General features: G+C 35.6%; 5 protein-coding genes across 5 annotated transcripts; 1 reads left to right on the forward strand and 4 right to left on the reverse strand.

Moving 5' to 3' along the window:
- Positions 1–3,995: 3,995 nt before the first annotated feature.
- On the reverse strand, positions 3,996–17,646 carry LOC131945745 (rRNA 2'-O-methyltransferase fibrillarin). The gene is made up of 6 exons (XM_059306397.1): positions 17,424–17,646; positions 15,765–16,156; positions 11,906–12,008; positions 8,959–9,057; positions 7,744–7,894; positions 3,996–4,446 (listed from the first exon to the last, which is right to left on the reverse strand). The coding sequence occupies exons 1-6, from the start codon at positions 17,496–17,498 to the stop codon at positions 4,289–4,291; spliced, it is 978 nt and encodes a 325-aa protein (XP_059162380.1). The 5' UTR covers positions 17,499–17,646; the 3' UTR covers positions 3,996–4,288.
- Positions 17,647–18,054: 408 nt separating this feature from the next.
- LOC131944865 (uncharacterized) lies at positions 18,055–19,509 on the reverse strand. The gene has a single exon (XM_059305742.1). It carries the CDS (start codon positions 19,507–19,509, stop codon positions 18,055–18,057), a length of 1,455 nt encoding a protein of 484 aa, XP_059161725.1.
- A 1,376-nt stretch (positions 19,510–20,885) lies between these two features.
- LOC131945702 (uncharacterized) lies at positions 20,886–30,842 on the reverse strand. Its single transcript, XM_059306394.1, has 10 exons — positions 30,481–30,842; positions 29,022–29,128; positions 28,782–28,930; positions 28,378–28,428; positions 26,716–26,900; positions 25,787–25,857; positions 25,399–25,492; positions 25,127–25,245; positions 21,589–21,752; positions 20,886–21,250 (listed from the first exon to the last, which is right to left on the reverse strand). Exons 2-10 carry the CDS (start codon positions 29,082–29,084, stop codon positions 21,124–21,126), a joined length of 1,023 nt encoding a protein of 340 aa, XP_059162377.1. The 5' UTR covers positions 29,085–29,128; positions 30,481–30,842; the 3' UTR covers positions 20,886–21,123.
- Positions 30,843–32,522: 1,680 nt separating this feature from the next.
- Positions 32,523–43,373, forward strand: LOC131945300 (integrator complex subunit 2). Its single transcript, XM_059306357.1, has 23 exons — positions 32,523–32,898; positions 33,508–33,652; positions 34,034–34,136; positions 34,226–34,339; positions 34,764–34,894; positions 35,030–35,206; positions 35,328–35,497; positions 36,044–36,169; positions 36,306–36,377; positions 36,751–36,865; positions 36,993–37,061; positions 38,455–38,589; positions 38,817–39,129; positions 39,373–39,493; positions 40,144–40,280; positions 40,451–40,655; positions 41,114–41,245; positions 41,350–41,557; positions 41,949–42,062; positions 42,244–42,351; positions 42,570–42,675; positions 42,792–42,962; positions 43,077–43,373. Exons 1-23 carry the CDS (start codon positions 32,612–32,614, stop codon positions 43,223–43,225), a joined length of 3,408 nt encoding a protein of 1,135 aa, XP_059162340.1. The 5' UTR covers positions 32,523–32,611; the 3' UTR covers positions 43,226–43,373.
- A 9-nt stretch (positions 43,374–43,382) lies between these two features.
- On the reverse strand, positions 43,383–46,698 carry LOC131945316 (mediator of RNA polymerase II transcription subunit 31). The gene is made up of 5 exons (XM_059306358.1): positions 46,559–46,698; positions 45,160–45,240; positions 44,970–45,066; positions 43,582–43,729; positions 43,383–43,498 (listed from the first exon to the last, which is right to left on the reverse strand). The coding sequence occupies exons 1-5, from the start codon at positions 46,584–46,586 to the stop codon at positions 43,433–43,435; spliced, it is 420 nt and encodes a 139-aa protein (XP_059162341.1). The 5' UTR covers positions 46,587–46,698; the 3' UTR covers positions 43,383–43,432.
- Between the last annotated feature and the right edge of the window lie 6,695 nt (positions 46,699–53,393).

Here is a 53,393-nt window from a genome sequence, read left to right on the forward strand (position 1 = left end):
TTGTTTAGAAAAGTTTTTGTTTAGAAAGGTTTTGTTTACAGAGGTTTTGTTTAGAGAGGTTTTGTTTAGAAATGTTTTGCTAGCGAGGTTTTGTTTAGAGAGGTTTTGTTTAGATAGCTTAACTGATCACATCACCTATCCCTACCCTGGCCGACATCTTCAGCTGTCGCTACCTCACCCGGTGCGTTAACTCATGTCACCCCTCCCCACCAAAGAAAAAGTATATATATATATATATATATATATATATATATATATATATATATATATATATATATATACGTTTATATGTATATATGTATATATGTATATATATATATATATATATATATATATATATATATATATATATATATATATATATATATATATATATATATATAATATAAAGTTCAATTCTGTATGTATGTTTGTAAAAAAAGAAATTAAGTTTTTTAATACTTTTATTTGCAATTAAAACAAGTACATCAACATCACATTTTTTACATAATTTTGAACATCAAATGGAAACGAAAGGTTTTGCAAATATACATGATGAATATTTAAATGATGTCATGTATATGATTATAAAAAAATTTTGGAAAGGATGACAGTAAAAGGGGTGAAGGTCAAATGAAAGTGTCAGAAGTCTGGGTGGGGAGTGGAAAGGAAATTTTTCAGAGAGGGTCAATGGGACAGTGAAGCATTTTCTATGTAGGGAAACAACTTAAGTTGACTAGTTCAGGGGTCGGCAACCTTTTGAAGCGGAAGAGCCAAAAGTTACAATTTTCAAAATTTCCCTGGTTTTAAAGAGCCACTAACATTTTTAAAATTTCAAATATTTTTTTTTAATTAAGATTATTAGTATTTGTTCAAGGAGCTGGAGAGCCGCATCTTGATATCAAAAGAGCCGCATGCGGTTCGCGAGCCGCAGGTTGCCGACCCCTGGACTAGTTGAAAGAGTGTTTATTTATGTACTGGTCGCATTGAGTTTTCAAAAGGTTGCTGTGTGAAAATATTTGTAATCAAGGATTTTGAAGGATTACAAAGGGATGTAGGAAAAAACGAAAAAAAAAAACCGATACTTCCATGGATTTAAGTGTTAGATTATTATGGTCTAAATTAATGAGTTAAACAATTAATATTGAAAGTCTTTAAAAACAATTTTCATTTTACATACTTAGAATAATAATTTTCAATTACGAACATTACATAAAATTTAAAAAAAAGTGTATCAACGTTTATAAAATTTCTAATTGTGACTGAAATGTATTTGCATTTTGTCCTTTAGCACTCATAACGTCCCTTGATTTGGAAAACACAGTTACTTCCCTTTAAAAACCCCATTAAATCGGGGAGAAAGAATTTACTTTATATTACTTTGTTTTGGTTTTAGGAAAAAAAATAATTACATAATTAGCGGGGATTGATTAATTGCAATGTCGTTGGTATTTTTAATACTGCCTTTTATTTATTCAATACACTGAATGTAGGTTTACTAATTATTTTTTAAAATCAATAACAGTTAATAAGCCAGGTCCTACAAACCTATATGTTTATTTCTTTCCATTTACGGATAAGCTTGGAGTATTATAATTGTGTTCACTAAATTGAAACAGGCACGTCCGCCGGCGCCCCTGCACGGTTCTATTTGGCACCCTGGGCTATCATGTGAGCGCTATGGTGCATAATTTCGTTTTAAACAGTGCGACAGACTATGGATAAGAAAGGTTACTATAGTCTTTAAGTGAATCAAATCCGGGCGTCCTCCGGCACCCCGACAGGGTGCTATTTGGCGCCCCTCGCCTTCCCGTGCTCGCTATGGTAACTACGTTCTCGTAAGTGAGTTCAAAAGACTATGAATAAGTTGGGTACTATAGTCGTTTACTAAGTTGAATCAGGCGGTTACGCCGCACGTCGTCATGGTGCGATTTGGCGCCCCGGGCTAGACTGTGACACTTTGAGTTTATATTTGCGTTTGTGTTTTCTTTGTGTTTGAGTTTGGGTTTGGGTTTGCGTTTGTGGTTGTGTTTGCGTTTGGATTCGGGTTGGGTTTGGGTTTGTTTTCGTTTGCTTTTTTTCTTTGCGCTTGTGTTTTCTTTGTGTTTGTGGTTGTGTTTGCGTTTGTGTTTGTAATTGTGTTTATGTTATGTTTGCGTTGTTTTTTTAGTATGTTTTGGTTTTGTTTGGTTGTGGTTGGGTTTGTGTTTGCGTTTGGATTTATTTTCGTTTGCTTTTTTGTTTGCATTAGTGTTAGTGTTTGTGTTTTCTTTGTGTTTGTGGTTGGGTTTGTCTTTGCGCTTGTTTTTGTGTTTTCGTTTGTGTTTGTTTTGTGTTAGTGTTATGTTTGCGTTTTTTGTGTGTTTTGGTTGGTTGTGGTTAGGGTGGGCAATGCCGGGTAAATGCTGATTACTAAACACACAAGTTATGGTCCTTTACAGATACGTTTTTCAGAGATGCGGGTGCCTGGCCGGGACGGCTAGTATATATATATATATATATATATATATATATATATATATATATATATATATATATATATATATATATATATATATATATATATATATATATGATATCTTTAAAGGATTCACATCAACTGTTGCTACCCTACCCGACATCATCTCCTGTTGCTACCCTGCCCGACATCAAATGTTGCTACCCTGCCCGACATCATCTGTTGCTACCATGCCCGACATCATCACCTGTTGCTACCCTGCCCGACATCATCACCTGTTGCTACCCTGCCCGACATCATCACCTGTTGCTACCCTGCCCTACATCACCTGTCGCTACCCTGCCCTACATCACCTGTTGCTACCCTGCCCGACATCATCACCTGTTGCTACCCTGCCCTACATCACCTGTCGCTACCCTGCCCGACATCATCACCTGTTGCTACCCTGCCCGACATCATCACCTGTTGCTACCCTGCCCGACATCACCTGTTGCTACCCTGCCCGACATCATCACCTGTTGCTACCCTGCCCGACATCATCAACTGATGCTACCCTGTCCGACATCACCTGTTGCTACCCTGCCCGACATCACCTGTCGCTACCCTGCCCGACATCACCTGTAGCTTACCTGCCCGACAGGTTAGTAACGACTATAACAATGCAAGACTTGTGGTTCGGCTTTTTACTTCACTGTAGTATATATCTCACAAACAGGAATCAAGTAAATGAAAAAAGCCGGGGTCAGCCATCTATGAGAGGTGGCTCTAAAAGATGTCGACATTAGTGGTGAATGTGGGTTCGGATCCATTCAATTTGCCTCGGGTTTGTGATTTTGATTTTAATTATTTTTTTAGATATATTTTTTTCTATTCTTTTGGTGGATTGTTTATGTTGAAACACATTTTAAAACAATTGTTCTTTTCTTTTTGTTTTTCTTTTTTTTTGACTTTAACACAGATTTTGTTACTGACATCAGTAAAAAAAATTATGTTACACTTAGTATTCATAAGTAATCGTAATCTTAATAGGCTTGGAAAGCTGGTTCCAAATGGTTGTTGCCAGAAAGCACATTTTCCAACCAAAATTGAATATTTTATAACATTGAGTAAAGAGTACAAAATGACTTTCGGTTTTATTAAGGCTAGAAATATTCAAACAAATAATTATTACTTGTATAATATATATATATATATATATATATATATATATATATATATATATATATATATATATATATAACACAATATCTTATCCACGCTATAGCCTTTTATGCTTGAATCTCTGTGTACTAGCTTCATTAGATCTAGTTTATATAAATTATATTTGCTTTTGCCAATGTTCAAATTTTTACTTGTCCTTAGTTTATAGCCGAGTAACCAATGAGTAAGCAATGAGTAACCAATGATCACATTTTTAGCCAACCAACATAGTTATTACTTAACACACATAATATGGCTTAAACATACACAAAACACATAGAGTTGAAATATTGACATAGAGTAGTACAATAACACCAACATTTAGTTGTAGTGAATATATTTGGACAAAACGCCAGAATCAGAATAGTGAACGTTCTTTATTCCACGTTAAAAATTCTTCAAGTTTCCCCATTTTTTTGACCGCTCTCTCTCCGTGAGACATTGAATGAGTTTGTTGTCTGACCACTTAGTGGAGCTATCGGATAGCCGACTTTTGTGTCCAATGTTGTTTTTGTTGGAGTTGTGTGAATACTTTTGTCTGAACTTAGTTGTTGGAATAGTTTAATCTGGGCTTAGTTGTGTGAATATTTCAATCTGATGGGTTTAGTTGTGGGAATAGATTAATCAGATGTTCCTAGTTGTGAGAATAATTTAACTTCGCCTAGATGTTCTACGCCCATTATGACTGTGAGGTCCTCTTTTAAAAAAAGAGTTACGGAACTTTGTAGGGATTGTAATGATAGCCTCATCCTCCAACGTGAAGACTCGGATTTCCTTTACGTCCGCGCTACTGGGGACTTGAGCCGTTCCTGGTAAAAACAAAGATATCAGGTTAACCCAGGCGACTAATTGGTAAAAACAAAGATATCAGGTTAACCCAGGCGACCAATTGGTAAAAACAAAGATATCAGGTTAACCCAGGCGACTAATTGGTAAAAACAAAGATATCAGGTTAACCCAGGCGACTTATTGGTAAAAACAAAGATATCAGGTTAACCCAGGCGACTAATTGGTAAAAACAAAGATATCAGGTTAACCCAGGCGACTTATTGGTAAAAACAAAGATATCAGGTTAACCCAGGCGACCAATTGGTAAAAACAAAGATATCAGGTTAACCCAGGCGACTAATTGGTAAAAACAAAGATATCAGGTTAACACAGGCGACTTATTGGTAAAAACAAAGATATCAGGTTAACCCAGGCGACTAATTGGTAAAAACAAAGATATCAGGTTAACCCAGGCGACTAATTGATAAAAACAAAGATATCAGGTTAACCCAGGCGACTAATTGGTAAAAACAAAGATATCAGGTTAACCCAGGCGACCAATTGGTAAAAACAAAGATATCAGGTTAACCCAGGCGACTTATTGGTAAAAACAAAGATATCAGGTTAACCCAGGCGACTAATTGGTAAAAACAAAGATATCAGGTTAACCCAGGCGACTTATTGGTAAAAACAAAGATATCAGGTTAACCCAGGCGACCAATTGGTAAAAACAAAGATATCAGGTTAACCCAGGCGACTAATTGGTAAAAACAAAGATATCAGGTTAACACAGGCGACTTATTGGTAAAAACAAAGATATCAGGTTAACCCAGGCGACTTATTGGTAAAAACAAAGATATCAGGTTAACCCAGGCGACTAATTGATAAAAACAAAGATATCAGGTTAACCCAGGCGACTAATTGGTAAAAACAAAGATATCAGGTTAACCCAGGCGACCAATTGGTAAAAACAAAGATATCAGGTTAACCCAGGCGACTAATTGGTAAAAACAAAGATATCAGGTTAACCCAGGCGACTTATTGATAAAAACAAAGATATCAGGTTAACCCAGGCGACTAATTGGTAAAAAAAAAGATATCAGGTTAACCCAGACGACTAATTGGTAAAAACAAAGATATCAGGTTAACCCAGGCGACCAATTGGTAAAAACAAAGATATCAGGTTAACCCAGGCGACTTATTGGTAAAAACAAAGATATCAGGTTAACCCAGGCGACTAATTGGTAAAAACAAAGATATCAGGTTAACCCAGGCGACTTATTGGTAAAAACAAAGATATCAGGTTAACCCAGGCGACTTATTGGTAAAAACAAAGATATCAGGTTAACCCAGGCGACTAATTGGTAAAAACAAAGATATCAGGTTAACCCAGGCGACTAATTGGTAAAAACAAAGATATCAGGTTAACCCAGGCGACTAATTGGTAAAAACAAAGATATCAGGTTAACCCAGGCGACTAATTGGTAAAAACAAAGATATCAGGTTAACCCAGGCGACTAATTGGTAAAACAAAGATATCAGGTTAACCCAGGCGACTAATCCCATCCCAGAGCATGCAATAATCTGTGAACCTCTCACTGCTAATCCAACTGTATGGTCTTATTGCCTACAATAATACGAAAGGCCATTGTTGCGCTGTATTGTCTCATTGCCTAAAGTAGTTTCTAATTAAGACTCACAAATATGAAACTCCCAGTATCGAGTTTCTAAGACTCATCAATAACAAGTTTCTAAGACTCACCAATAACGAGTTTCTAACAAGAGACACATTAGTAACAAGTTTCTAAAATTCACCAGTAACAAGTTTCTAAGAAGAGACTCACCAAAAACAAGTTATTAAGACGAGACTCACCAATAACAAGTTTATAAGATTCACCAATAACAAGTTTCTAAGACTCACCAATAACAAGTTTCTAATATTCACCAATAACAAGTTTCTAAGACTCACCAATAACAAGTTTCTAATATTCACCAATAACAAGTTTCTAAGACTCACCAATAACAAGTTTCTAAGACTCACCAATAACAAGTTTCTAAGACTCACCAATAACAAGTTTCTAAGACTCATCAATAGCAAGTTTCTAAGACTCACCAATAACAAGTTTCTAATATTCACCAATAACAAGTTTCTAAGACTCACCAATAACAAGTTTATAAGATTCACCAATAACAAGTTTATAAGATTCACCAATAACAAGTTTATAAGATTCACCAATAACAAGTTTCTAAGACTCACCAATAACAAGTTTCTAATATTCACCAATAACAAGTTTATAAGATTCACCAATAACAAGTTTCTAATATTCACCAATAACAAGTTTCTAAGACTCACCAATAACAAGTTTCTAAGACTCACCAATAACAAGTTTCTAAGACTCACCAATAACAAGTTTCTAAGACTCACCAATAACAAGTTTCTAAGACTCACCAATAACAAGTTTCTAAGACTCACCAATAACAAGTTTCTAATATTCACCAATAACAAGTTTCTAAGACTCACCAATAACAAGTTTCTAAGACTCACCAATAACAAGTTTCTAAGACTCACTAATAACAAGTTTCTAATATTCACCAATAACAAGTTTCTAAGACTCACCAATAACAAGTTTATAAGATTCACCAATAACAAGTTTCTAAGACTCACCAATAACAAGTTTCAAAGACTCACCAATAACAAGTTTCTAAGACTCACCAATAACAAGTTTCTAAGACTCACCAATAACAAATTTTTTAAGACTCACCAATAACAAGTTTCTAAGACTCACCAATAACAAGTTTCTAATATTCACCAATAACAAGTTTATAAGATTCACCAATAACAAGTTTCTAAGACTCACCAATAACAAGTTTCTAAGACTCACCAATAACAAGTTTCTAAGACTCACCAATAACAAGTTTCTAAGACTCACCAATAACAAGTTTCTAAGACTCACCAATAACAAGTTTCTAAGACTCACCAATAACACGTTTCTAAGACTCACCAATAACACGTTTCTAAGACTCACCAATAACAAGTTTCTAAGACTCACCAATAACACGTTTCTAAGACTCACCAATAACAAGTTTCTAAGACTCACCAATAACACGTTTCTAAGACTCACCAATAACACGTTTCTAAGACTCACCAATAACAAGTTTCTAAGACTCACCAATAACAAGTTTCTAAGACTCACCAATAACAAGTTTCTAAGACTCACCAATAACACGTTTCTAAGACTCACCAATAACAAGTTTCTAAGACTCACCAATAACAAGTTTCTAAGACTCACCAATAACAAGTTTCTAAGACTCACCAATAACAAGTTTCTAAGACTCACCAGTAAGAGGCTTGAGGAGAACGAGATCTCGTCTCTTGCACTGGGCGCGTATGGCGCTAGACTGGTTCATCATTTCCTCCCTCTCCACCAGTGTCAGGGGAGGGCTAGTGGCATCCAGGGCCAGGCTGGTGTGCTGTGTCACGTTGGTTCCCTGCAACAGTGTACGCCTATAGTCACCAGTCTCAATATGTCTATGTCAACTGTCAATCTCTATGACAATTGTCAATGTACAATTACACATACAACGTTACACAGCTACACAGACACCTACACAACACAGACACAACTATACAGATACCCCTACACAGACACCACTACACAGACACCACTACACAGACACCACTACACAGACACCATTACACAGACACCACTACACAGACAAAACTACACAAACACAATTACACAGACACCACTACACAGACACCACTACACAGACACAATTACACAGACACCACTACACAGACACCACTACACAGACACCACTACACAGACACCACCACACAGACACAATTACACAGACACCACTACACAGACACCACTACACAGACACCACTACACAGACACCACTACACAGACACAATTACACATACACCACTACACAGACACCACTACACAGACACCACTACACAGACACCACTACACAGACACCACTACACAGACACCACTACACAGACACCACCACACAGACACAATTACACAGACACCACTACACAGACACCACTACACAGACACAATTACACAGACACCACTACACAGACACCACTACACAGACACCACTACACAGACACCACTACACAGACACCACTACACTGACACCACTACACAGACACAATTACACAGACACCACTACACAGACACCACTACACAGACACCACTACACAGACAACACTACACAGACACCACTACACAGACACCACTACACAGACACCACTACACAGACACCACTACACAGACACCACTACACAGACACCACTACACAGACACCACTATACAGACACCACTACACAGACACCACTACACAGACACCACTACACAGACACCACTACACAGACACATTTACACAGACACCACTACAGAGACACCACTACAAAGACACCACTACACAGACACCACTACACAGACACCACAACACAGACACCACTACACAGACACCACTACACAGACAAAACTACCGTCTCACAACTACACAGACATATCTCGTTTCAACACACTCACATTTCTGGCTTCTAGTTCCGTTCTAATATCATCCAAATTGACACTGGTGTTTGAAATAAAGCAAGGATAGATTCGCAGCCTCGGCTTGATGAGCATCAGCTGAAAGACAGAGACACGGTGTCAGTACTCAAATATTGGATTCTACAAGCTGTAAGACAGAGACATGGTGTCAGTACTCAAATATTGGATTCTACAAGCTGTAAGACAGAGACATGGTGTCAGTACTCAAATATTGGATTCTACAAGCTGTAAGACAGAGACATGGTGTCAGTACTCAAATATTGGATTCTACAAGCTGTAAGACAGAGACATGGTGTCAGTACTCAAATATTGGATTCTACAAGCTGTAAGACAGAGACATGGTGTCAGTACTCAAATATTGGATTCTACAAGCTGTAAGACAGAGACATGGTGTCAGTACTCAAATATTGAATTCCACAAGCTGTAAGACACAGACATGGTGTCATTACTCAAATATTGGATTCTACAAGCTGTAAGACAGAGACATGGTGTCATTACTCAAATATTGGATTCTACAAGCTGTAAGACAGAGACATGGTGTCAGTACTCAAATATTGAATTCCACAAGCTGTAAGACACAGACATGGTGTCATTACTCAAATATTGGATTCTACAAGCTGAAAGACAGAGACATGGTGTCAGTACTCAAATATTGGATTCTACAAGCTGTAAGACAGAGACTTGTTGTCAGTACTCAAATATTGGATTCTACAAGCTGTAAGACAGAGACTTGTTGTCAGTACTCAAATATTGGATTCTACAAGCTGTAAGACAGAGACATGGTGTCAGTACTCAAATATTGGATTCTACAAGCTGTAAGACAGAGACATGGCGTCAGTACTCAAATATTGGATTCTACAAGCTGTAAGACAGAGACATGGTGTCAGTACTCAAATATTGGATTCTACAAGCTGTAAGACAGAGACATGGCGTCAGTACTCAAATATTGGATTCTACAAGCTGTAAGACAGAGACATGGTGTCAGTACTCAAATATTGGATTCTACAAGCTGTAAGACAGAGACATGGTTTCAGTACTCAAATATTGGATTCTACAAGCTGTAAGACAGAGACATGGTGTCAGTACTCAAATATTGGATTCTACAAGCTGTAAGACAGAGACATGGTGTCAGTACTCAAATATTGGATTCTACAAGCTGTAACACAAAGACATGGTGTCAGTCCTCAAATATTGGATTCTACAAGCTGTAAGACAGAGACTTGTTGTCAGTACTCAAATATTGGATTCTACAAGCTGTAAGACAGAGACATGGTGTCAGTACTCAAATATTGGATTCTACAAGCTGTAAGACAGAGACATGGTGTCAGTACTCAAATATTGGATTCTACAAGCTGTAAGACAGAGACATGGTGTCAGTACTCAAATATTGGATTCTACAAGCTGTAAGACAGAGACATGGTGTCAGTACTCAAATATTGGATTCTACAAGCTGTAAGACAGAGACATGGTGTCAGTACTCAAATATTGGATTCTACAAGCTGTAAGACAGAGACATGGTGTCAGTACTCAAATATTGGATTCTACAAGCTGTAAGACAGAGACACGGTGTCAGTACTCAAATATTGGATTCTACAAGCTGTAAGACAGAGACATGGTGTCAGTACTCAAATATTGGATTCTACAAGCTGTAAGACAGAGACATGGTTTCAGTACTCAAATATTGGATTCTACAAGCTGTAAGACAGAGACATGGTGTCAGTACTCAAATATTGGATTCTACAAGCTGTAAGACAGAGACATGGTGTCAGTACTCAAATATTGGATTCTACAAGCTGTAAGACAGAGACATGGCGCCAGTACTCAAATATTGGATTCTACAAGCTGTAAGACAGAGACATGGCGTCAGTACTCAAATATTGGATTCTACAAGCTGTAAGACAGAGACATGGTGTCAGTACTCAAATATTGGATTCTACAAGCTGTAAGACAGAGACACGGTGTCAGTACTCAAATATTGGATTCTACAAGCTGTAAGACAGAGACATGGCGTCAGTACTCAAATATTGGATTCTACACTTTATAAATGAGAGGGTGGTGACAACAAACAGAGGACAAGCTACACATTTGTCAGAAGGACAAGTAACCCCTACTGACATCCACTAGTACTAATCAGTGGCGTCGCTAGGTCGGGTGTCACCTGGTGCTGCACCTTATGGTGTCACCCTCTCCCCCCCCGCCACCAAAGTGTCACCCCTCCTCTACTGGTGTCACCCGGTGCGGTGATATTATCGTCAGGCCAAAACTTAATGTCGTCAGATCAAAACTTAATGTCGTCAGATTAAAACTTAATGTCGCCAGGCCAAAACTTAATGTCGTCAGATCAAAACTTAATGTCGTCAGATCAAAACTTAATGTCGTCAGATCAAAACTTAATGTCGCCAGGCCAAAACTTAATGTCGCCAGGCCAAAACTTAATGTCGCCAGGCCAAAACTTAATGTCGTCAGATCAAAACTTAATGTCGTCAGATCAAAACTTAATGTCGTCAGATCAAAACTTAATGTCGTCAGATCAAAACTTAATGTCGTCAGATCAAAACTTAATGTCGCCAGATCAAAACTTAATGTCGTCAGATCAAAACTTAATGTCGCCAGGCCAAAACTTAATGTCGCCAGGCCAAAACTTAATGTCGTCAGATCAAAACTTAATGTCGTCAGGCCAAAACTTAATGTCGTCAGATCAAAACTTAATGTCGTCAGATCAAAACTTAATGTCGTCAGATCAAAACTTAATGACGTCAGATCAAAACTTAATGTCGTCAGATCAAAACTTAATGTCGTCAGATCAAAACTTAATGTCGTCAGATCAAAACTTAATGTCGTCAGATCAAAACTTAATGTCGTCAGATCAAAACTTAATGTCGTCGGGTCACCACTAGCTGCTGCCAAAAGGACAACTAACACTTACTGCTGTGCCATTGTTCGTGAGGTCATATAGAGTTGATGCCCTTGTTATGTTGATTGTGTTTAATATTTGATCATTTGACGTCACTATGACTATGTTTTGGTTCCTGGAAGTAAATTACAAGAAATTAAGTATAAATTATCTTGTATAAATCTAGTATAAATAATCAAGTATAAATGTAGTATAAATCTAGTATAAATAATCTAGTTCTAGCTTTTAGAAATTAGTGAACAATGGCTTACTTTTTACTCTCTTTAATACAGAGTATAGAGAAAGTATTGTATTCGTGTTCAAAAACTTTTTGAAATTTTTACAAATCTAATATATAAAGCTCAGTTCTGTATGTAATGCATATGTTTGTCGTTGGAATTGTATGAATTTAAGTGTTAGAAAATTATCGTGCGCACTTGTCTAAATTTATGAACTAAAAAATTACTATTGAAAGTGTTGGGAAATACTTTTCATTTTTCAAATTATAGTAATAATTGTCGGCATGTTCATTAAACACAAGTTTTAAAAAAAATATCATCTTTTACAAAAATTCTAATTATGTCTTTATTTAGTCCTATAGCACTTACTTCCCTTTGATAAATTAGGAAAACAAAATTACTTCCCTTTATAAAACCATTGCTTTTTGTGGAAAATAATTTACTTTTTAATTACTTTGTTTTGGTGTTGGGAAAAAAATAATAATTACATAATCAGCGGGGATTGATCAAGTGCAAATGTTGTAGGTATTTTACGGATAAGCTTGGAGTATTAAAATTGTTCATTAAATTGAAACAGGCGCGTTCGTTTAAGTGAGTGCAAAAGACTATGAATAAGTTGGGGTACTATAGTCGTTCATTAAGCTAAAACAGGTGATTCCGCCCCGGGCGTTTATGTTCGCGTTAGTGTTTTCTTTGTGTTTAGGTGGGTTTGCGTTAGTGGTTGCGTTTTGATTTGGTTCGTTTTTGTTCTTTCTTTTTTCGTTTTTGTTTGTGTTTTTTTGTTTGGGTTTGTATTTGTGTTTTTGGTTGGTTTTGCGTTTGGATTTGGTTTGTTTTCGTTTGCTTTTTCGTTGTTTTTTTTTGTGTTGGTATTGGTGTGTGTGGTTGGGTTTGTTGTTAGGTTTTTGTTTTTGTTTGTATTTGTAATTGTGTTAGCGTTATGTTTGCGTTTTGTTGTTTTGGTTGGTTGTGGTTTGGGTGCGCAATGCCGGGTTTATGATGATTACTAAACACACAGGTAATGGTCTTTAACAGAAAGGTTTTTCACAGAAGCCAGAGCAGGGCCTGGCCGGGACGGCTAGTCTCGTATATACGAAGTATAGAGAAAGTCTTGTAATCGTGCAAAAAAAAATCGAGATTTTAAAAAATCTCGACGTTTTACACCTCACTGATACGGAAAAACATAATTTGTGTGTGTGTGTGTGTGTCTGTTTGTCTGTCTGTCTGTCTGTGTTGTAAACACGATAACTTGAGTACTGTTACAGCTAGGTTGATGAAATTTTATATATAAGTATTTTTATCAAAATCGTAGATCCGTATCAAATTTTGAGCGATTTCCGATAACCGGAAGTGGTACTTTTTCTAGTTTGAATTTTTCAAAAGCCTATAACTTGAGTACTATTTCAGATAGATAAATGAAATTTCACACGTAAGTAAAATATCTCATTCTCTACCTTCTGTCAAATTTTGAGTAATTTCGGTTGACCGGAAGTAATAATTATCACTCTTTCCGATTTCTCAAAAAACGCATGTGAATTTATAAAGTACTAATAATATTCCGCACTTTTATACACATCTTTATTCGGCGTTCGCTTGGTGCGCAATTCTTTTTTCTATGAGATTCTCTTCTATTTTAAAAATTTTAAGTATTTAAAATGGATTAAAAATCATAACTATATCCTGAGTTCCCATCCCCTGTTGTTTTATATCAGAATATTCGAAAAAGTTTAGGGGAGATCACTTATGAGAGACAGGGACAATCTAGTACATACATTTTCGATTTGTCTACCCAGGTTTAATGAATGGTTTTCAAGTTATCAGCTTAGGAGAGACAGGCACAATCTAGCAGAGGCGTAGCGAGGGGGGGGGGGGGGGGGCGGGGGGTGCGAACCGCATCGGGTGACACCATTTAGGGGGTGACACCAAGGCAAAAAATAGCAAAATATATAAAGACAAATTTGGGGGGGGGGTGCAGGTTTAATGAATGGTTCTCAAGTTATTAGCTTATGAGAGACAGGGACAATCTAGTACATATATTTTAATTTAATTTTTAATTTAAGATCGGAGGTATAAGACGTGATCTGGAAATCGTTCGAGAGATTGTAGAAAACTACAAATTAGTATACTTATATATGAAGCGGTACTCAAGTTATCGTGTTTACAGACACACGCACAAACGGACAAGATGGGAAAACTAATTTATTCCGGCTCCGGAAGGTTATAAAACGTCAAATTTTGTCAATATATCTATCGATTTAGAGTTTTGCACGCTTACTATGCGTCATTTTGTCAATATATCTATCGATTTAGAGTTTTGCACGCTTAATATGCGTCATTTTGTCAATATATCTATCGATTTAGAGTTTTGCACGCTTACTATGCGTCATTTTGTCAATATATCTATCGATTTAGAGTTTTGCACGCTTACTATGCGTCATTTATATTCCCTATACGATAAAGTGAGGAGGTGTACAACGGCGAAAACTATTAAAATTTCATTTAATTTTTCTGCATGGTTAGCTCGGTATACGAGAGAGTAAACGCATTTTTTTAACCCGATTACGCTGGAAGTGCCCCTCCCCCTGTTAAATGAGAATACATGAAAGAGTTTAGGGGAGATCACTCCCACTTTATTTAGAATACAATTCTCGTGGAGGAAAAAAAAAGAGGCGTATGTCATGTAGCACAAATAGAGGGCAGGTACTTAATCAAAGCTGTCAGATGAACAAGCTATATTTAGATGGAGTTACTTAGTACATGTTCAGACTTTCTTTACTTCGCTCATGCCGTTCATGGTTGTTAGCTTGTAGTTCCACGGGCTAGCAAAGAAGGTTGATCAGCTCCAGTGTTTCTTCCAGGAATCACTTCAGGGGGGGGGGGGGGAGCCCCCAAAGAAAGTTTACCCCCCCCCCCCCCAGAACGAAATGGAAATTTATATAGAAAATATATTCCCCCCCCCCCCCCCCCGAAAATATCAAGTGCCTCACCCCGGAGAAAAAAGTCTGGAAGAAACACTGATCAGCCCGTTTGTTTAAGAAAAATCTACACTGCTAATATAATGACATTTCCATGAGCTCGTGTAGATTTCACCATCCCACCCCCCCCCCTCGATCAATGTACATCTTTTATTTACGGATGTGTTTTTAATGCTTCAACTGTTTTGTAGCATTATTATGGCTAGTGTTAGAACTAGCGTGTCACTCACGTTAAGATTGCTAGTGCTACTCACGTTAAGATTGCTGCAGCTAGAACTAGCGTGCTACTCACGTTAAGATTGCTGCAGCTAGAACTAGCGTGCTACTCACGTTAAGATTGCTGCAGCTAGAACTAGCGTGCTACTCACGTTAAGATTGCTGCAGCTAGAACTAGCGTGCCACTCACGTTAAGATGACTAGTGCTACTCACGTTAAGATTGCTGCAGCTAGAACTAGCGTGCCACTCACGTTAAGATGGCTAGTGCTACTCACGTTAAGATTGCTGCAGCTAGAACTAGCGTGCCACTCACGTTAAGATGGCTAGTGCTACTCACGTTAAGATTGCTGCAGCTAGAACTAGCGTGCCACTCACGTTAAGATGGCTAGTGCTACTCACGTTAAGATTGCTGCAGCTAGAACTAGCGTGCCACTCACGTTAAGATTGCTAGTGCTACTCACGTTAAGATTGCTGCAGCTTCTCTAAAGCTGACGTCCTGAGCGTGGCGAGTCCAGACGTAGTTCGTGGCGTTGACCCGGCTGTGTCGTCTGCTGGTCTTCTCATGTCCCACTTCACGTCTGCTTCTTGGACCGTTTTCATGACCTAAGCCACCGACATTCCCGCTTCCTCTACCTCGACCCCCGTCTCCACCCCGACCCCTTTCTCCACCACGACCCCTTTCTCCACCTTGACCCCTTTCTCCACCACGACCCCTTTCTCCACCTTGACCCCTTTCTCCACCACGACCCCTATCTCCACCTTGACCCCTTTCTCCACCACGACCCCTTTCTCCACCTTGACCCCTTTCTCCACCACGACCCCTTTCTCCACCATGACCTTTACCACCGGAATTCTGCAATCAGAAAAAAAGAAAAACAAAACAATTAATTATCAAGTTTAAATAAAACAATCAGTAAACTCATCCACTATAATGCACAATCATCAAATTCATTTTTCTGTTGGAACATACGTTCACTTAAGGGGTCATCCATTTATGGCGTACACGAAGGGGGTCATTCTTAGTTTCGAAACAGTTTAATATATTTTTTAATGACTAATTAAACATCTAATGATATTATAAAAACAGACTTGTATTGCCATCAAAGTGGAACGTATCTGTAAAGTTTGAACGAAATCGCTGCATTTGAAGTGTGTCAAAATTGAGTTACAAGATTTGTCACAAACCGACAAACAAACGAACAGACTTAACCTAATAAAAGCTTGTAAAAATCCTAAAAAATTAAAACAAACACTCATTCTAGGCCTACAGACTAGTGCTACTTAATGAAAATTTTATTTAATTTTCTCAAGGCACTCAAGATTCTACCATTAAATCCGACATTTAACAAAAGACATTTATGATGAGCATATATCCCTGCAAGATTCTACCATTAAATCCGACATTTAATAAAAGACATTTATGATGAGCATATATCCCTGTGTTCATGGCCACATTTGCAGCTATACATACATAATACATCACATATAAGTTCAAAATGACAATTTTATATTGTGGGGGTGAGGGTTTTTTGACGAACGCGCTCGCGTGTGGACAAGGGGCAATGGGGAGGGGGGGTGTCTTAAGTTCACATGTTTTGTGTACACCATTACGGTTAACCTCTAATTTCCTAACACGCTAACATATTATTGTGTTAATTAGGTGTCGCAAACAAAATTAGCAAACTAATCAATACATTCATATACGTTAATAGAAAATATAGACTTATTTTTAGTAAACTTAAATGATAAACTGGAGTTTGAACTTAATAAAAAAAAATCTTAGCCAAAATTTAGAAATTAAATTATTATTTGAAAGTTAACTTTTAAAAAGCTTGGAAAACCTTTGAGATATAATTATTGTAACTAGAATTTCATGACAAAACTTAGTTTTATCAACTGGTGATCCACATTACAAAATGTTCAACACCTGGTGTGGGTCACAACAAAAGATGAAACCAGCGATGTGTTCGGTACTTTTAACTCGTCCTCTTGGTCTCAGGCGTTACAGCAAGCCTATCACAGTTTAATGTCTGCGTCTTTTGATCAGTTCTATTGTTTTAATCAAAGTTCTATATATGGGTGTTTGAACTATCAGATCGACATTCACCTGCTGAACTCACCGTTCTTGAAGACTGAGAGTAAACTACAACACAGAACAAGACGATCAGAATCACTGAAATTAAATGGAGCTTCATTTTAATGGGTTCACTTTGATGACTATAATATCCTAGCTTAAGTCCCCTGTAGAGCTGAATTAATTTTGGGCAAGAATATATCTTGTGAAAGTTGTCATGCGCAGTCCATGTTGTTATGGTAACGAGTTACAAAAATATCCTCTTCCTGCTGCGTACTAGACGACACGATCTGTCAGACGTAGAGTTGTTTACGTCAGAAAACACGGAGTGGACAGGTGATGCTTAGAAAGATGGATTTATGACAGGGGTCATGGTTGATATTCGCTTTGTTTTAATGCAAGTGCTTGTCTATAACAGTACTCTTTTATAAGTTCGTTTACTTGATAAGTCCAAATTTAAGACTGGTTTTAGAACATCAGAACAATTTAGCATTTTTTGCTATTTACAAGACTAGATCATATTCGAAAGAGTTTTTAAGTGTTTAAGGCATAAAAACGACCAACTGTTGCTGAAGTTAAAATTGCAACCTAAGCTATCAGATATTCTTTTTTAAAATTTAGGATTTAATTTACTTTTTTGTTGTTGAAAGAAGTGAATCGAAATTTCGAGGTAGGCTCTAATGAGGACTGTGGGAGGACTGTGGGAGGACTGTGGGAGGACTGTGGGAGGACTGGGAGGACTGTGGGAGGACTGTGGGAGGACTGTGGGAGGACTCTGAGGACTGTGGGAGGACTGTGGGAGGACTCTGAGGACTGTGGGAGGACTGTGAGGACTGTGGGAGGACTGGGAGGACTGTGGGAGGACTGGGAGGACTGTGGGAGGACTGTGGGAGGACTGTGGGAGGACTCTGAGGACTGTGGGAGGACTGTGAGGACTGTGGGAGGACTGTGGGAGGACTGTGGGAGGACTGTGGGAGGACTGGGAGGACTGTGGGAGGACTGTGAAGACTGTGAGGACTGTGGGACGACTCTGGGGACTGTGGGAGGACTGTGGGAGGACTCTGAGGACTGTGGGAGGACTGGGAGGACTGTGGGAGGACTGTGGGAGGACTGTGGGAGGACTCTGAGGACTGTGGGAGGACTGTGGGAGGACTGTGGGAGGACAGTGAGGACTGTGGGAGGACTCTGAGGACTGTGGGAGGACTGTGGGAGGACTCTGAGGACTGTGGGAGGACTGTGAGGACTGTGGGAGGACTGGGAGGACTGTGGGAGGACTGGGAGGACTGTGGGAGGACTGTGGGAGGACTGTGGGAGGACTCTGAGGACTGTGGGAGGACTGTGAGGACTGTGGGAGGACTGTGGGAGGACTGTGGGAGGACTGTGGGAGGACTGGGAGGACTGTGGGAGGACTGTGAAGACTGTGAGGACTGTGGGACGACTCTGGGGACTGTGGGAGGACTGTGGGAGGACTCTGAGGACTGTGGGAGGACTCTGGGGACTGTGGGAGGACTGTGGGAGGACTGTGGGGACTGTGGGAGGACTCTGAGGACTGTGGGAGGACTGGGAGGACTGTGAGGACTGTGGGAGGACTGCGAGAGGACTGTGGGAGGACTGTGGGAGGACTGTGGGAGGACTGTGGGAGGACAGTGAGGACTGTGGGAGGACTGTGGGAGGACTGTGGGAGGACTGTGGGAGGACTGTGGGAGGACTCTGAGGACTGTGGGAGGACTGTGGGAGGACTCTGAGGACTGTGGGAGGACTGTGAGGACTGTGGGAGGACTGGGAGGACTGTGGGAGGACTGGGAGGACTGTGGGAGGACTGTGGGAGGACTGTGGGAGGACTCTGAGGACTGTGGGAGGACTGTGAGGACTGTGGGAGGACTGTGGGAGGACTGTGGGAGGACTGTGGGAGGACTGTGGGAGGACTGTGGGAGGACTGGGAGGACTGTGGGAGGACTGTGAAGACTGTGAGGACTGTGGGACGACTCTGGGGACTGTGGGAGGACTGTGAGGACTGTGAGGACTGTGGGAGGACTCTGGGAGGACTGTGGGAGGACTGTGGGAGGACTGTGGGAGGACTGTGAGGACAAGGGGGAATTGCAGGTTCTCACGCAATTCGATGATATTTTCATGTTTGTTTTGTTTTTTGTTTGTTTTTGTGTAGAAGCGAGTTTTACATTTATGCAAGCCGACATTTTACTCATTGTATTTTATAAAATATATAAATAGATAAAAAAAATTCTACATTCTTTTCATTTGAAATCCCAAAAGCACTGTCTCTTAATTATTTTCTATGGCAGTGTCAGCTTAGAGGTAATGTTTAATGTCAGGATAAGATTAATTCGGAATGATTTGTTATGTTTATTAAAATGTTATGGCTAGGCTGAATTTTATGTAAAGAGTATTTTATTTTCTGTTTATTGATATTTAGAGACATTGTGTAGAATAATTCTGATTGAAATATCCGAAAGTTAAGCTTTTAGGTTAAAATGTGTTAATGTTGACTAAGATGTGTGTTATTAAATAGAAATTTGAACATTTGTATTTCATTTATATGTAAATAATATATATATATATAGGGCCTATATATATATATATATATATATATATATATATATATATATATATATATATATATATATATATATATATATATATATTCCCACGCATATGTATGTGTAAATGTATTTCAGAGAATATAGTCAATTAGCTTGTTGTTGTTTATCCTTCTAGTAATGTAAAATGAGTCTAAATTTAGAAAGTCCATTTTATGGCATGCGGTCCGGGCCCTACTGTACGTTGTGAAACGGTTTGAAATGACCTCATTAATTTCCCACTTGTCATGACGTAGACTTCATGTCGCGTGACTGTAACACACATGAAGACAGTTCTAGAAAATACTGACCGGAGAATATTTCGATTGCAGCTGAAGGAATGTTCATTTTTAGTTGAACAACATTCAACACAGAGTTGATGGAATGTTCATTTTTAGTTGAACAACATTCAACACCGAGTTGAAGGAATGTTCATTTTTAATTGAACAACATTCAACACCGAGTTGAAGGAATGTTCATTTGTAGTTGAACAACATTTTAGTACCTTGAACCACGAACACATTATTTTTAAATTAAGAAATCATCTATTTAAAATGCAGAAACCGGCATAACTGAAATTTATAACTTTTTATACAAAAACACACAGACAGACAGACAGACAGACACACGGACACGTATATATGTATATATATATATATATATATATATATATATATATATATATATATATATATATATAAAGATATATATAAAGATATATATAAAGATATATATAAAGATATATATATATATATATATATATATATATATATATATATATATATATATATATATATATATATATATATATATATATATATATATATATATATATATATATAAAGATATATTTTTTTTAATTTATTGTACTTTTTTAATTGTAGAGTATTAATAAAAACAATCAAACGGCTTCTTATTTTGTTTATTCTATTTGTTACGATATTTCTTCAATATGAAAGAGTGTGAAAAATAAGTGAAGACCACTGGCTAGATTCGACAAGATATTTGCAATAAGTTGATGTTTTTCAAATAATCTATTATAAAATGATACAAAATTAATTCCTCTAGAAAATTTCAATAATTTGATGTTTTTTAAATAATCTATTATAAATTGATACAAAATTAAATCCCCCTAGAAAATGAAGTCTGACTTTATACTGATATTAAAAGTCTAACTAACGATTTATCCATAGTTAAGTCCTGTAGCTTTGTTTCAACATTGCTGAAGTCTAGGCGCTCTAGTCGGCCTTTTGTTTCATACACTCCATGCGAGCTTTGTCTGGACACAAAGGGTTGTAATTAGTTAAGTATTAGTTAATAAAGCCACGCTAATTAGTTCAAGTGTAAGATTAGGCTGAAATATCGTGAAAAATGGTGTTATAGTAGAGAAAATCACGGAAACATAACGGCAGATAAAAACAAACATGTCAACAGGAAACATTACGGCAGATAAAATTAAACATATGTCAACAGGAAACATAACGGCAGATAAAAACAAAACAAACATGTAAACATAACGGCAGATAAAAACAAAACAAACATGTAAACATAACGGCAGATAAAAACAAAAGAAGCACATAAACAGGAAACATTAGCTACATTTGTACAACAACGTACATTAAGCTCAGGTAAAACACGCGCTCAGCAAAGGCACAAATGACGAGAAAGAGCGGCAGGTCCATCCTGGTACTCTCGTTGATGTCCAGGGCTCGACAGAACTTGGCAAGATCGGATTTGTTTATTGGTGTGACCAAAACAATAGAGAGAGCTGTTTCAAAAGCCTGGGAAATATAAATGTATCAAAGGCTCTTATCTTGTACATAGTATCATAGCGTAGGTTTAGTAAGACAGACAATTGACGCAGCCACGAATTGTCAGGAAATGGAGTGTACAATGTTTTAAAAATCTAGCCAAATGTTATTCAAATAAATATGGTGGATTAAAAATAAAAATTGTATCGGCAAAGTTTTGAATGGGGTTTTCAGATTATCGATCGCGGATTTCCTGTAAAGCCAATCATGTGAAACTTCAGGTTATAACTTAGGCTTGATGTAAATAAATACAAATGTAGCATTAAGCTAAAAACAAATCGAGTCTTCTGGATTTACAACTTTTATAACAAAGCTTGAAGAAACAAATTTCAAAATTATTATTTTTTTCTCTTTACTACAGCTTTGATGGCAAAATCTAAAAAAATAAAAAAAAAACAGCAACCCAACGTTTTTATCATTGTCAACAGCAATGATCTCGTCAAACTTACCCGCCCCTCGTGTCACAACCCGTCACAGCAAGATTGTAATAGAGATTGTCACAACCCGTCACAGCAAGATTGTAATAGAGATTGTCACAACCCGTCACAGCAAGATTGTAATAGAGATTGTCACAACCCGTCACAGCAAGATTGTAGTAGAGATTGTCACAACCCGTCACAGCAAGATTGTAATAGAGATTGTCACACCGCGTCACAGCAAGATTGTAATAGAGATTGTCAAAACCCGTCACAGCAAGATTATAATAGAGATTGTCACAACCCGTCACAGCAAGATTGTAATAGAGATTGTCAAAACCCGTCACAGCAAGATTATAATAGAGATTGTCACAACCCGTCACAGCAAGATTGTAATAGAGATTGTCACAACCCGTCACAGCAAGATTGTAATAGAGATTGTCACAACCCGTCACAGCAAGATTGTAATAGAGATTGTCACACCGGGTAACACGTACCAATGTCAATCTGTTAGGTTTAGTTACATTTTTGTATGTAATATAATAGTTTTATTTTTTTTTTCTACTGAACTGGAGCTGTTTTTGTAGTTTTACAGATGTGTTTGTGAAGTGTAAAAAAATAAACCACGCAAACAAAAGATCGATGAACCTATTGTTCATCTGGCTGTGTTGTAAGTGTTCAGGTAAACAAAATTACTAGTGATGTTTTAGGCTACATCAGGTAAACAAAATTACTAGTGATGTTTTAGGCTACATCAGGTAAACAAAGTTACCAGTGATATTTTAGGCTATATCAGGTAAACAAAGTTACCAGTGATATTTTAGGCTACATCAGGTAAACAAAATTACTAGTAATGTTTTAGGCTACATTAGGTAAACAAAGTTACCAGTGATATTTTAGGCTATATCAGGTAAACAAAATTATTAGTGATGTTTTAGGCTACATCAGGTAAACAAAGTTACCAGTGATATTTTAGGCTACATCAGGTAAACAAAATTACTAGTAATGTTTTAGGCTACATTAGGTAAACAAAGTTACCAGTGATATTTTAGGCTATATCAGGTAAACAAAATTATTAGTGATGTTTTAGGCTACATCAGGTAAACAAAGTTACCAGTGATATTTTAGGCTATATCAGGTAAACAAAATTACTAGTGATGTTTTAGGCTACATCAGGTAAACAAAGTTACCAGTGATATTTTAGGCTACATCAGGTAAACAAAATTACTAGTAATGTTTTAGGCTACATTAGGTAAACAAAGTTACCAGTGATATTTTAGGCTATATCAGGTAAACAAAATTATTAGTGATGTTTTAGGCTACATCAGGTAAACAAAATTATTAGTGATGTTTTAGGCTACATCAGGTAAACAAAATTATTAGTGATGTTTTAGGCTACATCAGGTAAACAAAATTACTAGTGATGTTTTAGGCTACATCAGGTAAACAAAGTTACCAGTGATATTTTAGGCTATATCAGGTAAACAAAGTTACCAGTGATATTTTAGGCTACATCAGGTAAACAAAATTATTAGTGATGTTTTAGGCTACATCAGGTAAACAAAGTTACTAGTGATGTTTTAGGCTACATCTGGTAAACAAAGTTACTAGTGATGTTTTAGGCTACATCAGGTAAACAAAATTACTAGTAATGTTTTAGGCTACATCAGGTAAACAAAATTATTAGTGATGTTTTAGGCTACATCAGGTAAACAAAGTTACTAGTGATGTTTTAGGCTACATCTGGTAAACAAAGTTACTAGTGATGTTTTAGGCTACATCAGGTAAACAAAGTTACTAGTGATGTTTTAGGCTACATCAGGTAAACAAAATTACTGGTGATGTTTTAGGCTACATCAGGTAAACAAAATTACTAGTGATGTTTTAGGCTACATCAGGTAAACAAAATTACTAGTGATGTTTTAGGCTACATCAGGTAAACAAAATTACTAGTGATGTTTTGGGCTACTTTAGTTAAACAAAATTACTAGTGATGTTTTAGGCTACATCAGGTAAACAAAGTTACTAGTAATGTTTTAAGCTACATCAGGTAAACAAAATTACTAGTGATGTTTTAGGCTACATCAGGTAAACAAAGTTACTAGTGATGTTTTAGGCTACATCAGGTAAACAAAGTTACTAGTGATGTTTTAGGCTACATTAGGTAAACAAAATTACTAGTGATGTTTTAGGCTACATTAGGTAAACAAAATTACTAGTGATGTTTTAGGCTACATCAGGTAAACAAAGTTACTAGTAATGTTTTAAGCTACATCAGGTAAACAAAATTACTAGTGATGTTTTAGGCTACATCAGGTAAACAAAGTTACTAGTGATGTTTTAGGCTACATCAGGTAAACAAAGTTACTAGTGATGTTTTAGGCTACATTAGGTAAACAAAATTATTAGTGATGTTTTAGGCTACATTAGGTAAACAAAATTACTAGTGATGTTTTAGGCTACATCAGGTAAACAAAATTACTAGTGATGTTTTAGGCTACATTAGGTAAACAAAGTTACTAGTGATGTTTTAGGCTACATTAGGTAAACAAAATTATTAGTGATGTTTTAGGCTACATTAGGTAAACAAAATTACTAGTGATGTTTTAGGCTACATTAGGTAAACAAAATTATTAGTGATGTTTTAGGCTACATTAGGTAAACAAAATTACTAGTGATGTTTTAGGCTACATTAGCCCAGCTAGCAAACAGGTGAACATTATTTCGGCACATATTGGGTTCATTTGTAAAGGGAAACAACTGAAACAATCTCCAGAGCACACACCAATTTAGGGAGAGGAAACAATTCTATTTTAATTCAGGGTGACAGCGTGTCTTTTTGACCATGTGTAAACATGAGGAGGGAGAGGGGGATGTAAATAGCGGCAAGTAGTGTGACGTCATTGACGGAGTCCAGTTGAGACTTACAGACAAAGGCAGCACATCGCTCCCTCTCTGTTTAGTTTTGTTAAAAGCTGACCTGTAGACTTTCTCTCTGGAATCTGACACACGACAGTAGCCCAGCAGGTACTGGTGCACGTTCAGTTCTGTAACGATACAATTTGTTTCTGTACGAACACATCGCACCTGTCACTTTACGACAAACACACATACGAACACGTATACACTAAGTTTTGCCTGATCTACCGTCTTAAAAGCAAATTTTCTAGAGCTTATGAATAAGACGTGCGGCAACTTGCTTTGAAATTCCCTGAGATCGACCGGAAGTAAGAACTTGCAGGTCTGACAACATTCGGCCACCCTTTGTTGCAGAATGGCTTCATCCTCCATTACCTGCAATGTTTCGAGTTAATGTTGAATGGTATCTGCAATGTTTACTGCTTCTTAAGCCAGATGAAAACTATGACTACAGGAATGTCAGTCTTTCGGTCTTGTTGGGACTCCAGTTTTAGCACAACAAGGTTTTCTTCTAGATCTGTTACCTCACTTCACTCACTGAATGTTTATCCAATGTTTGTGTAATCAAACGATGTCATGTGTTATATACCGAGTATTATCTTGGAATACTTGATGTTAAAATGTCACTAATGTGACAAATAAAGCGTGTAATTATGTAATATAATTTACCGGTATACAGCCATCAAAAAGAAATCTGATTGGTTTGCGATTTTCTTGTATCCATTCTCTGGTTATCACAACTGTTAACAGTAAGGTACATGGCATTATGGTACATGACATTATGGTACATGGCATTATGGTATATGGCATTATGGTACATGACATTGTGGTACATGACAATATGGTACATGACATAATGGTATATAACATTATGGTAAATAAAATTATGGTACATGAAATTATGGTACATGCCATTATGGTAATTGACATTAGCAATATTAGGAGTAGAAATAATTAAAACAAAACTGCCCTATAAAATTAGCACATACTTCTTTCAATTCAAAAGGAATTCAATAAGTGCGTATTTTTTTTTATGGAAGAGTAGATTAAATGTCCTAACGTTAATTTTGCAGTTAATTAACGACTCCTACGTTAGCCTTAGAATATAAAAAAGTGGGAATTCAAGATAAATCGACGAGCTGAAAGTTGATCCTAATTGTGAACAGTCATTTGTGAGTTTCATATGAGATTTTAACCTATCAACAACCCTATCACTAACCCTTTTACGACCCCTAACCATTTACCTAACCCTAGTCCTTAACTATAGCCATATAATACCCTTGTTGTTTCTCGACAGGGGTTGGGGGTAGTGTACTGCAGCAGTTTTTTAAAAGCAGATATTCAGCAACTACCTTTGGGTTGACCAGCCACTACCTTTGAGTTGACCAGCCACTACCTTTAGGTTGACCAGCCACTACCTTTGGGTTGATCAGCCACTACCTTTGGGTTGACCAGCCACTATCTTTGGGTTGACCAGCCACTACCTTTGGGTTGACCAGCCACTACCTTTGGGTTGACCAGCCACTACCTTTGGGTTGACCAGCAACTACCTTTGGTTGGGTAGTAATAAACCGATTGTGGGTTGTCCAGCAACTTACCATGGGTTGCAGTAGGTGGTTGCTCGACTTGATCCAGGCCATCACTGGAGGTTTCAGCACCAGGACAGCTTCGACGTATGGAGAAAGATTTGTAGGAGACCATGGATTTGCTGGAGGTCACGCTAGCATGGGAGGCTAGCCATGGTTTGAAGGAATATTTGGTTCTTTCTGTCGAGATGAACTTCCTACAAAAGTTTTTAAAAATGCATGAGTAATGGTAATAGCAAAGGTTGTAATGATAGGACTAATAATGATAACAGTCGTCATATTGATTATTGGGCTGGCGTGGTCGGGTCGGCAGAGCTCATCGTTGCTCAACCGAAAAGTCGCGAGTTCGAATCCCAGGGAAGATGAGGCTCGATAGTTTAGGACAGCTGCCCATTTAAGAGAGAAAACTCCGAAATGAAACAACTGCTGCCTTGTAGTTTGTTCTAGGTTGGCATAAGGCTATAGAGGCGAATCTAAAACCAAAAGCAGGCTGAAACATTAATGGCGCATAACCAGTAGTCACTTAATACTTAATTGTGTTAAAGGGAATTCAGTGGAACATTACAATTAAGAAGGAAGAGGAAGAAGAATATTGTTAATTAATGACATTACAAATGATACAGTGTCTGATCTAGAAAAAAATTATATATAATGTCCAACAGTAATGGGGTGCAGGATACTAGCCTTCGGTCATTTACCACCGACCTTACCCCGGGGGTCTTCTTTGTCCAGGATACTAGCCCCGGCCATTTACCCCCGACCATACCCCGGGGGTCTTCTATGTCCAGGATACTAGCCCCGGCCATTAACCTCCTCCCCCCCCCCCCCACAATACTTCTCTCAATTACCCCTTCGTCTATTACACCCTCCCAGCAACTAGAGTAGGACTTACCTAACTGATTAATTTCAAATTAAACCTAATCTTATCCTAACAATAATCTTAAGGTAAGGGGAGGGCTAGTGCTATAGCTACGTTAGGGCTTTGAATAGGGCTAGGATAAATGTTAACATGTCGGTTTAGGATTAGACAGAATTCTGGATAGAAAAGCCTTTTTCTACCATGTTCCACTGCTTGGTATTATGTAGAATGTCTAAAACAAAAGGAGTAAATAAATGCATCAATTAATTTACTCGGTCGACGTACAGAATCGCTGGGTTTTTTATTTGCTGATACCAAGCACACTGCGTACTGATATAGCAAGCACACTGCTTACTGATATAGCTAGCACACTATGTAGTGATATAGCAAGCATACTGCGTACTGATATAGCAAGCACACTATGTAGTGATATAGCAAGCACACTGCGTACTGATATAGCAAGCACACTGCGTACTGATATACCAAGCACACTATGTAGTGATATAGCAAGCACACTGCGTACTGATATAGCAAGCACACTGCGTACTGATATACCAAGCACACTGCGTACTGATATAGCAAGCACACTGCTTACTGATATAGCTAGCACACTATGTAGTGATATAGCAAGCACACTGCGTACTGATATAGCAAGCACACTGCTTACTGATATAGCAAGCACACTGCGTACTTATATAACAAGCACACTGCGTACTGATATAGCAAGCACACTGCGTACTCAGAATAACGTTTTAAAACCCAGCAACACTTTTGCACGATATTCTTTACAGAGACAAAAAAAGAAGTAAAATTACCTTAACTGTTCGAAATCATCACATATAAGATTCCTTGAGCTTTCAAGTTTTCTATGTCAAAAAGATATATATATATATATATATATATATATATATATATATATATATATATATATATATATATATATATATATATATATATATATATATATATATATATATATATATATATATATATATATATATATATATATACATATTTATATATACACACATATATATATATATATATATATATATATATATATATATATATATATATATATATATATATATATATATATATATATATATATATATATATATATATATATATATATATATATGTATGGATTACTCATGTCAAAGGTCTACGGATTACAATATTTAAAACACCATCTTGTGAGAAAAGTCAGACGTTTAACCTGGTGATTAAATAGGCGTCCAAACCAACGCCATCTTTCTCTAGTCCTCTCTCCGTGACTCGAGGTAAGAAGGTGAGCCTCCTAAGAACTTGTTGAGCTATTATCCAACGAACTTTCTCATGGGCCAATACCTTCTCTTCACGTTGCTTCTGTATTTAAAGTACAAATTCACACATAACACAATCCTACTTCAAAAAACTTCTCATTTGTTTACAATATTTAAATAGCAAGATTTATTACCTTTGCTTTTTCAATTTTCTTCAGTAAGTCTTTATTGTATAAACCGTTTCGTTTAAAAGACATTAGGCTCTTCAAATGAAATCCAGCGGTAAGGCCTTCACCTGTATCTAAGAAAAGAAGACGATATCTTTACATTTACTTACATTACAGGGGTTCCGAAGTTTTTAAAATGCGATATATTTGTTCAAGTTTAAAAATTGATTATGTCATCAAACATTGTTGACAAAAAAATTGAAATATCCTAAGCATATCAACATTTAATAGCAATTTGTTTTAAGGCAATCTGCATCTATCAGTCACAGACATACGTTGCAAACATCCGCTGTCATTGCTTCTTGCTTATACATTGTTTACTTTAGCGAGTTTCGTGTGAAACAATAAAAGTTTGATTTTTGCCACCAAAGACGTGAATTGCATAAAACAATAAAACATTCAATTGAATACAGTCGAATATAATTGGGAGTTGCTAAGCCACGCCATGTAAGTGAGGTAATTACAGAAAAATGTAAAAAAAAGGCCCATAAATGTTTTTTTCTAGGTGCATTAATATAATGTTTGCACACATTGACGCATTTCGACAAAAAGTAGGGGGGGGGGGGGTGACACCAAATACAACGTCCCCTAAAGCGAATTGGGGTGAAATCACATCGGAACTTTACAAATCTACACATCATTTGATCTAGCAAATTATTATACAACAGCCCACATGTGTGTGGTGTGTATGTAAGCGAATGTGTGTGTTTGTGTGTGGAGGAAGGTGACTGTCAACAGTAGAAAAATAGTTGTACATTTGATTGTGCTTAAGTAGTTGGTATATCTATGATGTGTGATATGTTTAATGGGTTATTTTTCTATCCCTATTAAAAGTTGTGTGATATATGGCTAAAATCAATGTATTAATCCATCGTAAATAAATTGAGTTAAAAAAATTGAAAGACGAAAATGGATAATGGAAACCATAAGCAATAAAGAGCGATCAAAACTGGTTGGCTTGCCACATTGAAACATGTTGACTATTTTCTTCAGCTTAAAGTTTTGAAACAATAATCCATGCCTTTAATCATTTTTATCATTAAATATACTTAGGTATATATATATATATATATATATATATATATATATATATATATATATATATATATATATATATATATATATATATATATATATATATATATATATATATGCCTATAGACACCATTAGATGCAGCACAGATTGACACCCGTCCTGGCGACGCCACTGATTACACTTCACATTCTGCCAAGTAAATACGATCAAATGGCTTAAACCTAATATGTGTTTAATAAAACCTTTGATCAGCAAACAAGATTTCTGCGTGTACTAAAACCTTTGATGCGCATATTTGATTTCAGAGTAATAAAATCTTTGGGGAGCATAGGCCTACTTGATATCATTGATATCTGCGTGTAAAATTTCTCAGCCTTCCGCCCCACTCACCGTATTGGCTTTGTAACTTGAAGTATTAGTTTTGACGGGTCCTAGAATCTCAGGTCCTCAATCGGCGAACCCACATATTCGTATGGCTGGTATAAAAAATACTCTAACCTTGGTAGCCAGGCTATCTCCAGAAACCAATTCAATAGCTATTTCAAGCCTGGGAATATGTGGGTGCCAGCTTCCAGTCAGTCGAATGCCTACAGATGGTATTTAACAAAATATATAATCAAGAATTTTCTTTTCTGTAGTAGTTAGTAATGTAAATATTTGAAAAAAATCTAGATCTACCTCCTTTAGGGTTATGTCATTTAAAAAAAAAAAACTTTTAAATTATGAGCTATTGAAGTATGTGTTATGATATTAGACTATAGATTTAATTTGTATGTGCTCTTATCGGTACCGTTCAGCTTACAGCTATTCAATAATTAAATTCTGACATGCACACCAAAGTGTGAAATAGAGATTAAGTTGCTTTAATTAATGTAACGTCGGTCAGAATAAAAGAGGGAGTTGAATCAGAATTTTTAAAAAGTCGATGGGTTGGTTTTTTTTTTTTTCGAAAGACAAAAGTCAAATGGGTGTAGTGATGGTGTGTGTGTGGGGGGGGGGGGGGGGGGTATGTCCAGAACCATACATACATGTTCGTTAAACTGTTTTATGCATTACTAAAACATTCATCCGCTCCTCGTTACATTTGGGTCGGCTGTTGAGTACACCACTGGAAAGGTTCCTGTTTTAATTTTTTCTAAAAATATCTTAGGGATGTGTATTTGGGCGCCCCAGCGATAGTGTTTATTTGGGGGCCCCAGAGATAGTGTGTATTTGGGTGCCCAGCGATAGTGTGTATTTGGGGGCCCCAGAGATAGTGTGTATTTGGGTGCCCAGCGATAGTGTGTATTTGGGGGCTCCGAGCCTCGATCTCTCTCGATGTTGAGAGAAGCGTAATTTTTCAAACTACAAAGAACTACTCGCATCAATTCTTAACATACATGTCTGAAGCAGAGGCGTAGCAAGGAGGGCGGGCGGGTACATATGTCCTCGGGCGCCGACCCTAAGGGGCGCCAAAATGGGTTTGAAAAAAAAACAACTAAAAGCTCATTTTAGCTGCAGCTTGCATTATAAATATAAATATATATATATATGGGGGGGGGGGGGGGGTGGCGGCGCCATATTGAAAGTTTGTCCCCGGGCGCCGGGAAGGGTCGCTACGCCTCTGGTCTGGAGTAAGCGTAAAGTATGCGTTAATACAATTGGTTTATTTTTCAAGTGTTGAAAGATGCCTTTTCATCAAATCCGGTCTAATTCCTTCCGATTTATGCAATCGACCCCCCCCCCCCCTCCAACTTGTAAAAAAAGTTGGTTAACGATTTTTACCGGCCAGTTACTCGATTTTAATTTTTAATGGTTTTATTTTCTATTACAAAATCAAGATAGAAAAAAAAAATTTCTAGTCCTTTTCGGCGCCTCCTAAGGGTCGGCCATCCCCCTTAACTACACCTCTGATTGTGAGTGGTGGTAGGTCTATAAAAAATTAAAAATGTTAGGCCCGTATAGGCTATTTTAATACATAGCATACATGCGCAGTTTCTTCGAGGCATCTCTTCTGAGAGGGGGGGGGGGGGGGGGGGGAGAGGAAGTGCCCCTCCCCCCCCCAAAGAAAGTCTACCCCCCCCCCCCGGAAGAAATTGAATTTATATAGAAAACATACTTTTACCAGTGTCACCATCCGGAAAATGTCCCCCCCCCCCCCCCCGGAGAAAAAAAGTCTGGAAGAAACACTGTTATTAGTAGGCTTATGATAATAACGGCGACTTTTGTGTTTTATATAATAATAAAAGTCCCTAAAATAAATATTCCTAAATAAGTGTTTAGGTCTATTTATGGATAAAATCAACTGAAATGTCCCTACGATTGCAAACACATTAGGGGCAATAAATATAACTATATAACTAACTAGGCCTAAACCCGGAAGAAGCAAAAGAAGAAGTACCGATCTTTTGAAAAAGAAGTTTGATATTTAGATCTATCCATAGATTCATGGATTCTAGAGATGACAATCGTCAATGATTCTTCAATAGATCTAGATTCTAATTCTAATTTCTAATTGAAAACGATTATTTTAGTGTAAAAAATGATTAAAACCATGACACCAGTCAAAACTCACGTTTTTAGTGCCATGCAAACGATGGATACAGAATCTCTAAGTAAATGCCTGGACAGTGATCTGCGTCCAGTTTTACCGGGTCTTGTAAGAATGGCACTGTGTGCTCCTCTTGACACCAGTGAAATGGGAAAACAGATGAGGAAAAAAGTTTTAGCTATTCTCTCGAGATTAGAGGTCGTAAATAGTATAGTTGACATGCTTTCCATTGATTTTCATGCTCTAGAACAAGATGTTAAAAAGGAACAACAGCTGAGGTAGGTACTGCCACTGGACTACTACTACTACTACACTATCGCAAGTAGATCTATCACTACACTAACTAAACTACTAAACTTATTTTATTATTACTAAAAAACTGTAGTTGCACTGAAAAATGTATTTACATAAATCATTGTAGTTTGTAGGCCTAAGTTTCTATTGGTCGATAACTATCACTGTTTTAAATAATGTATACTAGGGAATATTTTCTCTTTTGTAAAAAGCATCAGACCTCATTTGCAAAGAAATGTAGAAGAAAATAGTGTTTTACTGCTAGTCAATCAGTTATTATGGGACGGAGTGGCCTAGCAGTAGAGAGCTGGACTGCTAACCCGTAAGTCTCGAGTTCTAATCCGGGTTCAAGTCAGTAGACCGTCCCTGAGTCCTCCCAGCTCTGATGGGTACCTAACTCATGTTAGGGTAAGTAAAGGCGGCTGGGCGTAGTGCTGACCATACTATCCCTTCATATGCCGAGGTCACAGAAGCAAGTGAACTCTACTTCACTTGCCCCATAAATCGTCTGGTTTGAAAGGGAACTTTACTTTTTTAATCTGTAATTGCATGCACACATTTTTAAAAATTAACTATTGATATTACAATTTTAGAACTAAACTAGGAAGTAATATGACTGAAAGTGTGCTGGTGTCCCAACTTCAACATGGTATAGCTTTGGAATTTGAAAGGAGTGACAGTGAACCCGCACAGCGAATTCGTCTGCTTCTTAGCCAGTTGCTCTTTATTTCTTCTGAGGTACAACTGTATTTATTTTTCTTATGTTTATATAGTCTAATTTTTCATTATAGTTAGGTCCTTATAACTATAAAGCGTAGAAATACATGATTACTAAGTATTACATCAGCATGCATTTAAAGTTTACTGTAGAAAAAGCCTATTCATGATCCAACTGTTTTAGGAGTCACCCATACATCCCAACTTTAATCAATAATTATTTAGATGATTAAATTTATTCATATTTTATTTTGTTGAAACAGAACCATTGTACTTGATTTAATAAAGTTATAAGCTTTAATATGTTGATACATTAGCATGCACTGTTTAATTAAACATCATTTGGTAAATAATAATGGAGCAAATTTCCTTCATCTTATCAAACCTATCCCTAATGCTTAGCTTAAAGATCAGAAAGCTGGAAACTATACAAAACAGTCTGATTTATTTGAGTGTCCTGTGTATACAGAAGAGATTCTTGATGCTCTTTGTATAGCAATGGCAGGTATTTAACATTTTTTTGTTTAAAAACTAGCTTTAATTTAATTTTTTAATAATTTGATTTCCTAAAATTGCTCTGCATTTGGATTACAGAACTCCCAAACCTTTTAAATTTACTGGATATGAGTGAAGCTTTGCTGTGTGTTAATAATGGTGCAGTTCTTGTATGTCAGCTGGTGGCTAATAATCCAGAGACTTTTCTTGAAGGTCAGATATTTTAAACTGGTGTTTTTAGACATTTTATAATGCAGTATTATGTATTTAATTTATCACAACAATAAAAACTGTATTCTTACATTTTTATTTCATCATCACATCATTTTTTCCCATTCATGCCCAAGACACTAGGGGAAGATGAAGTAGACTTTATATGTTTCAATGACCTAGGCATACTAGAGGATAGTGTGGTCAGCAGTATACCTAGCTGTCTTTGTTTCCCTAATGTAAGTCAGGTAGTCATCGGAGCTGGGCGCTCTCTAGGGCGTCCTACAGACTAGAGCCTTAATCTCAACTTGAGACTTTTGAGTTAGCCGATAGCGCTCTACTGCTTGGCCATGCCGTCCCCCACATTTTTAAAAATTAGTAACTTAAAACTGATGATTGTTCAATAGGCTGTATTTTTGTTTTTCAGTATGTAAAAGTTTAATAGCTAGGGGTGAAAAACAGGAAGAAGATTCTGCTGGTGGTTTAAGGAGGCTTGAGCTTCTGCGTATGTTATGTCTCATGAACCCAAAAGCTGCACTCACTGTTAGAAATTATTGTGTAAGGACACATTCAAGTCTTTATTGTCTTTTTTCGCATTTGTATAATTGTATGATATGGCATTTAAAATAATTTTATTAATACTTGATAAAGAAAATGAATTCTTTGTAAAGAATATTTACTACTGTAAAACAGACAGAATACTGCAATATGCCAGGATTTGCTGTAGCAGTCTCAATTCAGTTAGCTGAAGCAAAACATGAAGATGGTGTTAATAACAGTGATATCATTCCATTTTTTACAAGTCTTTTGCTTGGAACTGATGTTGGAGCAAGAAATTGGATTTCAAACTTTGTAAAATCTGGACAAAAGGTATTTTGATGTAGGAGTTATTTAAATGTATTCTTCAATACATGCAAAGCATTGAGTTTAATAGTTTTTGCAATAAATAAGTTTATTGCTATTGAACTTTTTTTTTCACTTTTTCAAATAGAAGAGACCAGACAATGCTCCGTCTATGCTCAACTTACTTCGTGAATACTTACTGAAACAGCTTATTAGTTTAACTCCAGTGAAAGGACAAATTATGGAGGACTCAAAGACTGTTGTTGCAAGTTCTCTTCTCAAACTTTACAATGCTTTAAGAGGAATAGCAACTATGAAGTAAGATTTTACTTTATATTATAAGTTTGATGCAATATTTGGGGAGTTTACTTACTGAATTATCTATATATTGTTTAGAATATTTAAAAAAATATATTTGGTTTATAATTTTTAGTTTATTTAAGTAGAAAACTGGAAATACTTTTATTTTCATAAGAAAATTAAAAAGGGTTTACATTAACTTATTAGTATTAGTTGTGAAACCATATATATGAATTTTTCCCATTGAACAGCATGAAGTCAATTTTCTTTCTGAAATAATTACATTTTAATTTAAAGTTGATTTTTAGTACATTCAACTATGATAATTAGTAAATGAAAGAAAAATGGAAGATTATTTTTTTTTGTGTTATAAAAAAAAAATATGACAATACTTTAAAAAACTCTATGTAACCTGAAGCATTACAAAAAACATTTATAAAATGTAGTTGTATCCTAAAAATTATTTGAATTGAGAAACAAGTTTTGATTACATTAGCAGTCTTTGACTACAGAACCTCTTTCATTTTATCATTTCTAAAATATATCTTTCGATGCTCTATTCAGGTACAGTGATGAAGAGACAGGTTGTTTATTAAGACTGGTAATTTCCCATCCTTCACTATCAAGAGCTGGTGCCTACTTCATATCTTTGGGAATTTGTACCCTCATTGCCAGCCCTAGTCTTCTCAGGTAATCTTTTGTTTTGTTATTTGAATTTAGAATCTTTTTATAGCAGCAAAATTGGGATATTTTACTGCATGTATCTCAAGTGTATCTTTTTACAACCCCCACCCTCCAAAATTAATATGATGTAAATGTTTGTCAGATCTATAGATGATGAGCAGCAGACTGTACACTGGTTCAGATGGCTAATGCAATCAGAAAACCGTTTTGATAAGTCAGTCTTTTATTTTTATTGTCTTCTAAAATTAGTACTTTAAGATTAAACTTTAAAATAAAAGTGAACAGTTTATAATAATATACAGATGTGGAAGTCTAGAATGTTCTGTTAAGTAGTAACCCATTTTGTTCACATTGCCTTACAATTTAAATTTCCGCATTTCTATTTTAAAAAAACTATGCAACAGTTAATTTCAAGTAATTGTTCATAAACCTTTCAAGAATGCCTTTGTCTTGGTTATATTATACCAGGAAAATGATCCAATGGCTGTTAATCTTTTAAAAAAACACCTTTAAGCTAGTTTTAAAACCATGATCTTACTAATGAATGTCATATTGTTTTCTTATTATAAAAATTCTCTTATTTTTAGGTATTCTTCAAAAACTGACAGTCCAGGTGAAATGTTATTTTTACTTGCCCTAAATTTTCACAATAATCAGATGCAGGCTATAACTGATCTTGTCTGTACTACACTGGGGATGAAGGTACACTCTATTATTTTGATAGTTTGAAATTAATTGCATCAAAATAATCTAAGCACATCTTTGCACTAACTGCAGTTTGTAAAATACTGTAAATTAACTTTTTCTATTTCTTATTTCTTTTAAAAAGATAACAGTGAAGACAAGTGCCCTCGTTAAAATTAGACAAATTTTTACAATGGATCTTTTTACAGAGCAGGTAACAAAATAGTTATATTGTACAAATGGAAAACAAATCTTTATTTATTAAAAGTATAAGCTTTTAATCTTAACCATTAATGACCCATTCATTCTACCCAAACACCAATTTTGATTTCCCAATGTAAGGAGCATTACTCTGTATGAACAAGTGAACACTTTCACAAAATATTTGTTCTTGTCTAAATGAAATTAATAATTAAGATAAAAACTGCTGCTTAAGGTTGGAATTAAATCCGGCTTTCCAACAGTACAGTATAAAAATAAAAAAATTTCTAAACAACTATGCATAGTATTTAACAGTTGAATATCGGTTGGTTATGTTTAAGATATATATTTCGTATAATACATGCGTAGATACATATTTAGGCAAGTTTTTATTTTATTTTTTATTTAAAATCAACTAAAAATAGGACAGATGAGTCTAAAATTCGGGATGGAACGAGACTAATATTATGTATATTTCAAAATCGCCATTGAAATGAGTAAACTGAAAAAGGCTGCTGAAACTATCCAATTTCCTGATAAAATTAGGATTTGTAGGCCAAATTTTTATGAAACAAATTATATTTTATTTTGCATATTGTAATAGGTTGTTCTTTGACCTACTTTTTTTTTACCGTCGTCATAGTAATTATGACTGCCAAAAACGTCAATATCTTGATTCCATTTTTAAACGTTTGATGGTAATTTCAGAAATATATTATAGCCTACTAATAATAGTTTTTTTTGCGTATTATTCAACTATACTGATCGTAGCCATTTAAAAACTAAGGTGTTTTTCACAATTCATTTTCTTTGCTACCGATTAAATTTGATAAATAAAATTAATATCAAATTAAAGGTAAGTAAATGTAGTTTTTAATTGATTAAGTCATCTTGAACAATAATGGAGTTTAAAATCTTAGGCGACAACCTTATTGTAAGCGAGCATTACGGGTCATCATGGGTTGCGGGCAGCAGTGGGCGTTATGGGTCATTAATGGTTAAGCAGTTTACATGATAGTTACATTTTGCGAATCTATTAATTCTAGTTAAGCTTATTAGGTTTATGTTTAAAATGTCAGGTTGCAGGTTTTCCTTTAACTGACTAGGTTTATGTTTAAAATGTCAGGTTGCAGGTTTTCCTTTAACTGACTAGGTTTATGTTTAAAATGTCAGGTTGTAGGTTTTCCTTTAACTGACTAGGTTTATGTTTAAAATGTCAGGTTGCAGGTTTTCCTTTAACTGACTAGGTTTATGTTTAAAATGTCAGGTTGCAGGTTTTCCTTTAACTGACTAGGTTTATGTTTAAAATGTCAGGTTGCAGGTTTTCCTTTAACTGACTAGGTTTATGTTTAAAATGTCAGGTTGTAGTTTTCCTTTAACTGACTAGGTTTATGTTTAAATTTCAGGTTGTAGCAGCTCATGCTGTCAAACTTTCTGTGACTCCCAATTTGGATGCTAGGTCCACTGGTTATCTCCCTGTACACAGTATCCTGCAACTTTTAAAAAGCAGAGTCTTCTCTAAACATAAAGTTTCTATAAGGGTAAATAAGGATTTTAACATTTTGGTTCACAGATTTCTGTTTGATAGGCTGAAATTATTACATTATTGCTTGTAATAAGCATCAAGTTTAAAAATCTTTTTGTTTCCTTGAAACTTGATTTAATTTTTAAAAATTACTGGTACATCTAAATAAAATAAAAAATTTGAACTCATATACCATTTGAAAATAATAATGAGTAATTGTCAAAGTTTTTTTAATTGTTTCAGAAATGGGTCTATAAACAAATATGCAACAGCTGCTTTCCATTGCATCCACTGCTTCCACAACTTATCGAGTCATATGTGAACTCAGTTATCCCGAAATCTCTCAAACCTGAAAACACAAATGAACCTATACCTGAATCAGAAATTCTTGCTTTGTTTGAAATTAAAAAGAAAACTACACCAGGAACTGTTGAAAAACCTAAAGACATGAATGCAAGCACAGAAATAAATGAAAGGCTTCTATGTCCACAATTGTTAATCTTGTATTATTTGTTACTATATGAGGATTTGTATCACACACATAAAAAACTCATAGGTATGATTTTTCAGCTGAAATGTCTAGCTATTTTATTGTTAAACTTATAATTTGTAAGCATTCTAAAATTTTAGATGCCTTCTCACACATAATTTTTCTTTCTCTAATAGTATATGACTGATTGTTAAGGGTTACAAACTGTTAAGGGTTACAAACGGCATTAACTGATGACATGTAGGTAATATGTACAAGTAGAATCAGATAATTACCTTGATGTATTGTAACTTTGGCTCTTTACAACAGATGTGACTAAGCTATCTCTGTACAGTGATGCAGTCATGTCTCAAATTCCCATCAGCTACCTTGTCCAAGAGGCTCTCAAACATTATAACAACTGCCAGAATCTTTTCCCCCCAATGATCCGGTAACTCTAAAAATTAACTTTTCTTACATTATTAGCATAGTTGAAGACGTTTTTCTTGGCTAAGTAGCACATCTGTAAAGAATTTATTCCTCTATTTTATTTAAATTTTTATACATTTAAGATTGGTAAGGTTAATGATGGGTACCTAACTCACGTTAGGGAGATTTAAGGTGACTGGTCATAGTCCTGACCACACTATCCCTTCAAATGCCAATATCTCAGAAACAGTTGAACTCTACTTGGACTGACAGGTTTGAAAAGGGAGCTTTAACTTTTTGCATCCATTTTTGATGTCCACAAATAATTTTGAATTTTAGATCCCTCTCTGCCCCCCCCCCCCCCCCCCATCTAGATGTGACAATGCCCAGTATGAAATTTGACATAAATTAATACTACAATAAATCAATGTGTTTTCAATAGCTCAATCAAATCAATAGTACTCCATTTTGATGTTTTTATTGTATGTTATTTACATGAAACTTTATCCTTAGGACTTTACCTAGACAACTGGGTATCATATAAAACATAAGATTAAAAACATTTTTTGTGTGCGGTCCAACAGACTTTTCAGCTAGTATAACTAAACTCATTCAAATAAAACAATTTATTTTTGTAATAAACAATTATTAAATAATAGTTTTTTTTTTCAGCTTATTAAACACACACTTTCCCCATCTGTGTCTTGTTGAAGATTGGCTTGATGCTCATGTTGGGCTTATGTCAAGAGAAACTAATTTAGGCAAAGAAGTAAAAAGTATAAATATTAAACCTGAGTTGATCAAAGAAGGTAATTGTAAATATTGTTCAATTCTTTTTTCTTTAAAAAAATACTGATTGGAAACAAATCTATTATTAAGTATTAAGTAATATAAATATTATGTAACTTTTCAAATAGTAAAACTGCTTGATTTTAAACTTTTTTTTGCTAACTTTTTAGGGTCTGTTTTAAACTTTCAGCAATATCAAAAGCCCAGAGTCATCCCTCAGAGGCAATTAAATTATTAGAAGAAATTCTTCATCTAAAAGATCCGAGTACACTCAGAAGCTGTCAGGATGCTCTGGTAGCTGGCTTGACAAGTCTCTTACAAGAGGGAACCCCTAGGAGACTTCTGGATCTTACAAAAAAAGTTTGGTTCAAGCTGCACGGCTTCACACCCAGGAAGTAAGACTTAACATGGCACAGCTGATACCTAAACATTATTGCTAGTTTACACATTTATGTTAGAACTGAATCCTGGGGATAACATGCCATTGCAGTACTGAATTCAGCATTCATGAAAATTGAGTAATTTATATCAACTTTAATAAAAAAAAAAATTTCAGTCAAATTTCTATTTGTTGAGGGTATTAAACATATTGGGTAATAACGCCACTATTCTAGATATGTACCACACTGGTAATGCTAAGACTAGAAAGTAATATTTTCACTAAAGAATACATTCTCAAAACTATAAAATTATATCTCACATTTTGTCCAATTGCTTACCAAAGCAGTATTTTTTTACAAATTGGTGTTATAGAACATTGACACCTTTATATTAATGATAGGTTATTCTGTCAAATTTAGAAAATTCTAACAAATTTAAGGCAATAAAAATGAGTTATTTTATTTAATTCAAGATTGCGTTTGGATACAGTGAATGCATTGCAGCCGACAAGAAAATCAGCCTTTCACTCCTCTGCCCAACTAACAGAACAGGATCTAGTCATAGAACCGCTTGTTGTCTTACGATGTGATGATAGAGTATTTAGGTGCTGAGGTTTTTTTAATTGTATAAAAGTTTTATATAAAAAAATATGTTTTGTAAAGTAACTAGTATTTTTAGTCAACTTTTTATAGCTATAAATTATTACAGGTGTCCTCCAATGTTAGAAATTCTCCTACGAATTTTATCAGCCTATACACAAGCTTGTCGTGTCTACCTTAGCTCAAGGGTCTTAGATGCAGCTTCTACAGAGAAAGAAAAAGACAGGCAGGAATTAAAAGTAGCATTATTAGCAGCTCAAGAAAGTGCCATTGTGCAAATTTTACTTGAAGTCTGCTTACCATTAGAATGTGAGAAGGTAGCATACAATTTTATTCAATATCTGCTTGTGCTGGTGGCTTGCTTAAATATTTATTACAATTTTCTAACAGCAATTAAAAAATGTGGGCAATTTCTGTTTAGCTTGATTAAATTATTATTATAACTTATTAATTTTAATCAGCAAAGCAAAAATATAAAATTTATTTTTTAGCTTGATTGAATAATTATTGTTTTAAGTTTTTTAATTAATTTAAAGTTTTATTTGATGTATTTTACTTGTTATTGTTTGAAATCAGCAGCTAGAATTCAGTTATATTTATATCTGTTGTTAATGAATTTTAATTGGCCACAAAATCAAATCTTACCATTAAATATCTCCATCGACATTTTGATAACTATGTTATCTAATTGTTGACAATGTTTTGTAGACGAAGTCTAAGAGTGAACTGTCGAACCTGAGAGAAGTTCGATGTCTTGTCTTCTCTTACATTCACCAAGTTTTTATTGCTGATCCTAATCTGGCTAAGCTAGTTCACTTCCAGGTGAGATTTTTACATTTTAAGAACTGTAATGACTATACTCAGATGAAAACAATACATTTTTACTTTAAAATAGTACAATTAAAAAAAAAAAATCTCAATAGTAAACTAATTTGTAATTAAAGTGAGTTTTAACTATTAGAAGTTAGAAAGCAGCAAATGTAAATGATCTGACATTTCTTAGGGTTACCCCAGTGAACTGATTCCCATGGTTGTAGCTGGAGTCCCATCAATGCACATTTGTCTGGATTTTATTCCAGAACTTTTAGGTCAACCACAGAGAAGCAAACAGGTAAAATTCTTTAAAAACAAAATATAAAAATACTAATTGTACTTACACACCATCAAAGATTATGTGGCTCCTTTATTGTCCCATCTGGTAAAGCTAATAACTAAAGCTGTAAGCAACTAAATTTAGTTTAGATGACATTCATTTTGGACAGTTTGTTCAATAATTGAACATTCAGCACTAAGTTTGAACTGATTGGCCTTTAATAAAATGGTTTTCAGATATTTGGTATACAATTGATGGCTCATTTATGCACACAGTACCATCTTCCAAAGTCTATGAATATTGCAAAACTGGGCATTGATGTTATGTTTACATTGCTCTCAGGTGACTTATAAATGTGTTCTTTATTTTTATTAGTAATGGTTAAATTTTTGGAATATAGATTTCTGAATGCCTAATGTTTAATAATATCTATGTCGCTTTATGTTTTATCATATCAGTACTGGAGAAAAGAGAGTGGGTTACTTTTTTCCATGGAACAGTTCCAAGTTTACTTCCGATCTGTGAAGCATTTCCACCATTGTGTGATGATGTAATATCATTACTGTCTCAGTTAGGAAGAGTTTGTTATTCACAAATGACAGTTACTGGGAATACATCTAGATTTTGCAGTAAGTTGCCATTTTAAAAAAAATCTATGGACTTAATAATTTTATGTCAGTATGTTTCATAAATTTATTTTGGTCAGGCAAATCTCTCTTTTTAAAAACAAATGTTTGTTGCAGGTAGTGGTAATTTTGATGAGGACACTGGTTGTAGCTTAAAAACATCAGCACAATCCACATTTGGTGATTATGAGGCCCTGTATTTTTCAATTCAGACGACATTTTCACAAATTTGCTGCAGAGCATTAATTCCTGGAAAGTTGTATTGAAGGCATTGAATAAATAAATGTATGCTGTATCTTGGGTTGCCTGTGTCATTTAAATTTTAAGTTTTTTTTTATTTAAAAATGTGTTGCTTGCTTCAAAATTAGTTACGGGGATCATATTATACTGGCAAGTTATACAAGACCACAAAAATTTTTTTTTTTAAAAATTGAAAAGATTTAATAATTAGAAAACTTGTGTACACAGTTCATTTAAGTTCCTGATTGTAAAGAAACTTGTTTTCCATCTTTCTGTGTTTGTGTTTTCTCTGCTTGTTCCTACAAAAGAATAAAGTCTCAGTTGAGTTACTGCAGAATTTACTCCTTTCAATATTTATATGATATTGAAAAAAATTACCAACCTGTATCAAAGCATTCCGTTTTCTTTGGTAGTGCTGCCAGTGTAAGAGCTGTTGATCATCAATGAATTTGGCACATTGAGAATTGACAAGCTCCTTACGAAAATGTTCATACTGTAGAAGTTCTATCATGTGTAAACATTGGGGGTATCTAAATAAAAACCAAAACATGCCATTTAAAAATATTTTTTAAAGATTAGAGGGCATTATTGGTCCAATTTAATTATGACAAGTGTTTAAAAGAATCTAACAAAATTTAAGGGATCAAAATTTGTCATCCACTGTATAAGTTTTTTGAAACCCTCTCCCTTTGTGTCAGTAAACAAACAATGTACATACAGTATACTTCCTCTTCGTTGTTCTTAATTTTTAGTGTTGGAAGGGATCGAGCCTTATCTGTCAGAGACTTTTTTCGAATTTATCAACCATGAGCTTTTTGCCGACTCGACCACGCTTCCATCACAATTTAGGATACTTGTCAACGTTATGCAAAAATAGAGGCCATTGACTCCGGTTTCAGCCTGCTTTTCTTTTTGGATTTGCTTCCATAGCCTTTGTCCAACCAAGAACAAACTACAAGACTGCAGTTGTTTGATTTTGGAGTTGTCTCTCCTAGAGGAGTGGCTGTCCCCAGCTAACGAGCCTCATCTGCCCGAGGGTTCGAAGTCGAGACTTTTCAGTTTAGCAACCATAAGCTTTATAGACTCGACCACGCCAACCCCTTACATCATCTATATATATATAATTCTCTTCTGGGAGCCATTAGAAAACAAGCGCGCGCCTTGCAGTCCCCTCTCTTCCTCTCTATCGCTACCACCCCCCCCACCCCCCTCACATGGTCAGGTGAGTTGTAGTTCACGCTAAATATTTACAAAACAATCGTAGAGCCGGGTTTGGTGACGGCTATTAGGGGCAGATAATTCAGTTTGAAACTATTTTAAACTTAGAAGAGGTATCTAAGAGGAGGCTGCTTTCACGGGGGGGGGGGGGGGGGGGGGGGGGGGGGGGTTTAGTGTTTTAAAGCAAATATTTTCAGTGGCAGCATTGGTACTGTCGAATTCACAAATTATGAATTACTGAAAAGTAAAAAAACAACTAAATAGCGGCGTATGATACACCGCGGGTCGGCTCGTACAGTATAAATAAGTACTAATTAAATAACATTTTCTTTAAGGAAACGACAACTTATTTCTGTAGTCATGGGCACTTTACAAACTTTTACAATTAGACTCTTGGACTTATTATACTAGGGCCGTAGGTTCATAATTAATTTAATATTATGTTTTTTATAACATTATATTAAAGCAAAATTTACTAATCACTAAAATGTAATAAACCTTATGACAAAGTAAATATATTTAATTGATGTATAAACAACAGAGATTTCTTACTTGAGAAATTTGGCATATCTTGGTTCTTTCCAGTACTGAAGGTACTTGAGATAGTTAATAAAATTCGGGTCTTTGAAGATGTTACGTTGGGCTAAAACTATACAATAAAAAAATAAATATAAAATTAGACGGTAATTTCCAAAGAAAATCTCTGTGACTAAAATGAATGATGATCTTGAAAGAAACTTACAATTTAAATAATTTGGGTTTGCTAGACACTGGACAAACTCAAGCTCAATTTGAAAACGGGTTCTCTGTTGTTCCTCAGTTTCTGCAACAAAATCAAAACTACTAGATGGAGAATTTGTTTAGTTTGACATGGGCACTCTTAAAAACAAAAATAGTGGCAAAAATACAGCAATTATTTAGATGAAGATGCATAGGATTTTTGGTGACAAGATTGAAAAGTACTCAACCATAGAATGACAAAATTGAAAGATGTTGACATTGTAAAAGACTTTCACATAAATGATAGGCCTATAGCTCTATTGTTGTTTTACACATGACATCAATTTTTGCCATTGCATGGGGTTGTGCTTTAAAATAATTGGGCGGGGAAGAATAATGTTTTATATATCAAACTTAGCTGAAGGGAGGATTGGGAGGGGGGGGGGGTTATTGTCCTCCACGAGCTACTGATAGTGTTTTAAAGCAAATTGGAAAAAAGAACGACTCTGTAACTCATTACATTACTGCAGTGATTAGTGATTAGATCTACTCAATCTCATGATTACTGAGAACACTTGCTTACACTGTGACTGTCTTACTCTTACACTTACACACACACTCAGCTCAGTGCTGGGTGCTAGCAGCTAGTCTAGGCTACTAATCTAGGTCTAGAGATTCGAGATCTAACTAACCTAATTAAGTAGCTTAATAAATAGACTAGCACTAGATTAGGTAAAATCACGATATAGCGTCGGAAATTATTGGGTAATGTTCGTTGAGTTTCGGTAACATTCGTTACTGTAAACCATAGTTTATTTGACCGGTGAAAGAAAAAATAAAGTCAAGTGCATTAAATTAATGTTTTAACTTAATTTAATGTTTAACTGACAAAAAATTAGCAACAATTAGTAAACCTAAATATTATTAATAAAGTCGAGTGTAGTAATTAATGTTTTTTTTTAAGAAACAGAAAAAACCTGCAGAAGATTTGCGACAACCAGCTCTAGTAGTGCAGCTCTAGTTCTGTTAGTATATAAGACGATTAGATTAACTAAAGTTAAAAGTAGTAAGAATAACTAGAATAATGTTTAGTAGCAGCAATAATTAGCACATACACTTAAAATAATTAGAAATACAAAATAATTAGCAAAACAGTATTTAAAATGCAACTAAAATCAATCCTTGCACATTTTAAAACATTATGTATTAAAAATAATATGGTGGCAAATAAATGATGGTTTACAGTATTTCCGGTGGTTTCCGGAACGGCTCGACAGACTACGCCATGGTTTTACTGTTTTTTACTGCTGTACAATTCCGGAATAATAACCGACGCTATATCGTGATTTTACCCTAGATTAGCTTATTTGATCATTTCTAAAAGATCTAGATCTATTACAAAATTAGATTTTAATTATTACCACCAAAACGCTTCTCTTTTCTATCCATATTTTTCTACAATGTTTACTTCATTGTTTATACGACCATTTAATATGTGGTTCGGCTACTTGTCAAAAACAAAATTTATATAGCCTAATTATAGTCTAAAAAAGGAAACAGTAGTAATCTAGATCTAACCAACGTAAATTGTAAATTTGGGTTGATATACATCCTATAGAATTATGTAACAGAGATAGATGGGCCTATATATTAAACATTTAAAATTTATTGCAAGGATCTAGATCTTTGATACGTGTAAAGGATGGACATGAATGAACATTTTCTAAAAGCGTCCGTATAGAAAAAAAAAAAGAAACCAGTAGGGCCCTATATAATAAGTATGAAACTGTCTCCAGACCAAGCAATCATTTTTCAGTTACTTAATCTAAATAAATAAATATTTTTTGAAGTGTTTAACTGTAAAATAATAGTTGAGTAGTTACGAAAATAGTTGTCCCGATAATACCTTAATTAGAAATATTACCTTATTAGTTGTATTAATTATGTTTATTGACCATAGGCGTAAGTTTAAATTAGCTTAGTAGGCTATATATATATATATATATATATATATATATATATATATATATATATATATATATATATATATCTGAGGCGTCGCGCTGGGGGACACCATTTAGGGGGGGGGGTGACACCAAGGGAAACAGAGCAAAATATATGTAGAAAAAGCGATCATTCCAGTTAAATAAATGATTTATTATGAGTTAAAAAGTCATTTTAATTAAGAGCGAAATTGACAAATCCCGACAAGGGGGGGGGGGGGGACCATGACGTAAACCTGCTAACGATATAGAAAACAATACAACATCCAGCTGTATTTATAACTGACTATAGATGGGCATCGTTAGTATTATCTGTGTACAGTTTAAAGCATCATCTGGTGGAGGGGGGGGGGGGTGAAACCAACTAAACGTTGCAAAATGTGCCTGAAGAAAAAGGTTTTCTTGAGAATAGTAATAAATGATACGTCAATCCTCGTCTAAGGCGGGGGAGGGGGGCTGTATATATATATATATATATATATATATATATATATATATATATATATATATATATATATATATATATATATATATATATATATATATATATATTGTGTGTGTGTGTGTGTGTATGGGCTACATATATTGGCCTATACAGATATGATTAACTTCTGTCAACTGCCATCACACTAAAGGTAACCGTCGTTGGATTAAAATGCACGTGGTTACCTTAATCATATCATATTATTTATACTTGCAGAAGAATTTTTTTGCGAGGTATATATAATCTAATTAAGTTTTAAAATATCTTTAAATCGCTTACTGAAAAAAAATGGAGATAGTTTGAGTCATGATACTAGATCAATAAGCCTTTATCTTGTTCTTATATTCTGCATACGGTACATTTGGAAGCTGCTGGAATCCCCCCCCCCCCCCCCCTGAAATTTATTTCTAACGAAGTGTGCCACGAATACAGAATTTTGTAGCGTTGATTTATTAAGTGAGACTATCCAATAGTATTTCATGCTTTATCCTTGCTCATTATGAATTCTATTTCAAAATTTAAGAAAATCCACATAGGCAACTGCAGAGGTGGTTTATCGAAATACGATCGTAATTTATTCCATAACTTTGCTTGTATGACAATTTACTCATATTTCAAAGCAATTTTTCTTCATTGAAATTAATTAAAAAGCCATTAATCCGTTACAGTCCCCAAAATGCGACCCCAGTAGTTTAGTTCAGTGTTTTAGAAAAAGAAAATGACTGTATGGATGTAAGTGACATAAAAAGAAAAAAAAAAAGAATGCTAGACTGTTAATGCTACTCTTTCAGTCTTGTTAATTCTTTCTCGTAAAACTTTAACAAAATTTATGGAACTCACAGCCGATCCTACACTATTCTCAACGACACTGTCGAACTCAGTACAACATCATTGAACTCTATTAAACATTAATGTCACTGCAAACTTTAAAAACTTTCACTTAAGTTGCGACACTGCTTTTCTCTTCAATGGTCTTTGTGTTTTTGCCACCCAAACCGAGTGAAAAAATAACCCTGTCGGGGTTCAAAGCAAAAACATCGCTCTCACGACGTCTCAAATCTAAACAAATCTTGTATGTTATGGCGCTCCTATGTCGATGTACTATAGATCTAAACAAATCTCGTATGTTATGGCGCTCCTATGTCGATGTACTATAGATCTAAACAAATCTCGTATGTTATAGCGCTCCTATGTCGATGTACTATAGATCTAAACAAATCTCGTATGTTATGGCGCTCCTATGTCGATGTACTATAGATCTAAACAAATCTCGTATGTTATGGCGCTCCTATGTCGATGTACTATAGATCTAAACAAATCTCGTATGTTATGGCGCTCCTATGTCGATGTACTATAGATCTAAACAAATCTCGTATGTCATGGCGCTCCTATGTCGATGTACTATAGATCTAAACAAATCTCGTATGTTATAGCGCTCCTATGTCGATGTACTATAGATCTAAACAAATCTCGTATGTTATGGCGCTCCTATGTCGATGTACTATAGATCTAAACAAATCTCGTATGTTATGGCGCTCCTATGTCGATGTACTATAGATCTAAACAAATCTCGTATGTTATGGCGCTCCTATGTCGATGTACTATAGATCTAAACAAATCTCGTATGTTATGGCGCTCCTATGTCGATGTACTATAGATCTAAACAAATCTCGTATGTTATGGCGCTCCTATGTCGATATACTATAGATCTAAACAAATCTCGTATGTTATGGCGCTCCTATGTCGATGTACTATAGATCTAAACAAATCTCGTATGTCATGGCGCTCCTATGTCGATGTACTATAGATCTAAACAAATCTCGTATGTTATGGCGCTCCTATGTCGATGTACTATAGATCTAAACAAATCTCGTATGTTATGGCGCTCCTATGTCGATGTACTATAGATCTAAACAAATCTCGTATGTTATGGCGCTCCTATGTCGATGTACTATAGATCTAAACAAATCTCGTATGTTATGGCGCTCCTATGTCGATGTACTATAGATCTAAACAAATCTCGTATGTTATGGCGCTCCTATGTCGATATACTATAGATCTAAACAAATCTCGTATGTTATGGCGCTCCTATGTCGATGTACTATAGATCTAAACAAATCTCGTATGTCATGGCGCTCCTATGTCGATGTACTATAGATCTAAACAAATCTCGTATGTTATGGCGCTCCTATGTCGATGTACTATAGATCTAAACAAATCTCGTATGTTATGGCGCTCCTATGTCGATGTACTATAATATTGATAGGTAACGAATTTCTATATGCAAAAATTAGCTAGTTTTAACTCTTCATTGAGGATAGAGACTAGTTTAGAAGACAAATAGAAAAACTTTACTAAAATGCTTACTTGAAACAGCAAATACGCTAATATTAATATAGTTTGCTTAGCATTATAATGTATAAATAGTATCCACAGTTGACAGTTTGTTTTTGTTTTGTTCATTTTATTTCTGTTATTGAAGAAAATCAGCAATTCTGCATTCAAGAAATGTAGATATGAGACTTTAGAATCTTCAATAGCTTGTAATCGATCCGGTTCATAAAATTAAAATTACTACTGTAATTGTTACACAGTTGTTTTTTTTTTGTTTCTGAAGGACAAGCGGTTCCCCCTTGGAGCGTTCCTCCCCCCCAACATTTTTTAACCGACGCCCCGGAGAAGCCCCCTAGGTTTCTATTGCTCCCCACAACCATTTCACCGCCCCCAAGGGACAGTATCGCCCACTTCGTCAATCCCTGGGCGGTGTTTTTTCCAGACTTTTCCCTCATTTTATTATATGGGATGGGTGTTGGTGTAGATAAATGTTATATTAGGTTATCTTTGATTGTGTTATATGGGGTGGGTGTTGGTGTAGATAAATGTTATATTAGGTTATCTTTGATTGTGTTATATGGGGTGGGTGTTGGTGTAGATAAATGTTATATTAGGTTATCTTTGATTGTGTTATATGGGGTGGGTGTTGGTGTAGATAAATGTTATATTAGGTTATCTTTGATTGTGTTATATGGGGTGGGTGTTGGTGTAGATAAATGTTATATTAGGTTATCTTTGATTGTGTTATATGGGGTGGGTGTTGGTGTAGATAAATGTTATATTAGGTTATCTTTGATTGTGTTATATGGGGTGGGTGTTAGTGTAGATAAATGTTATATTAGGTTATCTTTGATTGTGTTATATGGGGTGGGTGTTGGTGTAGATAAATGTTATATTACATTATCTTTGATTGTGTTATATGGGGTGGGTGTTGGTGTAGATAAATGTTATATTACATTATCTTTGATTGTGTTATATGGGGTGGGTGTTGGTGTAGATAAATGTTATATTACATTATCTTTGATTGTGTTATATGGGGTGGGTGTTAGTGTAGATAAATGTTAGGTTATCTTTGATTGTGTTATACGGAATGGGTTCATCAACTCTCAGCAGCCGTTTGCACATGAGGCATCAACAATTGAGCGCCATTTTGCCCTGTCTCTAGCTATAACCTCTGCCTGTTGAAAAGTTAGGCCACCTTCCTTCAACTCTTTCTCCATTAATCTTCTCCATGTTTCTTTTGGCCGTCCTAAGTTTTCTCTTGCCCTCTGGTGTCCATCTGAGAGCAGTCCTAACCAATGTATCTGCTCTCTTTCTTAGCACAAGGTCCAGCCATCTCCATCCTGTCTGATAACTACTGTTAGTTGTTGAATCATGTGTTCTTTTTTTAGACTCATCACTTGGGGATACTGTTTGGTCATGTGATCACTGGGGGGGGGGGGGGATACTGTTTGAACTGTATCATAGTTTAAACAAAATAAATACCGGAGCTAGAATGTATCATAGTTTAATTAACGAGTGAGTTCCTGGAAATGTTTTATTTATATTCTTATGATTGGGTTCGTCTAGGGGAATTAAACATTCAATTTTATTATAAAATACGTGCAGAAAGAATTATTGAATGTAATAGAACGTGACTATTTGACATCCTCAATGTCTGATTTGTTGTTGCCATTTTTAATTAACACTTTCACATAGTTTTGTTGTTGCCATTTTCAATTAACACTTTCACTTAGTTTTGTTGTTGCCATTTTCCAACTTTCAATAAACACTTTCACGTCGTTTCTTTTTTTGTTTTTGACCCCCCCTCCAAATTTAAGAGACTATGCTTCTAATTTTGTGTACGTGAACAGAGTTTCTTCCAGGCATCTCTTCCCGAAGAAAGTCTACCGCCCCCCCCCACCCCGAACGAGATGGAATTTATATAGTAAACATACACTTTTACTTGTGTCCGCCCCCCCCCCCCGAAAAATGTTGACCACCCCCCCCCCCCGAAAAATCTTAAGTGTCCCTCCCCCCCCCCCCCCCCCCGGAGAAAAATGCCTGGAAGAAACACTGTACTTGAATATGGCCGCGAAACATTTTTGCTGCCTTTTAGTCTTATAACATCTATGACCCAATTTAATTCACAATAAAAGAGTAGTGGATTCCTTTCGTGAAAATCTGGACAAATTGTTGGACTGCACATAGATTTTGACAAATTGTTGTACTGCACATAGATTTTGACAAATTGTTGTACTGCACATAGATTTTGACAAATTGTTGTACTGCACATAGATTTTGACAAATTGTTGTACTGCACATAGATTTTGACAAATTGTTGTACTGCACATAGATTTTGCCAAATTGTTGTACTGCACATAGATTTTGACAAATTGTTGTACTGCACATAGATTTTGACAAATTGTTGTACTGCACATAGATTTTGACAAATTGTTGTACTGCACATAGATTTTGACAAATTGTTGTACTGCACATAGATTTTGACAAATTGTTGTACTGCACATAGATTTTGACAAATTGTATAACTCCTCATATATTAAAATAATTTGTTGAACTATAAATACATTACGGTGACCTTGTGCCGACAACAGAAAAATAAAAACAACAATGTTAAAATGTTTGAAAAAAATGACAAATTTTATAAATATTACAATGCCGCTTCAACCATTTAAAAGATATAAGTATAAGGCAAGTAGGATCGAAAACAACCAAAGTATGATGGGCTAAATACCAAACTAGAAGGCACTAAGATTGGTAGGCAAAAATGTGTCTTTAAACAACATTGGGACTTGTTACAGAGGTACAACTGGAAGTTGTTAGTTACGATATCAATCTTATTTACAAGAGCAATGGTTAACAGAATCAGATATTAAACAAACTTTCAATTCAAATGTTAATTAATTGATCAAATATTTACAAATATGTACATGATATTTAAAAACTTTGTATTAATGCCTAATCTTATTTAAAATATGGCTGAAATTGGTAACCTCAAACTTAATGTTCGATTATGTAATCGAACACAAAGCGAAAATGTTACTCTACTTATTTTCCAAAATTAAAAAAAAATGTACAAAGCAATAACAAAACAGTTCAACCAACAACAATGCTGAAGAAAAATAAAGTAGTTCATCACCCAGCTATATTTCTAAATGAGCGAAAGGACGACAACTGCTGATGCTCAGATAGTGTTTCAACTGAGATTGTATCCCAGACTCTGAATCTATTACACTTTTGTGATAGTTGCATTAAACATACACATTAATCGCACATTAATTAAACATACACATTATTCGCACATTAAACAAACACATTAATCACAAATTAAATATAAACATTATTCTTATATTTAACATACAAGTTAAAATCACTTAGCATTGATTGCCGCACGCAGAAACAAATATACAAAGGCCTCTAAACATCGTTGTACTA

Source organism: Physella acuta, unplaced genomic scaffold, assembly GCF_028476545.2.
Source record: "Physella acuta isolate Inbredline_101_S28 unplaced genomic scaffold, ASM2847654v3 ptg000049l, whole genome shotgun sequence".
Classification (NCBI taxonomy): domain Eukaryota; kingdom Metazoa; phylum Mollusca; class Gastropoda; family Physidae; genus Physella; species Physella acuta.

What these genes read in the sequence shown, in the direction of transcription:
- LOC131945745 (XM_059306397.1), bottom strand. Translation starts at nt 17,498, where the DNA reads ATGAAGCTCCATTTAATTTCAGTGATTCTGATCGTCTTGTTCTGTGTT. An exon ending in CGGAACTAGAAGCCAGAAAT is followed by an intron (nt 7,895 to 8,958) that starts GTGAGTGTGTTG and finishes ACACTGTTGCAG; the next exon opens with GGAACCAACGTGACACAGCA. An exon ending in TCTCCTCAAGCCTCTTACTG is followed by an intron (nt 4,447 to 7,743) that starts GTGAGTCTTAGA and finishes TGTTTTTACCAG; the next exon opens with GAACGGCTCAAGTCCCCAGT.
- LOC131944865 (XM_059305742.1), bottom strand. Translation starts at nt 19,509, where the DNA reads ATGAAAATATCATCGAATTGCGTGAGAACCTGCAATTCCCCCTTGTCC.
- LOC131945702 (XM_059306394.1), bottom strand. Translation starts at nt 29,084, where the DNA reads ATGTCTTTTAAACGAAACGGTTTATACAATAAAGACTTACTGAAGAAA. An exon ending in GACGCCTATTTAATCACCAG is followed by an intron (nt 28,429 to 28,781) that starts GTTAAACGTCTG and finishes TTTTTGACATAG; the next exon opens with AAAACTTGAAAGCTCAAGGA. An exon ending in ACCACCTACTGCAACCCATG is followed by an intron (nt 25,858 to 26,715) that starts GTAAGTTGCTGG and finishes TACTGTTAACAG; the next exon opens with TTGTGATAACCAGAGAATGG.
- LOC131945300 (XM_059306357.1), top strand. Translation starts at nt 32,612, where the DNA reads ATGATTAAAACCATGACACCAGTCAAAACTCACGTTTTTAGTGCCATG. An exon ending in GCCAGCCCTAGTCTTCTCAG is followed by an intron (nt 36,170 to 36,305) that starts GTAATCTTTTGT and finishes AATGTTTGTCAG; the next exon opens with ATCTATAGATGATGAGCAGC. An exon ending in TGGATCTTTTTACAGAGCAG is followed by an intron (nt 37,062 to 38,454) that starts GTAACAAAATAG and finishes TTTAAATTTCAG; the next exon opens with GTTGTAGCAGCTCATGCTGT.
- LOC131945316 (XM_059306358.1), bottom strand. Translation starts at nt 46,586, where the DNA reads ATGGATAGAAAAGAGAAGCGTTTTGGTG. An exon ending in AAACCCAAATTATTTAAATT is followed by an intron (nt 45,067 to 45,159) that starts GTAAGTTTCTTT and finishes TTTATTGTATAG; the next exon opens with TTTTAGCCCAACGTAACATC. An exon ending in AGATATGCCAAATTTCTCAA is followed by an intron (nt 43,730 to 44,969) that starts GTAAGAAATCTC and finishes GTTTTTATTTAG; the next exon opens with ATACCCCCAATGTTTACACA.